Here is a 72,089-nt window from a genome sequence, read left to right as displayed (position 1 = left end):
ACATGGTGGAACCTTAAATGCATATTACTAAGTGAAAGAAGCCAACTTGAAAAGGCTACATGATCTGTGATTCCAACCATATACCATTCTGGAAAAAGCAAAACTATGATGATAGTAAACAAATTTGTGATTGCCGGGGGTGGGGGGGGGGGGTAGGGAAGGAGGGATGATTAGGCAGAGCACAGAAGATTTTTAGGGCAGTGAAAATACTCTGTGTGATATTATACTGATAGATATATGTCATTATATGTTGTCCAAACCTATAGAATGTACGATACCAAGAGTGAAGCCTAAGACTTTGGGTTCTTAGACTTTGGGTGATAATGAAGTGTCAGTGTAGGTCCATCCTTGGTAACAAATATATCTCTCTGGTGGATGGTGTAAATAATGGGGGGCATGTATGGGGACAGGGTGTATAAGGGAAATCTCTGCACCTTTCTCTCAGTTTTGTTATGAGCCTAAAACTACCCTTAAAAAATAGTCTTTTTAAACAACAACCTAGAGGGCTGGGGTCGGACCGCTGTCTGTGATAGATCAAGCCAGCAGAGACAGAGGTCCTGTGCAGGCCTGGCCCAGGGCCTTGGGCTGCCGGTCACATCTCCTTGTCCCATTTCAGTTTACGCACTGCCTCCCTGTGAAACACTAGCTTGTCCGACTTCCATCCTTGAGGCAAACCCTGCTGCCCTTCAGAAGCAGCTTGAAACCCTTTCTGCCAGGTGTATTTTGTCGGATCATGCCTAGTCCATGCAGAGGTGAATACAGAACTAAATACTAAATACTGTGTCTTGGGGAGCAGTGAAAATCTGGGGCCGGGCAGGTGGGCTCCAAGCAGAATTCCCAGAAAGAGCAACAGAGGGATTCTTTACAAAGTCTGGTGTCTTGCTTTTGATTTAACTAACACTCTCGTTGCTTCCAAAGGTTCTGTTCTGGGCATAGAGACGTCCCTTTCTTTTTACATAAGAATTAAGCCGAGCCGGGGCACATCTGTTGACTGCTCTGTGCCTTGGTTTACCCATCTTTGGAAATAACCCCTGCTTTGCCGGAAGCCTGTCGTCAGATGGTGGGGAGGGAGAAGTTGGGAGGGAAACAGAACAGGAATGAAGGGCTTCTTTTCCCCCAGGTGACTCCATGGCCAGAATGTAAATAGCAGGCCATCTGGAAAACTCAGCTGACAGAAGAAAACCAGCGAGCCTGTCAGCCCCAACAGAAACAAGTGACGTGGTTCTGTTTGGGTCCCTCGCAGGGAGCTGCCCCTCAAGGCCAGGCCTCCTGGGCTGTCCTGGGCGTCAGCTGGGAATGATTTGGGCACATCCGGTATGGCCCGAATCTGATCCTTTGGGTAAGATCTGAAAAAGCAAAGAAGGAGAAGAAAGAAGGCAAACCTATTCCCTTAAAAACTCTGCATACCGAAGCTTGCTATTTCATGCTCAGCCCTTGGAGCTGTACGCCGAACTCTGGGTTCGTAAGACACGACATGCTTTTTTTCCCCCTAATCCTTTCCAAAAATGCGTTCCATAAATTGTTAGCATCCCTGCCAATGGCCCCAGTAAACTCACATACCAGCTTTAAAGTCAACCCCTTTTAAACCACTGCATCAGTCCTTTGAGTTAGGGGATATTATTTCCAGATTCCTGTAGCTGCTAGCTCCTTTTTCAAGTGGCAAATGATCGTGTTTCTTTGTTGCTGTTAATTTTCAGAGAGAAGCAGATACAGTGGCAGCAGAGTATGTACACAGTAGCTGTGACATCCTCCAAAGCCCCTTAGCACACTCTGAGATGTCCCGAGCCCCCTCTCTGCACCCCTCCTGGTTGCATTGGCTTTCTCCTAAGGGCTCAAAACTCTCCTTGTTCAGCGTGGTCAAGAAGTTCGCACATATGTTACTGTATCACTGCTATTATTGTACGTTTTATAACCGAGAGGCAGTGCAGGTGGTTGTTTAACACACGGGCTCCAGAGCCCAACTGCCTAGGTTTAAAGCCCAGCTCTACCACGGACAGCTGTGTGACCTTGAGCAACTCACTTAACTGCTCTGTTCCTCCGTTTCCTTACCTATAAAATCAGAATGATAATAGTATGCACTTCATATGCTAATATATAACGCAACTGAGCAAGGCTTGCCTGGAACAAGTTCCACACAAATGCTAGGTACTATTACATAATTTTTCTAGGCGGGACTTTCAGCCACCAACATGGAAGGTTCTCGAAGGATCTGGGGACAAGCTAAGATACATGCAGAGAATGCAGGGAAACATGCCTAGCGACTTTCTAGGTCACAAAGGCTGACTTAGGCGAGAGCCATAGACCGAATAGTGCAGGGAGGTCCTCATAGACTATGGGGACACCCCTCCTTGTTTGAAAAGCCTCTCATTGACAAGTTGAGGGCAGGACTCTTGGCAGCCCTGCCCCTGGGACCCCGTCTCGCATCCCAGACTAAGTTCTCCGCACCACCTGGCGCTGCTCTCAGAGAGAGGACGGCTGTCATTCCCAGCACAGACCCGCACCACACCCAGGGTCTGGATTCCGGCCGCCATCCGACTCCCCGTTGTGAATTTTCCCTGCTCTGATCCCCTTACCATCTCTTTGCCAGAGTAGTTTCTCTCAAATACAATTTTCTCTCACCCCACTCCAATGTCCAGGGATCTGCAGGGCTTCTCTCCTATATGTGATGTGGCTTTGGATGTGCCTTTGATTTGCAGGGAGACGTAAAGAACCAGTTCCATCGCTTCTCAGTTTTTATGTCACTCCTTATTTCCTCCAGGGCTTAGTAATTTTCAGGACAAGGGCACAGCCCTCCTCTCTGTTTCCTCTGTGTCTGGTGGGAGTGGGCTGTGTGGATGGATGTCAGGTAAGACAGGAAGTATGTCGTTCGAACCATGTAAGTCCTCCACGACACACGGTGGGACATTTATCATCACGCTCCAGCAGGATGGCTGAGATGAAAAAGGACGAGAGGCAACCTGGGCTAGCAAGGAAGAGCTGAACTGGAAGGCAGATTACAGAACTGTTAATGCGTAGAGCTGTTCTGAACAAAAGGATTTTTCTTTTTTTAAAGTATTTTATTTATTTATTTACCAAAGAGAGAGAGACAGCAAAAGAGGGAACACAAGCAGGGGGAGTGGGAGAGGGAGAAGCAGGCTCCCCGCTGAGTCAGGAGCCCGATGTGGGGCTCGATCCCAGGACCCCGGGATCATGACCTGAGCTGAAGGCAGACGCTTAACCGACTGAGCCACCCGGGCACCCCTGAACAAAAGGATTATTAATAAAAAAATTCCCAGACCCTCCCTATATTCTAACAGCCCGTGCAGCTAAGACAGAGGTTATCTACCTTTTGGGGGGCATCCCAAGGCCCACTAACAGCAGCTTCCTCTGACTCCCATGCACAACCTGTGAGCAGAAAAAGGCTCCTAGAACACATGCCTTGTTCTAGAACAGGATTGCCAGATTCTCCAAGCCTGTCTGTAACACTCCTCCGGCAGAAGCTATTCTCTGATAAGCCCCTGGAGACATTAGCCACTGCCTCAGGCAGTGTAGTTCACACTCTCCGGGGTTCTGATGAGGAGCCTCACAGGTGGGTGAGGAAACGGGGAGCTGGGTGGGCAGGGTTCTGGGACCCTTCCTCTACTTCCACTGGGGCAGCTCTGCTTTCAAAGAAAGCATCCCAGTTTGGAAAGAAGGAAACCCTGATCTGGGGCGCTCACTGAGAAAATGAAGCATCAGGGAGGAAGTGACTGGTCCCAGGTCATTCAGTTAGCTGGTGGCAAGGGCCTGGGGTAGAACACAAACCTTGGGCTTCCAGTGCCAGACCCTTTGCATCTCACTGTGCTGTGCAACCAACTGTCTCGTGTACATATATATCTCAAATAACGATGCTACGGAATGCTCCAATAATGCTTTTGAGAAAGCATTAAGAAAGAAAGTGCCCAAATCTCCATAAAGCATACAAAAGATTATCTATTGTCAACAACCCCATGGAACAAGGCTGGAAAGGGTGCTGCTCTCTCTCCTCCACACCAGCTGAAGATAAACAAGGCCAACCCTCAGAACAATCGGCTAGTCGGTAACTTTCTTTGTTTTCTGGGTCTTTCTTCAACATAAATCCCCCCTCTCCTTTAGCGCCCCTTTCTGCTATCAAAACGGGGAAATCTGCTGCCAGTAATTTCCACCTGTCGTTCAATTTCCTGACTGCCTTTTCCTTGCAGATGAGTGTCTTCGTTATGCTCTGTTCCTTTGTGGTATTTGCTTTTAAAATGTTATCTTTAATGATTTCATAAAGATCTTTTTTGTCCTGTATTAAAGGAATTTCAGGCATCTGGGATGGAAAAAGGGGAAGACCCTTTTTCTTAGCGGCTGGGAAGATTTTTGTGATCATATTAGGTATTCATTCAAGGTACACTTAAGGTGGCCTCAGGGCAAATTATATTCTGCTCTTTCAAAGGAAGAAATCCCTCCCTGGCAGTCTGGTTCTCTGCGTAGAACGTAAAGCACCCCGGGCTGATTTTTCAACCACAGGCTGTCTCCAAAGCCGTCGCACGCATTTTGCTAGAATTCTATCTGGTAGGGAGAGATACAGAGGTGGTTTCAGTGCCCTCTCTCCCTGCCCCCATTCCACCAAAAATCTTCACTTTCCCCTGCCTCTGCCAACTCCCCTGTGGTCTCAAGTGTTCCAGGAAATGAGGAGTCATTCTTTATTTCTTGCTCCATAAGGGGAGGGCACCATGTGACTCCCTGTGGAAGGGGCAGCAGGGTGGGGAGGGAGAGTGGCTCAGCCAGAGGTGCAGAGATCCAAACGCAGGACTCCTGGGGGGCGGGGAGGGGAGCTGGCTCTGTCCCTGGCCCCCCCTCAGCATCGCCAGCCTGGAGACTGACTCAACTTGGCACGGCTCCACGGTGCCCCTCACCCTTCGCCCTCCCCACACATCCGCCTGCCTTCGCCAGCCCTTCCCTCCATCCGCCCCAGGGCTCCTGCTTGCATTCCTTCTATCTTCTGGCATTTTTTTTTTCATGTCGTTTTACTTTGTATTTAATAATAGGTCCACATTTTCTACTTTATCTGAAATCAAGAATCGTGCCTATATCATGCGTTCACTTTGAGAATAAAATTTATGGCAAGGCTTGCCGTTGGGCTAATTGCTTTTCATTAGCTTCATACTTCTTAATGATTACAAATTGTTTGCCTGTGCAAGAAACAGTTCCATTCTGTTCTCCAAATTTACTAGCCTTCAACTGCAACCAGAAACTGGAAGTCTTGGGTTGCTTGTACTTGGGGAATGAGGTTCCTGGCTTTTTGCATCAGGGTCTGGCCATACTGAGGGTTGGGGAAAGGGCCGGTAATCCTAGATCTTTAGACTTCAAAGTCCAGATGATGGCCCATGGTCCAAATAAAAAGCAAATTTAGGTTTTCTAAGCCATTGGCTGTTCTATGTCTCAGTTCTCAAATCCATAAAGTGGAGTGAGAAAGACAGAGGGACGAGATATGTATATTTAATAACAAGCTACTTTAAAATCCATTTGGAAAACCTATACTTCATATAATGAATTGGGGTTTCAAAAGCAGGACGGAAAGAGTACACCCACCAAAAGGGAGCAGCAGAATAAATCCCAATGGAAAATGTGTGCCTCTCTGTGGTTGGAGTCCTTTGGTCAATAAATGATGACATTACACATTTCTGAAAAGGGTGTGTGTTTTGGACTTACTGAGGTCCAGGTCTCAGCATGATATTCGGGCAAGGCCAGCATTTAACTGCTCTGCAGAATAAAGAGAAGGAAGTGGTCACCAGCAGCGTTCTTTCCCACCACGGCAGCGCCTCCCCAGTCTGACGTTGCCCATGAGTCTCTTCAGCTCATGGACTTGGAATCGAGCTCCTTCAGCAAGCCTGTGCCCCCATCGTGCCCTGACAGATAAGTCGCCCTTTAACTCTGGGAAGGGGTGGTAGCTGGAGGCGTAGGGGAAGGGGGCGGTCTGACCTGCAGGGAGGACTGGTGTGTGCAGTGTCTGCTCTTGGAGCCCATGGCCTGGTGTAGGGGAGCAGTCGGGGTTTCTCACTGCAGAGGGGCAGGGAGAGCAGGGAGCCCGACCTGGGACTTGATCCCAGGACCCTGAGATCACTACCTGAGCCCAAAGCAGACACTTAACCCCCTGAGCCACCCAGGCGTCCCCAACAAGCAATTACTGGGTACCAGTTGAATCAGGATGGAAGCTAAGCTGGATGACGAAGGCATACATTGCACGGACACTGGCTTAAGAGAGTTGATGTCCGTCTTCCCTGGTACAGAAGATCCTGTCGTGACTCAAATTCCTTCCCTATTGTTAATCTGTTTTCCCCTAGGGCAGTGCTATTCAAAGTATGGCCCAGGCATGGGCAGCATCAGCATCACCTGAAAGCTTGTTAGAAACTAACGTCACATAATTAAAAAAATAAGTATAAAAATACATAAATAAATCTTTAAAAATAAATAAATAAAATATGTATTTCTTAAAAAAAAAGAAAAAGAAAAAGAAATTTCAAATCATAGGCCCCACTTCAGAGCTATTGAGCCTGCACCCTGGTGGGTGAGGCCCAGGAATCTGTATTTTACCAAGCTCTCCAGGTCATGTGATTTTTTTTTTTTTAATTATTGTGGTAAAATACACAGAACAGAAATTTGCTATCTTAACCATTTTCAAGTGTACAGTTCAGTAGAATTAAATCCATTCATAGTGCTTTGCCGCCATCCCCAACATCCACCTCCAAACCTTTGCATCTTGCAAAACTGAAACTCTGCCCATTAAACATTAACTCCCCATTTCCCCCAGCTCCTGGCGAACACTATTCTATTTTCTGTCTCTACAATTTGACTACTCTAAATTCTCATACAAGTGGGATCATATAGTATTTGTCTTTTTGTGACTAGCTTATTTCACTTGGCATAATATCTTCAAAGTTTATCTGTGTTGTAGCCCATGTCAGAATTTCCTTCTTTCCTTCTTTCTTTTTTTTTTTTTTTAAGATTTTATTTATTTATTTGACAGAGACAGAGACAGCGAGAGCAGGAACACAAGCAGGGGGAGCAGGAGAGGGAGAAGCAGGCTTCCCGCTGAGCAGAGAGCCCGATGCGGGGCTCGATCCCAGGACTCTGGGATCATGACCTGAGCCGAAGGCAGCCGCTTAATGACTGAGCCACCCAGGCGCCCCAGAATTTCCTTCTTTCTTAAGGCTGAGTAATACTGCGTTGTATGTACATACCACATTTTGTTTATCCATTCAACTGTCAATGGACATTTGGGTGGTTTCCTTGTTTTAGCTATTTTGAACAATGCTGCTGAGAACATGGGTGTACAAATATCTTTTCAGGACCCTACTTTCAATTATCTTGGCCATATGCTCAGAAGTAGAATTGCAGAATCATACTGTGATCCTATTTTTAATTTTTTAAAAAACCACCATACTGTTTTCTCTAGAACAGGGTTCCCAAACCATTCTTGATGATGGGCACTTGGCAAAGGTCTTTCAGGTAGTCTTGGCAGATCCTAGGAAACATTCAAAGTCAGGATTCCCCACTGCCAAGGGAGAAGGAAAAAGTGGGGTAAGGAAACTGTTTATTCTAGGAACTGAACAGTAATTTAAACTTTCTTCTGTGGCTAAGCACTCCACTAGACATGTAGATATATTTTCCTATTTCGTTCTCACAAAACTCTACAAGGTAGGAATCACAGCTGAACCCATTGGCTTCTCTTTTGTGGTCCAGGGCTATGTTTTTTACTGGTCACAGACATGCCCATAAAGATAATCTACTGATACTTTAAGCCCAACATATTCAAAATGAAACTCATTATGTTTCCCTACACCAGCCCCTTTCTTTCTTCTTCAGACTATAAGCTAGTACCTGTTTCATTGATTTCTTATCGCCAGCAAATCCTAGAATTGGTGCATTTATGAACCACTTCTCTTTTTCAGTTAAGGTTATTTCTGGTCATTTCTGCTTAAAACCTACCTTAGTCTATTTGGGTCTTCCCATTTTCTCAGACCCCTTCTAGCCAGCCTCCTGCCAGACTTGTTCACCTCCCTGTCCTCCCATCCTTCTGCTGCAATTCCAGCTTCAATGCTATATTCCCCATGAAAGCTTTTGTGAACCCTGCTAATGAACACCAACAGTATTTTATCATTCCCACTTCATAACAACCACGCACATTCCTCCTAGAACCATAGCTAACGACAAACTTGAGTTAAGCTCCTTAATAGAACTAAGAGCTTGCCTTCATATTAGTACTGACCCCAAATTCCATCCTAATATATTTGCCTATAACACGTTCAATCCTCTTACCTATGCTAGCATCTGTAAGAGTTTATCAGCAAGTGGGAGACCAGAGCAGAGATCCATAGAGATGAAGAAATGTTGACTTCTTCCAAAGTATGCTCTTCACAGGAGATATTTGCCTGCTTATTCCCTACGATCACCTGAAACTCTAGCCCAGTCTGGCTACTTGATAGTTGCCTCTAAATGATGGAACAGATTTTGACAGAGGGATCCCCTCTTGAATTTTAAGAGTTTAGATGGTAATCAGAGGAGATAGGACTATATTGGCAGAACCATTGGCTAAGCTGAAGCCATATTGCGCTACTGCTTTGGCTCAAACAAAACAATATATTTTGACTAGGGGGTCAAGGTAACCTCCATTCTAAATCCACCTTTTTTATTTATTAGCACTTTGACATTTGGCAAGTCATTAAGCTTCTGTGGGGCTTAATTTCCTCCCCTTGGAACATGTGGATAATATATCTGCTTCTCCTGCCGTAGAGAGTTGTGAGTAGAGGAGAGTGAGATAAGGTATGTGAAAGAATTTAGTAAACTAATATCAGGTACCTTTTGCTGCTGATACCCCAAACATAGCGACTTACAATAACCACCATTTATTTAGCTTGTGATTTTGTGGGTTGGCCAGACTGTGTGGTCTGTGCCAGCTTCGTTGATCATTGCTGGGCTCACTCATGTGTCCATGGTGAACTGGCAAGTTGCCTAATAGATGGGAGATCTAGGATGGCCTCAAATTCCATGTCTGGTGGTTGACAAGCTGTAGGTTTGGGTAGCAGGAGTGACTGTGCTGTGTATATCTCATCATCCCGCAGGTCAACTTGGGTTTCTCTATGTGGCAGCATCAGGGTTCCAAAAGAAGACAAGCTCCATAGTGCGCAGGCTTCTCAAGTCTCTGTTAGTGTCTCTTTCCTGACATCCCATTGGCTGAGCCCAGAATCAGGTGGGAGGTCATTCAAAGTTTCCTGGTAAAGGAGCATGGATGGATGGATACAGGAGAAAAGAAGAATTTATGGCTGTTTTTGCAATCTACTAGACCGTTGCCAATTGGGATAGCAGCAGCAGATGTTCTAGCACAGTGCCCAAAGTCATCGCTGGGAGCTACAGTGTCTGTGCCCAATGGCGGGGGCATTGGAGTCCTTGCTGGAGTCATCCCCACTCCGTGCTTTGGGTGTTATTCTCAGCAGAGTGGCCTTCCAAGCTCAATTCTCTGGCCTTCCCAAGAAGTCTGTGAGGCACTTGATATCCTTTAACAAACTCCTGTTTTGTTTAGACTAGCAAGAGTGGTTTCTACTGTTTCTGACTGAGGATCCTGGCACTGATAGTTTTCCAAGGCTGGAGCGCTGTGGCTTTAAATACCGCATACTGAAGAAGGCACAATGTTTGTTTTACTTTTTGGCAAATAAAATGTTCAGCTCACCTATTCCTACGTATGTATTCATATAATCCAGCGAGGCTTTAATACATAAGCTCAGGACTCCCCAAATATCAAAGCAGATGGTTTGAGAAAAGAAGGAAAGCAAACTCTATTTGTCTCATGGAGAAAAGCAAACACTTAAATTTTGTATGAAAAATCTAAGCTCTCTAGCTCCACTCAGTGTTCTGCTGGACTTATGTGGCACCATATTAGTTTGTAAGAGAATGAAAATGGGATTTGCTCACTGTAGCTTCATTGGATAATCTTTGGCCAATTTTATTTTTTTTTTATTTTTATTTTTTTAAAGATTTTATTTTTTTATTTGAGAGAGAGAGAGAGCACATGAGAGGGGGGAGGGTCAGAGGGAGAAGCAGATTCCCCGCTGAGCGGGGAACCCGATGCGGGACTCGATCCCGGGACTCCAGGATCATGACCTGAGCCGAAGGCAGTCGCTCAACCAACTGAGCCACCCAGGCGCCCTCTTTGGCCAATTTTAAACGGACATCTCAATTTAAAAATTTTTTTCAAACTAAAAGCAGTATGGTGTAGTGGCCAAGGGCATGGGCTGTGGAGTTAGAGAGCCCTGGATTTGAATCCTGAGGCAGCCCTATATTAGCTTTGTGACTTTGGGCCAGTTACTCAGCTTCTCTGAGGCTCCTCTGTCAGGTGAGAATGCATCCTCGTAGTATTGCTGTGAGGATTTAACGAGATCTAAGACAGGCTTCCTTTGCATCAGAGAATCATCTTTGGGAGTAATTCATGACACCTGTATGGTAAAAGTTAAAATCAAGATTTCAAATATAGTACTTTTGCATGACTTTGACAGTCATAAAAATAGTCATCGTCGTTTTCGTTTCATTTTGATGCTTGTCATGACATCATTTCCAGCAGTGGTGCATTTAGAAGTGTGGAAGTCTTGGAACGCCTGGGTGGCTCAGAGAGTTGAGTGTCTGACTCTTGATTTCAGCTCAGGTTGTGATCTCAGGGTCGTGGCATCCAGCCCCGCATTGGGCTCCACGCTCCGTGGGGAGTCTACTTGAGATTCTCTCCCTCTGCTCCTCTCCCCACTTCCACACACACACACTTTCTCTCTAAAATAAATAAATCTTTAAAAAAAAGTATAGACATCTTTCTCTTAATCTCTTTTCTATATTATCATAAGAACACATGACATTAAATTTACCAACGTAAGCATTTTTAAGTGGACAGTTTAATTAAATATGTTCACACTGTTGTGCAGCAGGATCCCTGGAACTTTTTCAACTTGCAAAACTGAAACTCTATAACCATTAACTACTAGTCCCCTCTCCCCCTAGCCCTTGGCAATCACCTTTCTAATTTCTGCTTGTATGATTTTGGCTACTTTAGATACTTCATATGAATGGAATCATACAGTATTTCCCCTTTTCTGACTGGCTTATTTCACTTAGCAGAATGTCCTCAAGGTTCATCCATGTTGTAGCAGGTGAGAGAATTTCCTTCTTTTTTAAGTCTACATAATATTCCACTGTATGTATATATCACATTTTCTTTATCCATTCATTTGTCAGTGGACATTTGGGTTGCTTCCATCTCTTGGCTATTGTGAATAATGTTGTAATTGACAGGTATATAAATATCTCTTCAATATCCTGGTTTGAATTCTTGGATATATACCTAGAAGTGGGATTTCTGGATCTTATGGTAATGCTATTTTTAATTTTTTGAGGAAGTTCTATACTGTTTTTCATAATGGCAGCACCATTTTACATCCCCACCAATAGTGCCAAAGAGTTCTTTGCATCCTTGCCAACACTTGTTATTTTCTGTTCTTTTGATAATGGCCATTCTAATGGATGTGAAGTGATGTCTCAATGTAGTTTTGATTTGCATTTTTCGTTTTTTCTTTTTTTTTAAAGAGGAGGAGAGAGGGGTTGGAGGGGCAGAGGCAGAGAGAGAATCACGGAGCCTGATGGTGGGGCTCAATTTCACAACTCTGAGATCATGACCTGAGCCAAAATCAAGAGTCAGACGCTTAACCAACTGACCTGCCCAGGTGCCCCTTGATTTGCATTTCTCTTATAATAAATGATGTTGAACATCTTTTCATATGTGTGTAGTCCATTTGTATATTCTCTTTGGAGAATTGTCTATTCAAGTCCCTTGCGCATTTTTAAATTGGGTTATTTGTTTTTTGTTGTTGAGTTGTAGAAATTCCTTACATATTTTGGATATAACCTCTTATATATATGATTTGCAAATATTTTCTCCCATTCTGTAGGTTGTCTTTTCACTCTGTTCAAAGTTTCCTTTGATGCACAAAAGTTTTTACATTTGATATAGTTCCATTTGCCTATTTTTGCTTTCATTGCCTGTGCTTTTGAAATCATTGCCAAATCCAATGTCCTGAATCTTTCTCCCTAAATTTTCTCTAGGAGTTTCATATTTTTAGGTCTTGTGGATAAGTTTTTAAACCATTTTGAGTTGATTTTTATGTGTGGTGTAAGGTAAGGTCCAACTTAGTTCTTTTGCATATGGATATCCAGTTTTCCCAATACCATTTGAAGACACTGTCCTTTCCCCATTGTGTAGTTTTGGCATGTTTATCAAAAATCATTTGACCATATCATGCAAAGCTTTATTCCTGGGATCTCTGTCCTGTCCTATTGGTTTATATACCTGTTTTTATGGCAGTCCTACACAGTCTTGTTGCTTTGTAGTATGTTCTGAAATCAGGCAGTGTGAGGCCTCAAGATTGCTTTGGGTATTGCAGGTCTCTTGAGATTCCTTTTTAGGATATTTAGTTCCATCCCCGCAAAGAATGCCATTGGGATTTTGATAGGGATTGTGCTGAATCTGTAGATAACTTTGGCTAGTATGGATATTTTAACAACGTTAAGTCTTCCAATCCATGAGCACAGAATGTCTTTCCATATATTTGTATCTTCTTTAATTTCTTTTAGCAATGTTCTGTAGCATTTGGTGTACAAGATTTTCATCTTGATTAAGTTTATTCCTAAGTATTTTATTCTTTTTGATTTTATAGTAAATGAGTTTGTTGTCTTAATTTTCTTTCCAGATTGGTCACTGTTAGTATAGAAACATAGTTGATTTTTGTGTGATTTTCTAGCCTGTAAATTTGTTAAAATAATTTCATTTTGACAGTTTTTTTGTGTAATCCCTAGGGTTTTCTCATATAAAATTATGTCATCTGTGAAACAGATATAATTTTACTTTTTTCTTTCCAATTTGAGTGGCTTTTATTTCTTTTTTTGGCATCAGAGTAATTCTGGCCTCATAGAATGAGTTTGAAAATGTTCCCTCATCTTCAGTTCTTTGGAAAAGTTTTAGAAGGATTGGTATTAATTCTTCTTTAAATATTTGGTAGAATTTTCCAGTGAAGCCTCTGGTCCTGGACTTTCCTTTGTTGGGAGGCTTTTGATTACTGCTTTAATCTCTTTATTAGTTATAAGTCTATTCTGATTTTTTTTTGTTTTTATTTCCTACGGGTCAGTGTTGGTAGGTTGATGTTTCCAGGAATGTACCCATTTCTTCTAGGTTATCCAGCTTGTTGGCATATAATTGTTCATGGTAGTCTGTTATAATCATTTTACTCCTGTGACATCAGTTGTAATGTCCCTTCTTTCATTTCTAATTTTAATTATTTGAGTTTCATCTCTTTTTCTGAGTCTAGCTAAGGATATGCCAATCTTGTTGATATTTTCAAAAAACCAATTCTTGGTCTTGTTAATTTTTCTATTGCTTCTAGTCTCTCTTCCATTAATCTGTGCTCTAATCTTTATTATTTCCTTCTCTCTGCTAACTTTTGGTTTAGTTTGCTCTTCCTTTTGTAGTTCCTTGAGATGCAAAATTAGATTGTTGATTTGAGACCTTTCTTCTTAATGTAAGCATTTGTCACTATAAACTTTCTTCTTAGTACTGCTTTTACTGTTCCATATATTTTGGAATGTTGTATTTTCATTTTACCTCCAGATTTCTTCTAAATTCCCTTGTGATTTCTTCTTTGACTTATTGTTTCAAAAGGGAATTATGTATTTCCATATTTTAGCTGATTTTTCTGTTTTCTTTCTGCTATTGAATCCTAGTTTCATTTCATGTGGTCAAAGAAGATACTTTGTATGAGTTCAACCTTCTTAACTTTGTTAGGACTTACTTTGTGACTTAGCATGTGATCTATCTTGGTGAATGTTCTATGTGCATTTGAGAAGAATGTGTATTCTGCTGTTTTGGGGTGCAGTGTTTTACATATGTCTTTTAGGTCCAATTGGTTCCATCGTGTTGTTCAAGTCCTCTGTTTCCCTGTTGATCTTCTGTCTAGTAGTTCTAGCCTAACTGAAGGGGAGGTATTAAAGTCTCCTACTATTATTGTATTGCTGTCCATTTCTCCTTTCAGTTCTCTCAGTGATTCATATATTTGGGAGGCTTAATCTCTCTTTAAAGCTGATAGGATTTATGATTCTCATAGGGATTAGATTTCACAACAGTGGAAAGTAAAATGTTGCCTTGGGGAGACTATGCTCAAATGGCTGAAGCTCTTTGTGGCCAGAAGGGCTTGGACCACTGGACCACTCTTCTGCTGAGAAGACCTTCCTCATATCTTCCATCCCTCTCACATAGCCCAATGTAGCTTCTGTCTACTTCTCTAATCCCATCCCATGATGCTTCACTGCTCATTACTGTGCCCAAGCTACCCTGACTTTAGCTATTACCTACTTCTTAAATACCCCTTTTCTGCCTTAGCATTCACACACGCATATGCACACATGCACACACTGACACATGGGTTGTATCATTCAAGGTTTAGTATATATGAAATCTTTTCAGAGAAGACTTCCATAACCATTCTTGATGTTTGCTGGCTTTCGGTCATAGAAAATGTCTACATATTTTAAAATACTTTTTGTTTTGAAGGTGTATTTGTCAGGTTACATAAAACATACAAAACCTTTTATGTAAGTTTGTTAGCTTGATTGGTAGTTTAAAATATTTAGACAAGTAGCATGTGGGCCGCCATCGTGCTCTTGTACTGAACCTCACACACATTCAAGATGGGCCTGTAAGGAAGTTATAGAAACAGAATTAGTTATTATAGCAGAATATTGAAAGCATCTAATTTTTTTTTTCCCTGTTGGGACATTTAAGTTGATCCAAATGATGGGCCAATATTTACCTATATATTAAGATTGTTTGAAGCCCATGAACCACGGAGAAATATTTATGATTAAAAAACACACAATGGAATGTAAATTAAGAATATATCTATGTGAAAAATGCATATAGGAAGAAATAAATGAAATAGTTCTCAGGATAATAGGATTAAGGAATCTTCTCTACTTATTTTCTTTTCTTTTAAACTTTAATTTTTTTTTTAAGATTTTATTTATTCATTTGAGACACAGAGATACAGAGAGAGGGAGGGAGAAAGCATGAACAGGGAGAGAGGCAGAGGGAGAGGGAGAAGCAGGCTCCTCGCTGAGCCAGGAGCCCAATGCGGGGCTCGATCCCAGGACCCTGGGATCATGACCTGAGCCGAAGGCAGACACTTAACCATCTGAGCCACCCAGGCGCCCCTTCTCTACTTATTTTCAAAATATTTATACCGCTACATTTAACTCTGTAATTTGAATAAAAAGCAAGAACACAAGTCATTAACCTGTTTGCACACCATGATGGCAGCTGCCCATGGAGAAATGCTCTGAGCTGTCAGGCCACTTGGCTTCACTTGGCTCTCTGGCTACCAGCAGCAGGGTTTCCACATCTGTGTGGACTGATGGGAAGATAGCCAGAGAGCACAGTACAAATTAAGATCAAATATCTGCTAGACGAGAACTATTTTAAAGAATCAATAAAAATGAACAGTCCAGGGCTCAAGGGGGATACATTTTTGAAATTTTGGAGAGTAAATCTGCATGATCTTGTCTGGCACTCAGCTTCATGAGGCGGAGGACTTGGGATTTGTTCAATTCTCCTGCCAGCAAAGAGAAGGGACAAGGGGACAAGTGAGGTCTGGCATAGGTAAGCCAGGGACTCTAAGGGAGCCTACGAGTCCTGAGGGATGAGCAGATACTAGGCAGGTAAGGAGCAGGTGATAGACGATGAGGGCAAAGGCAGATCCTTAAAAACGTGTTGGTGTCCCTGAAAGTCTGCATCAAGTTCTGTGTGGCAGAGCTTTTGAAAAGTCACCCGACAAATTTTTGGAGAGGACTGGAGAAGAGTAAAAGTAGAAGGAGGGAGATCAATGTTTGAAATGTTTAAAGAGAGCAAAGCTGAGGATGTGACCCAGGGCCTGAGCGTGGAGGATAGAGAGGAGATGGATTTGAAAGGAACAAGGAAAGAAAATCAACAGGACTCTGTAACTGATCAGAAGGAAGTCACGGTGACAGCCAGGATGCTGGCTGAGCATCCGAGTGCATTGGTAGGACCACTGTTGCCAGACACCAGCAAGACTCCAGAAACCAGCAAGGACTTGGTATGAGTTTATATTTTAGATTGAAAATCTAAATTTGTATTTATTTATGTCTGCCTCTTTCCCAGGTTACAATTCCATGGGGATCCAATAGGTCTCTATTTACATTCTATGTTTACATCGGCTGAGCTCTACAGTTACATAATCAGGGAAAGAAATCCCACAATCGATTTCAGGCCTCTTTGGCCATGACCTCTTGTAAATAGTCAGAACTAGGTTTGCAGGCAAATCCAGAGGCATTTATGAACAAATACTGACCCCCAGTGTCTGGGTGTAGAAATAAAGATTAAATAAGGATTAAAAAATAAAGATTATAAAATACCAAGACTCCCGGGAAAGTATGTGGAATTCCAGCTACAAATCCCATTCCCTACAGTCCAGTTCAGAATCCTAGTGTGCTTCAGAAATTAAAATGCTGACTAGCTAACCTATGGCCAAGGACTGCCTGGAGAACTCTAATGGATATTCTATAGAACAAGTGTCAGAATGGATTAAGGGCCTCAATCCAAGTGGCCAATGGGCACATAACTATGTGATGGACTTTACCCTCTTTGTTCCAAGGTCCAGTTTCAATTAGTCCCAAGAGTCTTCTCACTAACAGGGTAGATTTTATGCAATTAATTTCACTAATAACCCTCTGATTCCTCACCGAGGTCAGCATTATGTCAAATGAAGTTTCCTCTCGAGTGGAGGCAAGGCAGCATGGTTGGTGGACATTCCCTTTGCAGTAGCTGTGAGGCTCAAGTGAATTCATGAAAAATCCTTGAGTAAACTCGGCGCTGCAGTTGCCTTATTGAGAAAGTGAGAAAGTGACCATCTGACATCTTGGCCAACGGTTGCTAAAGTTACCATCAGTAGGCATCTATCTTCTGCACACTGGAAACTAGGTGCTGGTTCTTTGGAGTTGCGTTTGTGTTTACTGGGCTATGCTGAAGTCTAAAAAAACTTGGCTTTGCAGAGAATTAAATGAACAGGTTGAGCAATAAAACTGTCTTGAGAGGTAGAGCTTCCTTCACGAAAACGGGATCTTTTTCACAAACTTCGTTTTTTAAGCGAGACTAGACTGAAGGCTTACGTGGTCAATCACAGCATAAATAAAAGGCAAATCTTTAGTACCAACACGGTCCATTTGCCTGTTGTTTGGGGCAGTGAGAGCCAGTCACTGCAGGCCTCTGACCCTCAGCAGTCTTAGCAGAAGGATGCACGGAGGAAGATCTGAAACCAAGGCTGCTTCAGAGTCACATGGATTCGGGTGGGGGCTAGCACCCTGAGATGAGTGACACGAGGAACATTTGCAAGCTTGCCGCTGCAGCGAGCTCAAATTCAAGGAACCCTAGGCCCAGACATTACATAAGGTTTCGGAGCCAAATGGTGACAGGTTTCGGAGCCAAATGGTGCCACCCTAAGGCAGTAAAGGAGATTAAACAGAAAGTTTTGCACCAGGAGAAAGAAATTCCATTTCCCATTTGTTCAGCTACAAGGTAATGGCAATCGTAACCCCATTCCTGATTTGCTCTCTCAGCAGAAAAGCTAAGTGTTGGTGTAATGCCTATAACTGCAGCACCAAGTGTAACTGAAATAAAATGAGGTTACTTGTTTCTTGACAATACAGGCGTGAGTTCTTCTCTCACCTAACAAGGACTGAGATTTCAGGAAGAGTGAAACGGCACAGAAAGCAGGTACCTTTATCCAAGTCACTATAGAGAGGTTGTTTTAGTTGCTTCTTTGTGCGTTTTTTTTCCTCCTGTCACTTTAGTTTTCCTGGTCTCATTTTGAAAAATTTCAAACCTACAGAAAAGCTGGAAGAAGAGTACATTCTTTCCTCAGTTTATCAGTTACAATATTCACTGCATTTGCTTTCTGTCACTCGCTAAATATACAGGGACATTGTGTTGGCCGAACTATTTGAATGTGAGTTAAAGACATGACACATCACCTTTAAATTCTTCAGCCCCCAAATGTCCTTTATAACTTTTAATTAAAATATCCAATTAGAGTTCGAATATTGAGGCCCTAATCCCCAACGTGATGGTTTTTGGAGGGACGGCCTTTAGGAGGTACTTAGATTTACATGAGGTCTTGAGGATAGGCCCCCCCACCCATGATGAGATTAGTGTCTTCATAAGAGGAAGAGACCAGTGCCCTCCCCTCCGCTCTCCACCACAAGAGGAGAGCAAGAAGACATCTGTCTGACAACCAGGAGGGCCCTCATCAGGCACCAAATCTGCTAGTTCCTTAATCTTTGACAGCCCAGTCTCCAACACTGTGACAAATGTTTGTTGTTAAAGCCACCTTGTCTGTGGTTTTTTGTTACAGCAGCTTGAGCAGACTGAGACAAATGTTCCATAATCCATGATCATCACTCTTGTCTTTAATCTCAAATTGTCCCAAATTTGGCACTTGAAGCCAATTTTTGTGTCCCATCAGTCTTTGGGCGTTTTCTTCTTTTCTGACTCAAGCTGTTCCAAGTTCCCCTTATATTTTATCTGTCCCAACCCATTTTCCCATTGACCATTTTCCCAAACACCCCTGGTTCTGTGGAAGAGTAATTAGAAAGCAAGCTCAGGGCTGTAGGTAAGTTCATCATTACTAGGTTATTGTTTCAGGTCCTTTCAGGGAACAGGAACAGAGCTGGGGGTGAGAGAAGGTGGTGTGAGGGAGAGAAAGCGCGTGTACACGCACGCACACACACACACACACACACACTAATATAAATATCTCCAGTTCCAAACCAATAAAACCGCGTTCTTCTTTATCTGCTTCCATGTTCTATCTCCCCTCTCCCATAGTGAGTAACCTGATTTACAAGAACATCAACAAATTTGCTCATTTCTTAAACCTATGCAATTGGTTTCAGAATTATTTAAAATAGTCTCAGGAACATTTTCATCTTTAAAACAGTTGAATTTAACATCAGAGTCGCCAAATCATCCCACAGTATTCAGCAGAAATCACACATAACAGACTAACAGGTCTCTAGACAGCAACCAGAGGTAATACAAACTGTATACGAGCCAAGACTCAGATTGGACAACTTAGCAAAGGCTGCCGTGAGATTTCTCTAAAGTACCGAGAAAAAGACAAAGTTCAAAACGGAATATTGATGGCTTCCACTTTAACCGTGCAGACACTATTTGAGCTATTTCCCTTTTCGGAATCTATCCCGTTTGATGTTTGGCATTTATTCCAGAATAATCCAGTGGGGGCTGGGGAAGAGAGAGGGGAGATATACAGAACAGTGGCCGTAAGCGAATGAGGTGGCAGTTGGGTGGCAGGCGGGCATAAGGAGTGTTCTTTGTGCTATTTATACTCTCTGCTTTTGTGGCCGCTTAAAGCTTTTTATAATAAAAAGATTTTTAAAAACGTATTCCTGTCAAATCAGAGTAAATGTAAGCTTAAGTGGCCTGCTCTGACTTAAAAACAAGTAAGAAATATGTGGCCTTATTATGTATACGTAGGAAGAGATGGTGACACTCTACTTACCTCTAGAAAATTGTCAAAGGAACTTACTTTCTTTTTGGCAACTTAATGTCCCAGTGTCTTAAAGGCTATACAGCCAGGTTATCCTCCAATAAATAAAACACGACCAATCGTGGAAAAAGAGTGACTTTCATTCTGCCTATCAGTTGGCCAACTAACTTTGTCGTAAGAGGGAGATAGAAGGATTACAATATTCTTCTATTTTGGATGTTTCATTTTCCCCTTGGATTTGGTGGTTTTAATTGCCTTCATAGTCCAATGTGGAAAACGCTCAGGCCACAGCTGGATCTGCTGTGAGGCAAGGCATGATTTAATACTACAAACGGTGTTATAAGAGTCAGCCAAAAATTTGCAAAATCCAATTATGCAAAACACAAAAGGAGGAAACGTAATCAGGAACTGTAATGTTGAGGCAATTTTGGTATGTTTCTGAGGGAAAAAGAACATATGAAAGGCTTTCCAGGTAACAGGGAAGCTGAAATTTGAAGAGACTGTTGCCTGCAAATGCAAGCAAAGGAATTAAAAATGACACCAGGGGATGATGAAATGCCTGTCTAGTAAAACTGCTTTCCCTAGCCCATTCTGTCAAAAGCGGTGAGGGGCCAGGAAAATAAAGAACTATAACTACACGAAAGGAGTGGGGAAATATTTGACCTCTCTCTTCTCTCTTTTCTTGGGGTGGCAACATGACCAGTTAGGTTTCCGCGTTTGGCCACCAAGCTGGCCAAGTGCTGCCCCCTGGGGATTGGTTTTAACAGGTGCATGCACTGACCAAAAAAAATAAATAAATAACACCCCCCCCCCCCCCCCCCGGGCCCCAAAAAAAAAACTATAGAACATGGGGAGGCATCCCAGACTGGAAGACAAATAACCATGGCCATTCCTGTGCATGTGTAGGAACAGCATTTAGATAAAAGCGATCATGCTCCAAGATGAGAAATAATCTACAAATCTGGGGCGAAACAATCTCGTTGAGCCTGGAAATAACCAGATTGCATTTAGAAATCTTCTTGCACATCTTAGCAAAGAAAAATGCATGATAGAATGTATTCTTATCCAGGGATGCTTTGTTGTTGGGGCTCAAAATAGTATTAGATGATGCGCAAACCTTCATTTTTCTGAAGCAGAACTTCTGCTCTTTTGGCAAAATAAATTCTCGGTGTACTAGGATACAGTACTCATCTGAGATATTTAAAAATTAAAACTCTAGGAGGAGCATCTTGCTCTCGCCTTCATCTTACCACACTCTTTCCACACTGGGACAACTACTTCAGCCTGGGCAAAGGAGACATTTCTCACTGGCTCTGGGACTAGCCCAACCTGGCAGCAGGATGGGTTGCCTTCTCTAATGACCAAATTTCTAGACAGGCTGTCTACCTTTTCTTTAAAAAAAAATTTCTCTTCTTTTCGTCCCAGCCTCACAGAGAACAGAAGGATGCCAAGATTAGGATGCAGTTTAGTCAGCCTTCAAGATTTCTACATCAGGGCACCTGGGTGGCTCAGTTGGTTAAGCGACTGCCTTCAGCTCAGGTCATGATCCTGGAGTCCCAGGATCGAGTCCCCACATCGGGCTCCCCGCTCGGTGGGGAGTCTGCTTCTCCCTCTGACCCTCTCCCCTCTCATGCTCTCTCTCTCTCTCTCTCAAATAAATAAATAAATAAAATCTTCAAAAAAAAAAGATTTCCACAACAAAAATTCTGGCTATCTTGTAAGCCATGTGAAAAAAAAAACAGGTACATTAGGTGATCTAAGGTTGAACTGTTGGAGTTGTTAGAAATAATTTTACATGTCTTAAAAAAAAAAAAATGAGACACCCGGCTGGCTCAGTCAGTAGAGTGTGCAACTCTTGATCTCGGGGTTGTGAGTTCGAGTCCCATACTGGGTGTAGAGATTACTTAAAAAATAGAATCTTTAAAAAAAAATAATTTTACATGAGGTTTTTCATAAATGTCTCATTTATTTCAGCCAAGATCTCAAAAACAATAAACCAAATTATATCAGAAAGTGTCAGCAAAAATTAACCCTATCTTAGGAAATCTGCAAGATTCCAAAGTGTCTGGTTGTCAGTGTAGCTTTGTGTGTCGAAGCACATCATTCGGCCAGGGGGTACCCTGGGAGTGAACATCCAGATGCAGGACAAGGGAAGACTCCAACTCTAGGATCTTGAGCCACATTAAGATAGGGTCACCGCTCAGGTCAGAAAACGCAGAGGTCAATTCCAGAGATGAAACTGTTAAAGAACGGTCTGAGGTACGGCCTCACCATAGGGTTAGAATTCTAGGAAGATCTGATCTCTGAATTCTAAAGAGTTATCATTTGGTTAAGCAGCTGGACTAAAATGAAGGCCTACAGAAGGGCTACACCACGAGTTGGTCAGAAATGTAAAGCACCCACATTCCACGTCCTTATGCATCACAGATGTGGTCAGCTGTGAGCACACCCACTTCAGCTCTTCTTCCCAGCCATCTTCATCACCAGTGCAGCCAGAACCCTACGGTAAGGACCAAATGGAGACCAAGCAGTAGCAAGGGTTTAAATTAGTCTTCTTCTATTGCCATTTATCATCAAATGGATACAAACAGATTAATCTGCCAATGGAAAAACCATGAAAAACTGATAAATAGCTACAATTTTTTCCCCATGACTTTATCACTACAGGTCACCTGCCTTGAAATAAGGCAAGAGTTTAAAGAAATGAGGACTTACGTACCCATGACATTTAAAAATACGATCTGGAAAACTGTCACTGAGACTGAGAAGTAATCATGTCTGCCCATGGCCTACCCATGCTGCTCTACAGTATGTACTATAATCATTTGCTCTCAGCGGATGAACAATACATGTATATGACAAGCCCCAACGTACCATGTTTTCCCTGCTCACGTGAATAAAATTACATGCACTATATTCTACCTTCCCCCGAACCCCGATGTTCAATTTGTAGAGAATCGGGAGTGTCCATGCAACTTTTCGAGTGTTACAGGAAGATTCGGAGCCAAAGACTAGTTCAGAAGCCTTTACCTAATGTTTAGCACTTACAAGGAGATGCTTTGGGGATATTCATTTTTCGGTCACAGACCTTTATTTTTAAACCAATTTTAAGTACCCAAAGATTGAAGTTCAACAGAACAAAACAAAAGGAGAACACCAACAGCTAGGGCTGTCTCTATGCTGCTAATTTTAGCAGCCAAAGGGCATTCCTACCAAATGTCAAAGAAAGGATGTCTCTGGACTAGAGACAAGGCAAAGGGCCTTACTGTTTGTTGGTGGCTTTCTTGGAGAAACCCATCTATGATTTCCCCCATTTAATGGGCCTCTGGTTTTAACTGGCAAAGCATCCCTTTGCCTAGAGGAGAAGCCTAGTAATAAATACTTAATTAGAGTATATTATCTAAGATAGCTTACTATCATCCCAGAAAGTCTTAGTAAATATAAAAGTGAACTACTTATTAGAATAAGTAGTGCCTGTCCACAGTGACTCAATAATGATTTATTGAATGACAAATACCTTAAACTTCACCTCTACTTGTTACTCTCCTTAGATATTTAGGACATTGATTAACCACCACTGTTACTAATTAGCCCCACAAATGACTAATTCAAACAGGACGAGCAGGAGAGTTCATTCATAAGACATGGCAAAGTACTCAGGCATCCTAAAGCCTTTACCTGGGCAACATAAGTTCCCTAATTACCTATATAAACTCTACCCCATAGCCCAGTTCTGGAAAAATCAGGGGGGAGAAAAAAAAAGAAAGAGAGAGATCAGCACCCATAAAACACTGCATGCCACTTTTTTTTCAGCTATTCCTGGCCAGCAAATGGGAAAGCCTTCATTTTTCAGCTTGTTTTTTCACTTTTCCTTGATCATCTATTTTCTTAATGGCGGCTTGGATAGCTTCTTGGTCGCCCAGGAACTGGTGGGGCCCAACAGCATGCAGGTTCTCATCCAGTTCCAGGAGAATGGGGACTCCAGTGGGAAGAGTAATGTTGATAATGTCTTCATCGGAGATACCTGTAGATCAGGAGAGGAACGAACAAGACATTGAAGACAGTGTAAGAGGAAGTTCCGTTCAGCTGTGTAACTGCATGTTTATTTTTTAAAAGGTTTTATTTATTTACTTATTTATTTGAGAGAGAGGGAGAAAGAGAGTGAGCGGAGTGAGGGACAGAGGGAGAGGATCTCAAGCAGACTCCACACTGAGCATGGAGCCTGATGTGGGGTTCGATCCCAGGACCCTGAGACCACGACCTGAGCTGAAATCAAAAGCTGGACGCTTAACCGACTGAGCCACCCAGGTTCCCCACTGCACATTTATTGAGTCCCATATTAGCTGTGTATCTGGAACCATGACAGATCCTGGGAGGGATTCTAGCTATAGTTCCTGGAAGGAAAAAACTTCCCAGAAGTTAAAAAAACCTTAGAGATTTGCATCACATCAAATTTTAGGATAGCAGATACCCTTTGGGGCAACCTGTTGTTCCTTCATGTTTCCTATCTAAATCTCATATGTGAACTTTCATAGTAGCATTAGTCATAACAGCAAAAAGTGGAAGCAGCCTAAACGTCCCTCAAGTGATGAAGGGATAAATTAACTGTGGTAGCTGCGGCAGAGCCATATAGTGGAATATTATTTCGTAATGAAAAAGAAGTGAGTGCTGATACATGCCAAACATCGTTGAACCTTGAAAACACTATGCTAATGAAAAGAAGCCAGTCACCACGGACTGCATGTTGGATGACTGCATTTATATAGGAAAATCTAGAGTGAAACGAAGAGATTAGTGGTTGCCTAGTGCTAGAGGGAATGGAGAAAGTTGGAAGTGACAGCTAGGTATAGGGTTACTTTTGGGAATAATGAAAGTGTTCCAAAATTGACTGTGGTGATAGATGGACAATTCTGTACACATACAAAAAGCCACTGAATTGTACTCTTTAAATGGGTGAACTGTCTATTATATAAATGATATCTCAATAGGGCTGTTAAAAAATACTAAACAGATTCAGAAAAGTTAAATAAAGCTTCTCAAATCTCAAGACTGTTAAGGCAATAAAATTGGACCTGGGTTTTTTATTCCCAAATCCCAGGACTTCAACCCTGGTTGTCTGTCCAAGGCTACCTCCACGGCAGTCTAGGGAGAGAGGAGAATCTCTGCATCCCTGCTGTGCCCTTGTGAAGGGCTGGGAACTAACTAACCAGTAGCATCTAGTGTTCTCCTGTTTTCGGGACTGGTAAAGGGCATGAACAGAGTCATCTGAGCTCTTTGAAACAGCTAACACACTGGGATCACGATGGGCCAGGTTTAGGGGTTGTAGTCTGTGACCTTAGAAAAGAGTTCTAGGCCTCTGGCAAGGGGCTGGAGCACACATGGGACTCTCTTGTTTGACCATGGCCCCAGATCTAACCAGACCTTGACAGGTCCTCTCTTTAGTAGCACCACCCTCAAGCTCACGCCTATGGCTTAGATAACAACCCACTTTTTTGTGGGACCAAATCAAAGAGCCAACTAAACAAAAGCCACGAGAACTAGAATATTTCCCCTACAAAGGAAAGAGAGCTCAACAGAAATAGAAACATTTCCAATAAATAAATTAAAGTTGACATTCCACTTTAATGACTACTCAAATCATTCACATGGCAGACTAATTACTTACACATATTTAAAATACCTAGACTGGTTAATAAGCAGTCAGTGAGACTTAAGAGACTGAAATTTTAAAATAGCAAATTAGGAAAAACCACAGTGAAGCTATTACTCATTACCCGATTTTGGCTTAAGCCATTCTTCGTCCTGAGAAACTTAAGCAAGAAGAGGTCCTAAGGCTAGAATAATGCATCTGCACTGAATTAAGCCAAACTGAATCAATACTACGTTATGCAATACTGTATTATAAATTCATTAACTGGAACATCATATGAAGGTTAAAATGAGTGAACAGCACATGCCCTGTCTGATAACGGGCTTAGATTTTTTATCTGGCATCCAAGAATGCAGTCCTCACCCTGCAACTACCCCTCTGTCACTCCCCCTCCACAGCCACCCCTTCTTGAACTCCCAACCATTGTCTTTTTTTTTTTTAAGATTTTATTTTATTTATTTATTTGAGAGAGAAAGAGAGTGAGAGAGAGAGCACAAGAGTGGGTAGGGTCAGAGGGAGAAGCAGACTCCCCACCGAGCAGGGAGCCTGATGTGGGACCCGATCCCGGGACTCCAGGATCATGAAATGAGCTGAAGGCAGTCGCTTAACCAACTGAGCCACCCAGAGGCCCTCTTTTTTTTTTTTTTTTAAGTAGGCTCCACAGATATGGAGCCCAGCATGGAGCCCAAGGTAGGGCTTGAACTCATGACCCTGAGATCAAGACCTGCGCTGAAGTCAAGAGTCAGAAACTTAGCCGACTGAGCCAGCAAGGTGCCCCTGTCTTTAATCCTTGAACTTTCACATAGGAGCATCTAGGAGTTAACTGCAATCGTTCTAAATGTAAGAAAATTTCTAAGTAAGAAATAATGGAAGTTTATGGTAAGTCAAAGGGGTAACTCGATGCCAATATGGGGAGAAACTCAAACAACTTCATTTTCTGCATACAGGATTAAGTTCAAGAAGTCAAATCTGCACCTCTGAGCCCCAGCCCCCAAGTCAATACAGCAGGAACAGGAACCAGAGACAGATATCAAGATCACCGTACATATACTACGGCACTCACACTTGGCCTTAGAGATGGCTGCGCAAATGCTTGCTTCTCCCGCCAGGATTACAAACTCCTTGAGAACAGGGACCATGTCTCATCCATCCCTGTGTCACCTAGATCTTAGAACAGTGCCTTAGCCACTGTGGGAATTTAGAAAATGGTTTGTTCAACTGTAAAGAACCCTATTATGTGTTGGCTTCCAGGATCCAGAAATCATTTAGCTATATGATCCACTATTACAACTGTATATATTATATAAATCTACTTCTCACATATAAAGACAAGCAATAAAGAATAAAACATTAACTAAAAATTCTAATGCATAAAGCCTATACACGAAAACACTCTGAAGACTTTGCCAGAGGTACGGTCTTGGCCAAATTTCAGAAAGAGATCAAAATGGAGACATAAGCTCCTCAAAAGTAAAGATTTTGTGTGTCCAGTTCTAGAGGCTGTATTCTGCACCAAGAACAGTACCTGAATTGACAGGCCCTCAGCACATAGCTGAAATGAATAAACCTGAACTCTCTGGGCCAATTACATCTAGTCTTGTACTCTTGAAACCTTGATGAAAGATTAGGTTTCCTTTAAAAACCTTACCAAGAAGAGAGTTGAGAAGGCTCTTAGCCTTGAAGAAAAGGTTGTTTATATTTAGTGCTAATAAGCAATTCAAACTAAATTTGTCCTCCGTATATTTTCTTTGATTTCCTCCAAAGGGTTTGCTCAAAATCCTTGAATCTCGGGAAACAGGAGAGAAGATGTCCAGGAAGACAGATATGTCACAGGACGAGAGCAAACCCCAAATCTGCAGTGCATATTTTTGGAATCTAGGAAAAGAGGGAAACCACTTTGATCAGTTTGTTGGACCATGAGGTGCCATGCAGGCCCCACGTACCTCTCCCAGGCAAGTAAGTCACAATTCAAACCCCACCGATGGGGGATTTGTGGGGAGAGGTCTGTATTCTATTGCAAAAATAAGAGCTGACACAAGACACTCTCAATTTCACAGATGATCTACCTATCTTTAATTAGAATTCCTTAAGGTTTGGATGCTATTATGTGCAACTTAAAGATAGGCTGGGGAGCAATTGGAAAGGGTTTATTTGAATATTGTAACATGATGATAGGATCACAGCCTCTAATTTAGAATAAGGCAGAGAACAGAATCCACTCCACGTTGAATTTTATAGTTAAAATAGCCTACAACTTTTAAAAGTAAAGGTTTTTATAAATCAAGGATACTTCTAATAAGAGAAAACGTAACCGTACCACTGGACAAGCATTTGCTTCGCTGGAGGGAGGCCTGAATTTGCCGCTTCTGAAAATATCCCACTAAAATGTCAAAGGTGATGCACTCCGCAGCCCCGCCCCCACAGCTGGCCCCGGCTGACCTGCCCTCCCTGGCTCTCTAATTCTGCCTCAAGGCTTCTCTGCCTCGCCCTGTGTGCCGCTGCCTTGCCCTGTGTGCCGCTGCACAGTGTTCTTCCGGGATCAAGCCCGTTGTTCATGAGTCTCCTGCATGCCACTCTGATTCCAAACTTGAAACTGCCTAGTCCTGTGCTTGAACCCAGACTAAACAATCCACTTCCGCTGGCAAGATGCAGACTACATCCAACGCTCCAGTTCAGTCCCTGGCTTTTCCTTCAGTGTGGGCCAGCAGGAAACAAACAGGAAGTGACTATGCCAACCACAGAGAAAGAATCACACGCCTGTCTGGAACGCTACAGAACAGGATGCTCTTAGATACTAAGCCTGCGTTAGGAGCTTTCATATGGTGCTGCTCTGGGAGAAATGGGTCGGAATTCTTTGGCCTGGACTTACTAGCACAGCACTGATAATCGTTTAGGCTGCTAAAAATAGGTAAAGCCGTCCCTTAGGTAGGGCATCTTCCTACTATACAATATCTCCTAGGTCTGTCTGAGGTCTTCTTTCTTCTGAAAGTATTAAGAGCTACTCTCAAGTTAAAGGTAATGCAACCCCCCCAGTGATCTACAATTGAAAAGCAGAGATATTAAGTAAGTAATTGACAGGGTAGAGGCCCTCCCGAGCAGGCAAGAAGCATATTCTGGGTGCTGACACGTGGGTCCTGGGTTTGCAATGCCTGTACAAGAGTGTTGCTCTGAATCAGTAACACTTGCCTCTCTGTACTGTTTGTTCTCCTGGGTTTGACCTACTCCTGGGCTGGCTGGTTGTGAGAAGGAAAACAAGTCAGAGAATTCGGCGGTTAGCGAGGAGAAATCATTCTGAGGCAGAAAAACCTTTACTGGAGGAGCTTACAACCTCCAGGTACAAAGCTTTGTGCTCCCGCAGCTTATAGGTAATTCATGAAGATGGGCTTTGACTGGCGATTCCCTACGCTGTCCATGGTTTGGGTGCTTAGAGACAGCACCGATTACTCCTGAGAAAGCATACCAGTGCCCTCCAGGTTAGTTTTCAAAGGCAAAGGTAGGTGTATGCAGCACCCTTCCTTTAATTCTACTATTTGACAATCAAACTAATCCAGCCTATTATTTTGTGCAACAAAAGGAATGGTCCCCATTAGGGCATTGGTCATTTCGCTGGATAAAAGCAAGACTATTTAAATTGATGTATGATTTATATACAGTAAAATTCACCCTTTTGAGTGTACAGAATAGTTCTATAAATCCCCCAAATTTCCTTCTACCACTTTGCAGCCTACCCTTCCTCCACTGATCTGTTTTCTGACCCGACAGTATTGCCTTTTCCTGAATGGCAAATAAATAGTCATACAATGCCTAGTTTGTTTGTTTGTTGCTTAAAAAAAATAAATAACAGAAATTTATTTTCTCACAGTTGTGCAGATATCTGATGTCTGAGGCCTCTCTCCTTGGTTTGTAGATGGCTGCCATTTCCCTGTGTCTTCACATGGTCTTCCCTCTGTGTCTGTGTCCTGATCTTTTATGAGGACACCCATCATGTTAGATTAGGGGCCACCCTAATGGCCTCATTTTACCTTAATTGCCCCTTTAAAGACCCTATGCCCAAATATAGTCCTATTCTGAACTACTGAGGGCTAAGACTTCAACAGGAATGTACAACATACAGCTTTTTAAATTCAGTGTCTTTCACTTAGCATAATGCAGCTGAGATTCACCCAGGATGTTAGGTATATCAGCAGTCTGTTCCTTTTTTTTTTAGGCTGTTCCTTTTTATTAAAGCAGTTTCTTTAAGCAAAATAGCTTAGTGATCAATGATTGGTCAAATGAAATTTAAAAATATGACCTAGATACACTAAACAGCAGAGTAAAACACACAGTTGAAACACAGCTTTCCAGCCAGTTCAGAACCTTGCACTAGTTCCTATTTTAAACAGGATATGAGGTAAAATGTCTAGAACTGCGCTTAGCACATAGCATGCACTCAAAATAAGGCCACCTCGTATAGCTGTACCCGGGAACACCACACACAAGCCACAATGTTAGGGTAACAGCAATAATAATTGGGGACTCAGTCAGTTGCATCAAATTAACTTTTAATGGTTTACCTGCCAAGGATACTCTTGACTCAGCTTCTTAAAACTTAGTACTCCAAACAAAAAATAGATCAAGGGAAGGGCTACTTTTCAGAAAAAAATTAAAACAAAAAAGCCCAGGTGGTAATCATGTGTGGAGACTCAGTGAACTGGGTTTGGGTGGAGTTCACGACTCCAACTAATTATCATGATCATTGGCTAAGTCATCTGAGGTCTGTCTGGGTTTCATTTTCCTCCTACAGCACCTGTCTTCTTTTTCACAAATGGAAGACGTGTCAGTCAGGACTTGACTGCTTATAGGGTAAAGTCATAGCATCAAATAGCTGAGAAACAAAATAATGTCTTAAGAACCAACACTCTTCATTGTTGAGGTATATACAATGTAGAGCAGATGTGGAACACGAGTATACTTTCTAAGTAAAAAGATCATAAGAGGGCGCCTGGGTGGCTCAGTTGGTTAAGCGGCTGCCTTCGGCTCAGGTCATGATCCTGGAGTCCCTGGATCGAGTCCCGCATCGGGCTCCCTGCTCGGCAGGGAGTCTGCTTCTCCTCTGACCCTCCCCCCTCTCATGTGCTCTCTCTCATATAAATAAATAAAATCTTAAAAAAAAAAAAAAAAAAGATCATAAGACACTTTGAGATTTCAGGGTAAACCAGTATTCTAAGTAGTTATTTAACAGGGTCATCATCCTTCCTACCCCAAGTTCTAGTCTTTAAACAATAAAGTATTTTTATGATATGACAGTATGCAGTCATTGGATTCTATCAGCTACCACACTCTTCCTCAGCAGGAAGTAACAGCTTTAAGTCTGTCAAACAATATAAGCACAATACAGGGAAACATCACCCAGTTCCTTGAAAGATCCTGTTTATAGAGGAGAATTTTATATAAACATCTAGAAACTATGACTAGGAATCAGATGAATCTATAGCTACAAGCATTCTTATTTTTGTAATTAATGCAAAGAATTTAGCAACTTTTATGTTTACAGGCAGTATGGAATCTGGTCACAGCCATGCCATTTCAAGGATTAATTTTTTTTTTTTAAGATTTTTATTTATTTATTTGACAGAGAGAGGGAGAGCACGAGTGGGGGGGAGGAGACAGAGGGAGAGGGAGAAGCAGACTCCCTGCTGAGCAGGGAGCCCTACATGAGGCTCGATCCCAGGACCCTGGGATCATGACCTGAGCCGAAGGCAGATGCTTAACAACTGAGCCACCCAGGCGCCCCAAGGATTCATTCTTAATACTAGTGAAGGCTAACATCTTTATAGTAAGATGACCACATGATTTATCATTCAAGTGGGGCACTTTTGAAAGTGAAAGGAGAGGCTATTAATAATTGCACTGGGACAGGGCGCCTGGGTGGCTCAGTTGGTTAAGCGACTGCCTTCGGCTCAGGTCATGATCCTGGAGTCCCTGGATCGAGTCCCGCATCGGGCTCCCTGCTCGGCAGGGAGCCTCCTTCTGCCTCTGACCCTCCCCCCTCTCATGTGCTCTCTCTCTCTCATTCTCTCTGTCTCAAATAAATAAATAAAATCTTAAAAAAAATAAATAAATAAATAAATAAATAATTGCACTGGGACAATAGGTATTAACCAGAAAATGGCTAATGGTGGTATGTATAGTCATGTAACTTTACAGTAAGAATAAATTGGCAATTAAGATGGTAAATTTTATGATATGTTTTTAACACACCAAACACATATAATCACAAATAAATTGCAAGTAGTCCTTACTATCAGATAAAAATCTCTATTTTTCCCCCTAAAGTAAGGGAGATTGACCTAATATTTTGGAGTCTTAAAAAGTTAGCATCCAAATTCAAAGGAATGTTTTCTTTTAGGTTGGGAATTTATCAAGTACCACATAAAGCCCTATAACTTGAGCTCCTGAAGGTCAGACATGTGAGGTAAGAGGACTCATGTTGGGATTCCTATTCCGGTGACCATATACATCCAGAATAAATTTAAAAAAACCTAAAATCTCATTAACAGAAATGACATGGAAGAAATAACACACGATTTCTTCTGATCTTGGGAAAGTCACTTATACTTAATTCTTAGAGCTGTGACATAGAATACTTGCATCTTATTTTTCAGTATACACTGTAAGAGAAATTTCTTAGTGGAGATTGGTACTTAGAGAACTCCTAAAATAAGACATGATAACTAATTTATCAAGTGATCCTAAAATCTAGTTTAGTCCATTTCATGCACATGAAATAATTTCTTCCATGTTAGGCATGGAAGTCATTATAGGAAATCACAGCGACATCAAAGAGCTCTGTGAATCTTAACAACAGCACCACCAGGGGGTACTACAGGCCAAAAAGGAACAAAGTTGTTCCCCCACCCAGGATGGGTGAGCCAAGATTACATACCAGCCTTGTGTCTTCTATGGACAGATCCCAATCTTCCCACCCACTCCATTTGTTTCCCCACCTGTGGGCTTGTGCCAATGGCATATTCTGGATTTTCAGCCATTTTTACCCCCTGAATGTCTGCCATCCTCCCTGGTCACCTACCCTCCCGTCTCCAGTCCCTGTCTCCCTCATCTACACCTCCCTCGTCCTCTGCTGCAGACATGGGCCAACTCCACACCTCTTCCACTTTCACATAACTTCTGACTCGAGTCTCCTTGTACTATTTACCTCTTCCAGCATGAATACCGCTGTTTTAAACTATCTCACAAATAAACACATTGTGTCTAAGGCCTATTTATAGTGATAGGGATAGGAATTATAATTCAAGATTGCTTCAACTTCAGTAAGCTCTGAAAGGTAATTTAGTTCTATACATCCAACGTTTAAAAAAAGACCTTCAGAAGAAAGTTTAAATAAAGCCTGAGAACTAATGTCTGCTAATTTCTCAGCAATCCCTATAAATCCACTTCTGCCCTAGAGGTCAAAGTTGTATTTTATTTTATTTTTTCCTTATTCTGTACTCCACATCCATGCATGTCTACTTTGATAGCATTTCCATGTATTTGCCCTGAAATATTTTTTTCTAGGCCAATGTCAAATCCTTTCATCTTTCAATCCCATCGATTAAGCTATTTTTGCAGCTTTAATTAGATAATTCCCATACCATACCATTTCCCCACATAAAGTGTCCAGGTCAATGGCTTTTAGTACACTCAGACTTGTGTGACCATCATCACAATCAATTTTAGCACATTTTCACCACCCCAACAAGAAAGCCGATACCTAACTGCAGTCACTCTTCAATCCACACCCCCACCACCTCCACCCCAGGCCTAGGAAACAATCTTCTCTGTCTCTAAAGATTTGGCCATGCTGACATTTCATTTAAGTAGAATTGTACAATATATGCTCCTTTGTGACTGGTTTCTTTCAGGTAACAACGATTTCAAAGTTCATCCGTGTTATAGCACAGAAGACTATTCCATTTGTTTTCATTGCCAAATAATATTCTATTGCATGGATATACCAAATTTAATTTATCTAGTCACTACGTGATGGGCATTTGGGATGCTCCCATGTTTTGGCTCTTATGAATAATACTGCTATGAAGGTTTGTATACAAGTTTTCCTGTGGACATATGTTTTCATTTCTCTTACATACTGTTATGGGTTGAACTGTATCCCTCCAAAAAGATACACTGAAGTCCTAACCTGAGAATGTGGCCTTATTTGGAAATAGGGTCTTTATCAAGGTAATCAAGTTAAGAGGAGGTCTTTGGCCCTACTCTACTATTATTTGTGTTCTTACAGAAAGGGAACATTTGGACAAGGAAGAGAGAGACACATGGGGAAAACACCAAGTGAAGACTGAGGGCCGCAATGATGCATCTACAAGCCAGGGAATGCCCAAGATTTCTGACGAACACAAGAAGCTAGAAGAGGCAAGAAAGGATTCTCGCCTTGAGACTTCAGAGAGAATATGACCCTGCGAACACTTTAATTTAGGACTTCCAGGCCCCAGAACTGTGAGAAAACTAGTATCTGTTGTTTTAAGCCATGCAGTGATTGGTACTTTGTCACAGTAGCACTAGGAAATGAATACAGGTAAATACCTAGGAGTACAACTGGTGGCTCATATGGTAACTGCATGTTTAATCTATCGAGAAGCTGCCAGATTGTTTTCCACAGCAGCTATCCCAAATGATTGTTTTTTAAATAAATTATTAGTGGTTTCAAAACCTGCTTCAAATGCAGAAAGTAAGCTTTCTATGGGTAACCTTGCCCTCCACAGGCAGGTCTGCCTCCACTCCCACCACGGTGGTAGTCGTCCTCACCACCATCTGTAAACCTTCCTATTCCCTTCAAAAAAAGAACAGTAAGAAATCGTGAAGTCACTGACGCACTAAAAGAAGGGGGTATCTAAGATGAGCTGTGGTTGGGGATGCAGAATAATCTTAAAGACATCTAAACCTGAAGACAGTTGAAGAATAAATGGTATTAAACAGCAAGAAATCGTTTTTAAAGGGAGGATTTCCTAGCTAAGACAGGGAAGAAAAGAGGATCCTGAAGGAGGTGATGGCATTTTCTTTAGGGAAGGGAGCTTGGCCACAAGGAGGTCTAAGCCCTGTCTCTGGAAAAAAGGAACTGGCGTCGTGGGACAGAATACATCTTTCGGCAGAAACTTCGAAATTCTCCATTTCAGTTTGTCGTTGTCCTAAGAGAAGGCTCAACTCTTCTTCAAACAATAAAGTACTATAGTCCAATAACGATGATGTTATTTATCATTTAATCCAGTATCTGACTATTCTGAAAGAGGAAGAATAGAACCCTTTATATAGTTGAGTAAATAAGATATATACACAAACATACACCAACAGATTGAGCGCCATGTCTAGCCAGTAACTTTTTTTTTTCTTAAAGATTTTATTTATTTATTTGAGAGAGAGCACATGAGAGGGGGGAGGGTCAGAGGCAGAAGCAGGCTCCCTGCCAAGCAGGGAGCCTGATGCGGGACTCGATCCAGGGACTCCAGGATCATGACCTGAGCCGAAGGCAGTCACTTAACCAACTGAGCCACCCAGGCGCCCCGCCAGTAACATTTTTAATAGCCAATAAAATCTGTAGAGTTTAGATCTCTGCACAACTAATGGATGCAGGTATAGGAGTAATGATTTGGCTCCCAGCCATGTTATATAAAAATCAGGGGTAAAAACACATGCTAAAAAGTTTACAATAAAATCTCATAAAGATCACTTTGTTTTGTTACCAATAACCTATTTTCACTTATTTCACATGCAATGTCAACCTTTTCATTTCTCACAGGCTCTTAGAGAAAAGTAAAGCAGAATGGGAAGGGAATGTTGGGGAAATGCATTCTAGTATCACGGACTAACTGCTAAGAGTGCTAACAGACAGGGAAACAGTGGATGGAGCAGATCACTCAAAACGCACAACTCCTTAGGATTACTTAGTGAAGGGAGAAAGGGGAAGGAGAGACCCCCCTGAAGGTGCCACAGGGCCATCACTGACACTCCAAACTGGTGAGCTCGAGTCCTCAAGAGTTCATTTAGTTCACGTTACTTAAGAGGAAGATAACAATAGTGTACATTTCAGAATACATTTAGAATACAACATCAAGCAGTTAAATGCTTGAGTTAAATGGAGGCAACCGGTTATCTCCAAAAAGCCATACTTTCCTTTTCTGTCCCCCTAACTTTCTCCCAAGCAATGACTCAGGCTGGTCTGGAAAGAGAGGATTGGAATGAAGGAATTGTTCAGGAAGGCCAGGTCTGAAACACCGGAGTAACTGTTTAAAGTTGGAAGAGCATGGGCAAAACCAAAGTCTAGATCATTTTATTTATCTGGAAAGACTCAAATAAGTAAGCGCGCTTTGCATACCATTTCTGTAGAAATGTATACCCTTCCTAGCCTCCCTTACCCTTACTACAACAAAAGCCATATAATCTTTTAGATCAAAGGTTCTCAAAGTGGAGAACCCCAAGCAGCAGTATGGGCATTACCATAAAACGTCTTAGAAATGCAAATTCTCCAGCCACACCCGAGGCCTACGAATTCAGAAACTCCAAAGGTGGGGCCAGCAATCTGTAGTAGATCAAACTCTCCCTCCAGGTAATTCTGATGCTTGCTAAAGTTTTAGAATCACTTCTGTCTATAATATGAATGTAAAAGGCACAGGGTTTTTCATTTATAGAACAAAATGATTCTTAAAAGACTAAAGTGGCAAAAAGGAACGGGAAAGAAAGTCTATCACGCCAGTTGTGCATTATTAGCTCAGAAACCATGTCCTTTCTAGATTAAGGCCCAAGTATAACACTCACAACCTCTAGGAAGTAGTAGCATAAAGATGGTACCTTCCAGATGCTTCAGGAGAGCCCTACTGCTATTTCCATGAGCGGATATCAGAACGGTTTTGCCACTTAATACTTCAGGAGCAATCCTTTCGTTCCAAAAGGGAAGGAGTCTCTCCAGAACATCCTTTAAGCTTTCAGATCGGGGCAGCTGATCCACAGGTATGTCGCACACTTTATACCTCCGGTCATTGTAGATTTCATGGTAGAAAGGGTGAGATTCCTCAATGGGTGGTGGGGTCACATTGTAGCTTCTTCTCCAGAGCCTCACTTGTTCTTCACCATGATTCAAAGCCATCTGCTCCCTGTTGAGACCGATCAAAGCTCCATAGTGACGCTCATTTAGACGCCAGGAGCTTTCCACCGGAACCCACTCCTGGCCCAGCTCTTCCAGGATCAGCCAGGCTGTGTGGATGGACCGATTCAGGATGGATGTGAATACGAGATCAAACTCCAAGTTTAGTGCTTTGAGTTGCTTTCCACAGTTCCGAGCTTCCTCCATTCCTTCACTGTTAAGTTTCTGATCCACCCAGCTACAAAAACGATTCTCTTTATTCCAAGCGCCCTCTCCATGTCTTAACATAATCAGTTTGTACTTGGACATCCTGATGGTTGAGCTTCCCTAGCACTTTCAAATGGGCCAATATTCAATGACAGCAATACATCTAGAAAGAGAAGGAACAAAAAGTGTATTGTTATATTCTTCATTCAACTGACTCCTGGTAATGGAAGCAGAACTTTACAATAGTCGGTGTCTAAAACTAAATTGGAGGCATTCCTTTGACCAGATTTGACATCAAGACACCAGACACCTTATACATTATGGCACATAATGGCATATTCTACAAATAATTCATTACAGGGAACCTCGTCGACTTAAATTTTCTGACGGCTGGACAGTATGTTAATTGTATGAGGTACACTAACAGACCACGTCATTCTAATGGCACGCTGCATTTCCGCCAGATAAAAAAACAGTCCGTGCTTACAAAAGAGAGGATTTAGTGGAATGAGTTATAGATGTCTAAAAGGATGACTAGTAGCTGGGAACTCCCAGCTCCTACCAGCTGACTCCGGGTTGAAGGCATCCTCCTCACTTTGTTTTTCCTCTGGTGAAAAGAGAAATATTTACCAGTCTCATTTTATTATAGAAGTTAAACATGTTCATTCAGTGACCCAGCACATTTATCCGGTATGTAAATCACTAAGTGGGGGCAGCTCGCTTTCCAGTGCAATAGGCTCCATGATCTATAAGAAAATCTAAGGTGCAACATTCAAACAACACTAAAAGTGATTTAAGGCAACATTAACACTGAACACGGTACTCACCGAAATAATCTCACCTGCCTCAAGGTAGAGCTTTTGGCAGGCATAAATCCGTATGCCAAACAAGCTATCAATTGCAAGCAGCTAAGAGATGCTGCCTGTGGAAACAGATTAGCAGGAGCAGGTCTGGAGCAGTGAGAGGAAGCACGCTGATAAGAAGGCCCTGTCTCCTCCTCCCCCACCCTTAAACTGTCCTACACAAACCAGCCACATCTCAGCAGGAGAAGAATCTGGTAGAGTGGGACAGACAACCTTCAGGTGTTTCTGAATTCCCCAAGTTAAGCTGCTGGCCCAAAGGTCTGCTGGGCCCACTCTGTCCCCTGGAGAGTCTGCTGCCTTAGGTTCTAGCTAAATTCTGGCTGCCTTAGGCTGCCCCCACTCTCCCTGCAGTGGACGTACTTACACTGACAAATGCCACTCACTTTGCTTGCCTAGCGCTCTCCATTTCCACCCCAGGGTTTTCCACACTGGGGAGTAAAGATGATAGGAACATCAGGGCCTGGTCCTCTGCCATTCTTGGCAAGCTCCGTTCACTGGAGATTTTCTGTCCCACTTAACCTGTGATTCATCTACAGTTACATAACAATCAGTGACAAAGTTAACTGGAATCTGGGTATCGAGTTTCTTCCTTTCTTTAGTAATTCCTAGAGATTCTGAAGGGGGGACAAAAAGCCTTTAAAATAAGGCTTCATCTTATTTCAGGTGAAGGCAAACAGAGGAGGACCTGAGGGAGGAAGCAGACTGAGGTAGTCTGGAAGTAGGTGAAAGATGAGGGTGATTAGGTTTAGGACTTCCCTTTCTTGTCAAGCATCAGGTCTGAAGCTTCACTGCACAAGAAACGGAAAGCATCTGGAAGAGATGGGCTCAGGCGAAGGCAGCTCACAGAGCTGAGAATTTCTGGAGGGAGAGCGATGCCTCTGCCCTCCCTCAGCACTCCTTTGGGGTGGCGGAAGAACAGAGAACAGGATGAAAGACATCTGCGCAGCGTTTTGCTAAATGATTACTGGTGCCCAGAAGCAGAATAATTATGAAGCTAATGAAGCTCAAGCTTCAGGCTCCTTCCCTTGAACAAACTCCTTCTAAGGCACTGGGAGAAACCAAATAACGAATGCACACGCATGTGTGTGTGTGTGTGCGTGTGTGTGCGCGCTCACGGGTGCATACATGCATGCGTGCGTGCATGTATGCGTGTGTTTAATTTGCAAAAGAAAGACATTTTTGTATTGTTTTTTTAAAGAGCCCCAATTCACCAAGTAGTAGAAGCTTCTGACCAATCAAAAACTAGATCCACCCCCTTGTAACATTTATTGTTTTGTTTTTTGCTGCTGGTGAAGGGGGATGGAGAAAAGAGAAGCCACCTCAACCCTTACTTTGTCTTGTCAAGCAAGAAGCCTCCTTATGCTAATGAAGCTATTTTCCCTTCAAATGGAAAAGGGTATGATAAACAAATTCTGTAGGCAGAAGCACTTCTCCCTTGTCTTTGATTTCGAATTATATCAAGAGAACAAAATATATACAGAGAGGAATAACATCATGAACACCCAGGCACTTACTGCCAAGCTTGGCAGTATTTGAATCTGCTGTTTGCTTACTTTGTTTAAGAAATAGAACAATTTCTCTGTTTCCAGCCCCCCCCGCCGCCGCCCAATTACATACACTGGAGCAGAGAAACAGTACCACAGCCAGAAGACTACACAAATACACACCCTTCCCTCACTCCAGCATACAGTGCTGAATACAGGATAAGGTACTAGACTAGTGCATCTGTCTTGGGTAAACAAAGTTACTTCCTTCTCTCCTCCTTGCTGCTATCAACTGACTTCCTACTTAATTAACTGCTGAATATTTACAGAGGAGCTGTTGAGGTTTAGAGTTTGCAATCTTTAAGATTTTAATCACCATGGGAGCTGGTATACCAAGTTTTTGCCAACAAACACACAGTAGTGCAGTCAGTCTCATTTAAAGTTTCAGGCAGGGGCTGCAAACTCACATGTCCCAGGGGCCAGACTGAGGTGAAGAGCAGCGATGCTGGGCCACAGGGGTGATGGGAACCGTGGAGAACTTTTGGGGACCATGCGTGCTTCTCTGATGGACGCGATTCCTGTGTCAGTGGACAGAGCTTTTGTATAACCTGGTCTCACTGAACTAAGGCTCCCATTCTTAGAACCTTTCTGGAGAACAAACAGAAGATGGGACTCCTCAAAGCAAACATTGGAGAGAATGTAAGACTTCGAGTCAGACCACAGAGACCCATGAACTCAATTTTGCCTTCGGGGTAAAAAAAAGTCTTCTTTAAAAAACATAAAAATTGTCATTTCAGCTCCTAAAAGTTCATATAAAACTAAAAGGAGTAGTGACTACTTAGCTCCCCCATTTCTCTATGAGGCTTAGAACTGGGGTTCCTGGATCTTCCAATTTTCAAAAACACCAGAAAAGAACATTTTTTTATGCGACATCTAATACTAATACTGCTGACTAATTTAAATACATTTGAAAAATGTGAGCTCAATGAAATATGTCTGGAGGCTAGATTGAGTCCATGACTTACAAAGAATCTCCTCCAGGCCACAGACGAAAGAAGAGGCCACCTTACCCTGGGAGATGGTCAGACCCCCAGCCTCCAGGCTCCAATCCTGGCTTCCCCTGCTTTGTTCAACACTCTCTAACCTCCACACCTGCTGGCCTCCTTGTCCCTGACCCTCCTTCGCCAAACCCTTGGCCAGCTCCCTGCAGAGCCCCAGCTCTGTAATCAAACTTCCACTCAACTTTGGACTCTTCCGGGAATGCTTCTGCCAGCTCCGAGCTGAAAGCAAAACTACCTCTCCCAGGTGTCTGCTTCTCCCTTTTGTCAGGGGTGTTTGTGCCTCGGATCCTAGGGCACGGGCCGGTGATGGGCAGGGTCCTGCTCCCTCTCAGTCCTGACCAAATGCCTCCAACCCCCACCATCTTTTGGGGGAGGGAAGAAGCTTGGATTCTGAGAGTCTTGCTATATTCAGATGTAGCTCTCATGCCCTCACTGATTAGCTGCAAAAGTCCTGAAAAGTGAGCACCCTAATTTAAAATCCTCAATCACTTCCTGTTGGTCTTAGGATAAAGTTCAAAATTCTTAATGTGAACTGCGAGGCTTTGGTTTTCTTCTATTTCCTTGAGCATGCCGTGTTCTTTCTTGCTTCAGGACCTCTGCACACACTGTACCCTATCCAGAACCCTCGCCCAGCTTCCCCTCCCCTCCACAGCCACCTCGGTCCCACCCAGCTTTAGGTAACCTCTAGTCATCCTTTAGAACAGCTGTGTCCAGGGCGCCTGGGTGGCTCAGATGGTTAAGCGTCTGCCTTTGGCTCAGGTCATGATCCCAGGGTCTTGGGATCGAGTCCTGCATCGGGCTCCCTGCTCAGCGGGGAGCCTGCTTCTCCCTCTGCCTCTCTCTCTGTCTCTTATGAATAAATAAAATTTTTAAAAAAAAACAGCTGTGTCCAATCAAAATATACTGTAAGCCACATATGTAATTTTAGATTTTTTTTTTAAAGATTTTATTTATTTATTTGAGAGAGAGAATGAGATAGAGAGAGAGCATGAGAGGGGGGAGGGTCAGAGGGAGAAGGAGACTCCTTGCTGAGCAGGGAGCCCAACGTGGGACTCGATCCTGGGACTCCAGGATCATGACCTGAGCCGAAGGCAGTCGCTTAACCAACTGAGCCACCCAGGTGCCCTAGATTTTTTTTTAAAAGATTTTATTTATTTATTTGACAGAGAGACAGAAACAGAGAGAGCATAAGCAGGGGGAGCAGCAGAGGGAGAGGGAGAACAGGCTCTCTGCTGAACAGGGAGCCTGATACGGGGCTCCACCCCAGGATCCTGAGATCATGACCTGAGCCGAAGGCAGATGCTTAATGACTGAGCCACCCAGGCGCACCTGTAATTTTAGATTTTTCTAAAAGCCATATTAAAAAGGGAAAAGAAATAAATAAAATTAATTTTAATAATATATTTTATTTAACCTTATAGGTTCAAAATGTTATTCTGACCTATGATCTATATAAAATTCTTCATGGGGTATTTCACATTCTTTTTTTCATAGTAAGTCTTTGAAACCTTATGGATATTTTAGACTTAAAGCACAGCTCAACTTGGACCAGCCGCATTTCAAAGGCTCATGTGACCAGTAGCTACCAGGTTGATTGGAACAGCTTTACAGCTGAGTTTTAAGGTTATTTCTTCTAGGCCAGTGGTTCTCAAACTTGAACGTACATCAGAATCACCAAGAGAAGTGGTTACTACAGTGCTGGGCCTCACTTCCAAGGCCCGACTGAGTACGTCTGAGTACAGGCCTGAGAATCTGAATTTCTAACAAGCTCCCAGGTGATGCTGAGATACTGCTGGTTTCAACCACCTCGGCTCTAGGCCAACATCTCTGCCCTTCCTTCTTACCCCCGGGGAAGTAGTCAGTCCTACTTGGTAGACACTCTTGAAGCACCCCGCTCTACAACACTGGGTAGAATTGTGATGGGTCACTTGTACGGATTACTTGTTCATTTTCTATGTGCCCTGTTAGACTGTCAGCTGCATCACGGCAGGCCTCACTCACTGCCCGATCTCTAAAACCTAGCGTGACATGTGACACACGCTGGGCACTTAGTAGGAAGGTGTGTTCACTGAACTGAAGTCAACCGAAGTGATTACATTGTGCGAATGAGCCTAAGGCTTGACAGTTTGAGTGGTAACTGCAGGCCCGAGGGGTTAGGAAGTCTTAATTCAAGAATCGCAGTGTATTTAATGGCAAAGCCAGAGCCAATCACGATCATCCATTACATTTCCGTATCCTTCAAGGTTTAGCATATTCACGAATGGCCGTAATCTGCACAGAGAAAAGAGACTCAGACTGACAACTTTACACTATATGTTAACTAACCAGAATTTAAATAAAACTTGAAACAACAACAAAAACCCCAAAAAACAAACAAACAAACAAACAAAACACACAGAGCCACTAAGTGGCAAATTGGAACTGCAATCCACATTGGCCTCCAATACCTGTGCTCTTCCTCCTCCCCATGGAGACTTCAGAGTCTGGGTTTGAGTATCTAGGCTCACTTGGCTTCACTTCACAGGAGCATCTCCAGTCACAACTTGTCCTTCCAAACCCAGGCAGTCATTTCATAAAATGCATACAAACAAGGTGAGTATAAAGGAGGGCTCAGCTTATGACTGCTCTGGAGAAAAACCTTAAGGCACAAAGTCAAGTGGGCAATTTACAAAGAGGTACCATACTAAAAATATACACTCCCCACCCTTAAATTAAAAACTATTTTTTTTTAAAGGCAACCTTTGTTTTTTGTGTTGTTTTTGGTAAAGCTCACCACTCTGGAGTTGGTTCTCAAGATTCCTTGTTTATCCCTTGGCAAGGGTTACCAGCACCTGAATTAAGCACTAATTTTAGTCAATGATTTACTTCATACTAAAAAGGGCCACATAGGTCACTGAATTAGCATACCCCAGGGTTTCTTCCTTTTTTTTTTTTTTAAAGATGTATTTATTTATTTCAAAGAGAGAGAGAGAGCTTTTGGGGGGGGGGCAGGGGCAGAGGGAGAGGAAGAGATCTGGAACAGACTCCCCTGCTGAGCATGGAGCCCAACGCAGGACTCAATCTCATGACCCTGAGATCAAAACCTGAACAGAAATCAACAGTTGGACATTTAATGGACTGAGCCACCCAGGCGCCCCAGGGTTTCTTCCTTTTTAAAGTATGGTATTGCTCAAAGAAAAAATTTACTAAACAAACATATCTTTTATATGACTCTGTGTCTCATCTTCTCACCCCTTCCTCTTTGCTGTTTTCCCCTCCTTCTGGCCATTACTTCTTTAGTCTTCTGACACCTAACCTGAGCCTTGACCACTCTGCTGAAATAGTCTCTCAAAAGACTACCAATTAGTTATTTCTTACTAAGTGAAGACCATCTTCTCTCAGGACTCGCATCTCTTTGATCCCTCTGAAGCTGACTACCTCAATAGAGGGGTTAGAATTATTCTAAGATTCCGGTGCTGTGTTTCTCTCAGCTCTTCTATTGTTACATCCTGGTGTTGGGTCTCCATATTTTCCTACCCACCACTAATAGTACTATCTGTGATGATGAAGACAGCATATGAAGTCATAGCAGGCAATATTCATGGAGGGCTCATCATGTGTTTGGGACTGTTTGAATCTTCAACAACCATTCTATGGAGAAGGTTCTATGGTTACTCCCCTTTTACAGATGCAGGAACTTAGAAGGAAAGGTCGACTTGTCCAAGGTGACACATTGCAAATGGCGGGAGCTGGAGTTCAGCCTCAGGCAGGCTGGACCCCCTAAGCCTATCCTTAGGCCTTGAACCACTCTGCTACATCACCACACTGGCACCCAAGGCTCTGTCCTCAGTCCTTGGAAACTTTTCTCACTACTTTACTTACATTAAAATGGATGATTTATAAATTGACAGCCCCAAATATTCATCAGTCTCCCTAGTCTAGTCAATTAACTCATTCTTTAAACATGTGTTGCAAACCCCATTTGAGCAGGGCATAACACAGGACTGTGAGAAGTACAGAATCCAACATAGATTATGTCTTCAAAGAACTGATAGGGGAAAGGGATGTGTGTGTGTGTTATCACTAAAGCAGAAAGTAATCCACACAATGAGAAAGCACTTCATTCATAAAGGAGATGAAAAAGGGGAGATTATTTCTGAGTAAGGCTTCATGGACATGGTACTATTTAAGCTGGGTTTGGAAAGATGTTCAAGACTTAGATTTATAGAAAAAGGAAAAAGAATTCTAGCCTAAAGGAATAGTGAGTAGAGGCAAGGGAACAGGTGTATATGGAGAATGATGAGCCATTCAAACTGGCTGGAGTACAGAAAGGGTGACCACATTTCCACGTTTGCCTAGAACAGTCTTGCTTTAGGCCTATTTCCCCAACATAATTATTATAGGGCCCCTTTCACCCGTGAGTGTCCCATTTGGAAAATTATATGATCCCTATCCTAAGTACAGAGTATATCAAGGAAGTGGGAGGAGACAAGCCTAGAAAGATAAGATTGAATAGTGGCCCCAGAAAGGCCTTGTGCCAAAGAAGATAGATTCTTCTATAAGTATTGGGACATCACTGAAGATTTAATAATGTGTATTTTAGGAGGATCAGGCAACACTTACAAACACAGAATGAGATGGGGAAAACTACTGATATGAATACGTGAGAGGCTTTTGCAATGGACCTGGACTGGACCAGGATAATGGCTACTGAGATGGGATGCAGGAGATGGATATGAAAGACACTACAGCTTAGCTGAGATGTTGGCAATTTTTTCTGTATTTGGTGTTGGCCAAACAGTAAATTTTTTAGGCTCTATGGTCTCTGTTACAGTTGCTCAGTTCTACCATTGCAGCTGAAAGCAGCCACAGACAGTACATAAATGAATAAATGAAGCTTTATTTCAACAAAACTTTATGTATGGACATTGAAATTAGAATTTCATATAATTTTCATGCCCATGAAGTACTGTCATTCTTTGATGTATTTCAACCAGTAAAAACAAAAAACAGAAAACAAAAAAACAAAACATAAAAACCAATCATAGCTTGTAGGCTGTACAAAAGGAGGTAGTAGACCAGCAGGCCTTATTTTGCCAAACCATGGCCTAGCTGGATACCATACTCAGATCTACTAATCACATCAGCATTTTGAACCTTTAAGCATCCTGTCGTGGGATAATCTCAGAATTATTAAATCACCTGATTTTATTCTTGGCCAGAACTGCAAGTACCCTGAGTAATGGAATCCCATTCATAATTGTTTTTCTTCCTCGCAGAAGACAATACTGAACGTATTCAAATCAGTCTGTTTACTTCTGCTTAATTGATTTAATAATGGGTTCAAGGGAAAATTATAGAGAAAAAGTATTCATGCTGTTAACCAACTTCAAAAATATGTCATTCTGACATGCTTTACTTCTCTCAGACACCATCTTCATAAATTGTCACCGTGCCTCACACTTCAGGAGAATGTAGACTTGCTCGGGCATACAAGTTGAACAACTGGCTTAGCAGTAAAGAGACAAGTGATTCAAAGGAAACACACTATGCAGGTGACATATTTTCAAAGACTTCTCGCTATGTCTATGTATAGAAATTCCATCTCAATTGCCTACAGAGCAAAAGTTATTCTTGCCATAAATGCCACCATAAAACTGAAGTTATGTTTTTTTTAGAATTAGCACATCCTTTTGGCAAGGCAGGGCTGGAGGCAGTAGGTAGGTAGGGGACTGGTGCAAATACACAGCATTGCATTTACTGAGGTTACTTCTACAATATTTCCAGGACCTCTAGGTAGTTTCAACAAATGTAGCACTAGACGATCTTGCTGCTGCCTCCCACTCCTGCCCTTCATTAAACCATATACTTTCACATACCTTCCCCGCCCCCCACCATAACTGAGGCTCGTCCTGTCTTCCAAACTAATGCTCCTGAGACATTGCTGCTTCCCTTCCTCGGGTGTCTGAAATGTAATATCTAACGCTCTAGTATAACGACTCATGAACGGGTGAGGAAAATTATAGGATAAAGGCCAGTCTAAAAATAAAAACTTAGTTTTCTGCTTCTAAAAACTGAGTAAGAAGTGTGATCAATGATATAATGTTGAAGTAACATAAAATAAGAGATACAGAGCCAGAGCTGCTGTGATCAAAAGCTTCCCCTTAAATATTAGATAGTCAAATGCTACCGCTACCCTTCACCACTCGGATGTTTTCCCTAGTCCAAATCCCCATTGCATGGCTTTGAACAACTCTTAATCTACCTCTAGAGGAATCTAATTCTGTAAAAGACAGGCTGGCATATTCGAGGATAGAAAAAAAGAGAGGTTAATCATGTTTCGGATAAATTAAAAAAGGAACAGTTCTTAAGGGAAATGAAATCCAGAGCACAGTTCCTTAGAATCTTAACAAAATATGCTTTCCTCAAAATCAAGCTCGATATTAAAAGTTCAAACATGACCGTACCTAAAAGTACCTTGCGTTCCACCATCTATTACTTCCTAAAGCTTTATGGTAACTTTTCCCCTTGCGCCCTAAGAGCACCTCTTTACCAGGAGCCAATGCTATCACTTTCTGGTGTTTTCCAGGCACTGTAACCCCGGTCATTCTCCAACTTTACCGCTACCAGCAGCCTCTACTGATCACTTGTTACACAGGTAGCAAACCATAGCAGGTAGACCCCTATTCACAGGGAAGAGATCTACCTGGGTCATGAGATGAGTGTTTGCCCGGGGCATGTGGCTTGTTCCAGCCTGTGCAGCATCACTGATGAGCGCAACACCCACTCCTGACACCTCCTTCCTAACTTTGGTTACTTATTCCCCCAGGATAATAGCTTTTGTCAACACAAACTATTGCCACCAAATCCCAGAAGTTTGGAGTCAAGAAACCCCGACATTAGTCCCAGCTCTGCTACTTACTGATGGTGTGATATGGACCGAGTGATTCAAACTTTCTGGACCTCAGGTTCCTTATCCATAAAGACAGGGATAATTGCTGTTCTCAAGGGGCTATTAGGGAGACTAAATGAGATTATGGTGAAGCACTCTGCCAAAGAGTGAGAGGTGTTCTGGGTTGAACTGATCAGACTAATGAAAACTCGCCCAGACCTCAGGCCCCTGAAAGTGATCCTACCTTGCTGAGGTATGTGCGGAAGTAAAAGCTGGGAACAAAGTAAAATGAGGATGGGGATGAAGAGAAAAGGTTAAATTAAGTAGTGGAAGGAGAAATGCAGTCGAATGTTGTGTGTGTTGGGGGTGTGGGGAGTTGATGGTAAGACAAAGCTCTAAAAGCATACCAAATATTAAGCAGTATTCTACAATCCAAATGCTTTAATCAAGTGGCTAACATTTTCTCTACATTTTATAAAGTATTTTTTTCAGTTTTTGTGGCCAAATTTCCATGAAAGAGTAATACTTTCGGTCTTATTTCTCCATGTAAACATTCTCTCACACCAGATTTCATTCCAAGGATGTTCAAGAGACCTGTTGGTTCAAATACTTGTGTCCTCTGAGCACCAGACCCACAAAAATGAAGGCACAGCTGAATTTAGATGTACCAGTCATTATTAAAATGAAATATGCCACTTAATCTCAACCAACCGTAGAAGGCAAAAGAGGAAGAGAGACTGGAAGATCTGCCCAAACACTAACAGTGGTTACCTCTGAGTGATGGAACAAAGGATGACATTTTTTGCCACATTATACTCTGTACAATGGTTATTCTGTACAATGACCAAATTTTCTACAATGATCCATTGGGTTTGGTTTAAAGAGGGGCACAAAAGAACAAGTACTATCCTTTGTTGATGGGAACTTTTATTTGCTAACAGATTGGCCCAGAATTTACCACTATGACATTTTTGCTTATGTACTTGTGGTGGAAAATGTCTAATCATCTTTATTTTAAAACAGACTTTTAGGGGTGCCTGGGTGGCTCAGATGGTTAAGCGTCTGCCTTCGGCTCAGGTCATGATCCCAGGGTCCTGGGATCGAGCCCCGCATTGGGCTCCCTGCTTGGCGGGGAGCCTGCTTCTCCCTCACCCTCTACTGTTCCCCCAGCTTGTGCTCTCTTGCTCTCTCTGTCAAATAAACAAATAAAATCTTAAAAAAAATAAATAAAACAGACTTTTAACACAGGCATGACCCTCCGAAATAATCTGCGACAACATCCGCTTTTTTAAAGATGCAAAAATTAAGCCAGAGGGTTGAAATGATTTGTTTAAGATTACACAAATAGCATCAGCTTCAACACTAAAACCTAGGGGTTCTGACTTCCAACTCAGAGCTCCTTCCACTACACCATTTGCTTGAATTACACTTCTCTAAAGTCCACCACCTGGGGATTAAGGAGTGCACTTGTGATGAGCACCGGGTGATGCATGCAAGTGTTGAATCACTACATCGTACCCCTGAAACGAACATAACACTGCATGTTAATTAACTAGAATTAAAAATAAAAACTTAAAATAAAAGAAGGCCCACTACCATATGAGGGGCATCTATGGTGTGTGAGGTGCTCCAGGAAAACAAAGATGGATAAAACCCAGTCCCTGGCCTCAGGGGAGAGAGTTTTAAAGCAAAGTACAAGCTGACATGTGTTCTGCTTTCATCACAGAAAACTGTAGTACCTCCTGGTGAAAGATGCTATTTGATTTTTTTCCCCCAAAAGTCTGCATTCAGTCAGTTCGCATTCTGGTACCACTCACAAGCTGTAAAGCCTCCATAATTTGGAAGGAGGTGGTAGGGGAAGAGGAGTATAATAAGTTAGCAAACAACTAATTATCCTTTAACTTTACTTTTTCAAAGAAACTGTGAACTTTACTTCCATTATGCATTTCTCCTGTCCTTCTCTAGTAATGCAGCCCCCATCCCTTTGAACAGAGGAGAAATATACTTACTATTATTTTTTTTAATTTTTAGTGGTTCTAAGAACCTGTGATTTAGCTCGATGTGAGAGCTACGCGAAACCATTGCAGATATTCACCTCTTTCTCCTTCCCTGGCATGCAGGTTTTTTTCTATCTACTTAGACGTTTAGGGCCAGGTCTGCCATCGCCCTAAATAGAGTGGCGTGGCCCTGAAAACACCCCTAGCTTGCTTCCAGGACCCCTCCTCTGCCACACTGCGCCTCATACGTCCAGGAGAGTTGAGTTCATCACTCCCTCCAACTCCTATTTACTCTTGCCGTCAAGGCACCACGACCAAGGCGGCGTCCTCCTTTCAGCTGACAGATCCGTGCGTCCCAGGAAGGCTTATTCTGAGAAAGGGACCTGAGAGGGACCTGGGGAGTAAGTGAGGGTGGGAGCTCGAGGGGCAGACGAGCGAGCACCAGATTCCCTCCAAAGACGGAATTGGGGGCGTCAAGAACTGGCCTTCCTGCACTCCAAATTAAAACACAACATCACTTAAAAACAGAAAGGTTCGCAAGAGCAAAATTCTAAAACAAAACCACTCACCTGTAAAGAGGCCACCAGTAGCAGCAGTAGCAGCAGTAGCAGCAGCAGCCGCTCCTCAGCGACGCCAAGCACCCAGCCCCTCCTACAACTCATCACTGCCGCCGGCATCGACGCTCCTTTCTAGCTCTGGAGCCCGAAGGGGGAGGTCCTAGCGCTCTGCGTATTGGAGGGCCGATCTGTCACTCACGTAAGGCCCCGCCCCACTCCCGGGAACAGGTCGGGGTCTTTTCCGTTTCCGAAATCCCTGGGGTGGACGGCGAGGCTCTGATTGGCTCTCTGAGGAGACGAACACACTCTAGGACCAGTAAAGAGCTGACGTCGACGCTGGTGGGCGGGCTTGGGCTTGGGGAAGTAGGAAAAAAAACAAAGCCGGGAGCGTCGCCCAGGCGATAGAGGAACCTCAGGCGTGGGGAGAGTTTAAGTCGTTGAAGTGCTAGAAAGCGTTTCGGGTCGCAAAGGAAGTACCTGTCAGTATAGAGAAGTGTCCGGGGAATCCAGGAAGTGATGAGGTGATACCTTCTTTTACTCATGGGAAAGTTCAACCTGGGGATGAAGGTGGGAGTTCCCGCGGATGAAAGCTCCTGCTTTCCTTATGGTGTCAGTCTTAAATCGTCATTAAAGCGAAAGCTTTTTAAAGTGCCAGTTTTATAGGCAGTAACTTATCCCCCCCTTTCTCTTAGTACTTCTATAGGGACTCCCCTTAGGCAATTCCCTGACACTATTTTGGTTGGGGAAGAAAAGTGATAAGCGGATTGCACCATAAGCTCACAAACAGTTTGAAAGGAGGATGGAATGGAATGAGGAGGAGAATTATAAAAACTTGGAGGCCACAATTACTGAACAAAAGAAATCCATGAAAATACCCAAAGCCTGGCACGAGGTCCTTTAAGCATCTAAGTAGGCTTGAACTACTCCACAAAACTTTGACGCCAAGTGTCAGAACTCTTGGGTGGGTGAGAAAGATAAGGAATGATATGTTTGTCTGACCACATGGGAAATCGCCCTTCTTGATTTCTAGAAGCCGTTCTACCTAGTGTTTAGTGTCTTCTTTTGAGCTTTTCCTATTTCATCCCCATAACAAGTTCAGTAGGTTTGTGACCGCCAAGGATAAACATAAATTATAATTTTGAAAAGATAATCTTTCCACGTTTTAAACTCTGTGACATACTATGTATTGACTTCATTAATGCTTAAGTGTTTGTAGTTAGTTCTACATCCTATTTATCTGTCTTAGAGTGTAACAGTTCCTCCTGGGATCTCAAAGAACATGCCTTCACTTCTGGAAGAACACAGATCCAAGGCTTGACAGGTCCCAGCAGGTGATCGGTCCCACCTTGTGATACTTGGAATTTTTAACTTGCACAAGATCGACTAGAGTCAGGTCAGAGCAACTGGAGGAAGCAGCTTCAAGTCTCGACTCCCAGGAATGCAGCTTCCAAATCCTGTACTCTTACTCACTTGTTTTTCCTCTTCTCCATATCAGATGGGGACAAAGTGAGGGGAAAAACTTTCCTACTGTAGTGTAACATCAAAGGTCCCTACTCAGTGCCCACCATCCTTACTCTGGGGGATAAAGACAACCATTTACATGTGTCAGTCTTAGAGCACTTGACATTTAGGGATACTTACGTAGGACTTAAGGGCACCTGCTCATTGGATTTGGTTTTACTGTTGTGGATACCCATGGAATGCTAGCTTGTCACATAGAACATTAACAATATCAAACATCACCTGCCTTTTAGAATCTCATTGTACAGGTGAGCAATTTGAAGTTTAAGAGATTTATTCACAGTTACATAGCTCGTTGAGGGCAGAGCTGGGAGGATCCAAGGTTGCCAATTCACAATTCTGAGAAAATGTTTCCTCTTTCGCTGCCTCGTCCCACCTTCCAAAAAAACAATAGTTTTGTTTTTTTTTTAAATCAAGATTACTGATGTTAAAATTAGCTTCCATTAAGGCCAATTAGGATAAATTTAATTCTGATACAGCAAGCAGTATAGATACGAAAATAACTCAGTGTCTCAGTTCACTACTTTACTTCCAGCAACTTTTGGTGTAGTCCCACTTTCATCCAAGCAAGAAATGAAAATGCATAAATTATTATAGCTGTGTTGTCTCTTTGTTTTTCTGTTACGTGTATTGAAAAGTCAGTGTTAACACATGTGGTACTTTAAAGATTGGTAGCAGATTGTCTTATTCAGGACCTGAATAAAATACTTTTATAATCGCATACATACTTGGCCCAAATAACTTCACAGCTATTTGTACAGAGCCCCTACCTTTGAGGTAGGGTTGAGCCCGTCCACCAAGCATCAAAGCATCCACCGACCTAGGCTATTCTGCCTTTTTCTACCCTGGTAGAGCTATTGGTTTCCTGCCCCACACCCTCCCACCAGCAAATTCCAGAATTCTGTGGCCCTATAGCCAATGTACAACTGTCTCCTTGTCTTCACGGTATGAGGTCACATCATAATCTGGTTGTTCACTGCTAGTATCTAGTGTCCCACCCCACCCTACCTTCTTCAGATTCAGATTAAAATTTGAATAGGATAGTAGGCTTATGTTTGGCTCCCACCATTGCCCTATTAAGTACAGGTCTCCAGTGAAACCAAAAGTTGGAAATGTTCTCAGGGATCAGTCATGTAGACCCACAGAACGGACTTTAAAGGCATCCTTCCCTTCATTTCACAAGTAAAAACGTAGAATCTTCATCTCACAGAGTAGTGTGAAGAATAACAGGCAATAAATAATTTTGCAATCTGTGAAGCACCTGACGGCCGCCATTTTCTAGCACTGGGAACTTAGGCATGCCGCTTGACCACAGCCTACGTCTTTATCCATGAAATGGGGAGAAGCCCTAAGTGACTAATGTGAAAATTCAATGCAATAATACAGTGTCTATGAAAAGGGCTCAATAAATGGTAGTTACTCTTAACAATCACAGTAATGATAAATGTAAAGTGTCCTAGCTACTTAGAAGTACTCTTACTTTAAGAACTCAAGAAAGTTTGGGCCTTGTGCTTTCCCCTCCTTTCCTGCTCTCAAGCAGAGACCTGAACTCCTGCAGAGGATACAGGAGGCTTGTTTTTCTGTGGTGATGAACAAAAAGTCACAATTTCTGCCTGGTGGAGTTGTTTAAAAGCGGTATCATATTTACATACTATAACTCTATATTAAAAAAATATTACATTTATCGTATAAGGCTTAGAAAAAAAATTTAAAGCCCCCATAACCTTACCACTCAGAATTTATCATTGACAATTTTTATTTCCTTCTGTTTTTCCCTATAAATCAATTATTTAAAAAAAAAAGGAATCTATAATGTATATACTATTTTACAGCAACATTTACTTCATTTATCATGAACATGTCCCCCTGTCATTTAATACTCTTTTTCAAGATGTAATTCCATCATGCACACCTGCCTTCAAGTATTATGTCTCACTCTTCAACTCATCTGCTACTCTCGGACATTGAGGGGATTTCAGTTTGTTGAAAAGATTCAGGGATTTAAATGGGCTGCTTCTGTCCCCAAATGACAGGGTGCTCTGGGAATGTCTTTTGAACCGAAGGCACTGCCTAGTTGCCACAGTTCTTTTTTGACAAGGCTGATGATAAAGGTGGCCAGTAATTTTTTTCTCTGTGCGGGGTATAGCAGAGCCTGAATGCTGAAGCCATGTAAGCCTGAAAGCTCCAGGAAGGAGGGTTGCCCTTTTACTGCTTCCCTCAGCGTTTCTGGTTCTTTAACCTGAAGTAAAGGAGTTTAGGTGACAGAAAATGGGGGGAGGGGGTGGAAGTCAGGGCTCCATTAACAGAACCTCACCAGACTCCTGGCATTTATATGTTCATTTTATAGATGAGGAGAGTAAGGCTCAGAGAATTTGTCCAAGCCTGCAGAGCTAGTTAGAGAACCAGACATTGACTCCTATGCTTGGTTCTGAAATTTGGACCCTTCCCACCAAGCTTTCCACTATTCCTAAAAGCTGATTCTTTTTCTGTGAGGAATTTGTTGTCAATCTTCTAGGATATATTTGTTATCTACTCACTAAAAAAAAAACAAATCCCCTACTGTCCAAGAATTCCTGGGGCGCCTGGGTGGCTCAGTTGGTTAAGCGACTGCCTTCGGCTCAGGTCATGATCCCGGGGTCCTGGGATCGAGCCCCACATCAGGCTCCCTGTTTCTCAGGGAGCCTGCTTCTCCTGGAGCTTGCTTCTCCCTCTCCCTCTGCCTGCCGCTCCACCTGCTTATGCTCTCTCTCTCTGTGTCAAATAAATAAATAAAAAATCTAAAAAAAAAAAAAAAAGAATTCCTTCCATCTGTGGGTTTTCCAAGTTGGCTCACTCTTTGCCTCAAGAATATATCTTCAGGGTTTTTTTAGAGATTTTATTTATTTATTTACTTGAGAGAGAGAACGAGCACAAGCAAGGGGAAGGGAGGAGGAGCAGAGGGAGAGGGACATGCAGACTCCGTGCTGAGCACAGAGCCCGACATGGGGCTCGATCCCACGACCCTGAGATCATGACCTGAGTGGAAACCAAGAGTCGGATGCTTAACCAACTGAGCCATCCAGGGGCCCCTATCTTCAGTTTTTGATGAACAGTCAGATGACTTAGCTTTTTTCCTACATATTTTTGCTTATTTTCTTACATAAGTGACCTTACTGTATATATTGGAAGTTCAGAGTCATAAAAGGAAGCTCTTAAAACCCTGCAACAATTTAACAATATTACACATAGTTTCCTTAGCTTTTGGGAGTTATGAAGTATGACTGTACGTGTGTGTGTGTATATGTATGAATGTATATATATATGCTTGTATATATATATGTATATTTGTATATATGGTATGAAATGTGACTTGAAGTATGATATATATGACATGAAGATGTATATAACAATAAGCCTATTTTTCTGGTTTGGCTCATAAACTGTTTCTGGAGGAAATTCTTTTTTTTTTTTTTTAAAGATTTTATTTATTTATTTGACAGAGACACAGCGAGAGAGGGAACACAAGCAGGGGGAGCGGGAGAGGGAGAAGCAGGCTCTCCGCGGAGCAGGGAGCCCGATGCAGGACTCGACCCCAGGACACTGGGACCAGGACCTGAGCGGAAGGCAGACGCTTAACGACTGAGCCACCCAGGCGCCCTCTGGAGGAAATTCTAAAAAAGGTTTTCCAGAATTGTTTAGAGCCATGAAGAATTCTTGAAATGGGTGTATAACATCCCAATATGACACTTTTAAGCCAATAATCCTTATTTGGAAGTGTAATTACTAGAACGTTTTGTTAAAGTTTTTTATACAATCTAATCAAAATCAGTTTCAATCAAGGGTACCTGTTTTAAAATACCTTTTTTCCATTCCTCCTCTTCCTCCCACACGCTATCAACACCCTAACCCAAGCTACCATAACCTCCTGCCTGGAGTTTCTCAGTAGACTCCTAACCAAATTTTCCTGAATCCACTGTTGCTCTCTTTTACGCAGCCAAGGTGATCTGGGTGGAGTATCTTTGTAGTCATATGACAACTAACCTCCCAGCCCCTCCAGCTTAAAACACTGCGATGGTAAATAAATCTTTACTGGAAGAGGGCGCCTGAGTGGCTCAGTCCATTAAGCCTCCGGCTCTTGATTTCTGTTCAGATCATGATCTTGGGGTCGTCAGATAGAGCCTGAGCCCCATGGCAGGCTCCGCACTCAGCAGGGAGTCTGCTTGAGATTCTCTCTTTCCCTGTCCCTCTGCCCCTAACCCCCTCTAAAATAAATAAATAAACCTTTAAAACAAAACAAAACAAAAAACACTGCAGTGGTTTCCCATTGTTCCTAATGTTGGTCTTACTTCTTCCTCCCTACAACCTCTAGGCCTTTGTACATGCACTTTCCCTCCCTAGAACGCTGTTTCCTCCCAAGTTAAAGCACAGAACAATAATCCAAGTTTCCTAACTCCTAGGCTGACTCTCTAATGCAGGTATATTACTGGGGACTAATAATTATCCAGCAGGAAGAAAATATGATTTGGAGGTTCAAAAGAAGTGTAAGAGTGTGGGCTTGGAGCCAGTTTGCCTGCGTTCCAATCCTGACTGTCTTCTGTACTAACCATGCAAACTTGGGCAACTTGTTGAGCATCCTTGCCTTATTTCTTCTCTTGTATAATGAGCACAGTAAAGGTACCTACATTATAAAGTTGTATTATTTAAATAAGTTAGCACATGGAAAGGAGCCCAATAAGTTTTCATTTTAAAAAGTCTCCACGATAGATTAAGGACCCAATATTATTTCTTATGTATAGAATAAAATCAACTTGTTGATATTCTCTTGTTTTCTTCTGGAGAAAAACAGATACAGCAAGCAAATGGGAGGCCCTCCTCGGGCAGGAGAAGGCTGGTCTTAGCAGATAAGGTTGCAGGGGCTGCACTACGGAGAGTAAGGCATGTGATTACTTATAAAAACAAGGACCAGGCCACAGATGGTAGTGTGTTGAGATAACAGGAAGCCTAGTCGTTTTTAAAAATACAGAGGGGGAGAAATACTAAAGAAATCACAACAGCAAACAAAATACACCCTATTTACAAAGGAAATTATCATAAGCTTCTAAACCAAGCCTTGTTATGTAAAGTATCTTTTCCCTGTGTAACAGACATTTTATTATGTTATGTTAGTCACCATACAGTACATCATTAGTTTTTGATGTAGTGATCCATGATTCATTGTTTGCGTATAACACCCAGTGCTCATTACAACACGTGCCCTCCTTAATACCCATCACCAGGCTACCCTTTCCCCCCACCCCCCTCCCCTCTGAAACCCTCAGATTGTTTCCTGGAGTCCATAGTCTCTCATGGTTCGTCTCCCCACTCTGATTTCCCCCCTTCCATTTTCCCTTCCTTCCCCTAATGTCCTCCGTGCTATTCCTTATGTTCCACATATGAGTGAAACCATATGATAATTGTCTTTCTCTGCTTGACTTATTTCACTTAGCATAATCCCCTCCAGTTCCATCCATGTCGATGCAAATGGTGGCTATTCATCCTTTCTGATGGCTGAGTAATATTCCATTGTGTATATGAACCACATCTTCTTTATCCATTCATCTGTTGAAGGGCATCTCGGCTCCTTCCATAGTTTGGCTATTGTGGACATTGCTGCTATGAACATTGGGGTGCATGTGCCCCTTCTTTTCACTACATCTGTATCTTTGGGGTAAATACCCAGGAGTGCAATTGCTGGGTCATAGGGTAGCTCTATTTTTAAATTTTTGAGGAACCACCCTACTGTTTTCCAAAGTGGCTGTACCAACTTGCATTCCCACCAACAGTATAAGGGGGTTCCCCTTTCAGGGCGCCTGGGTGGCTCAGTCGTTAAGCGTCTGCCTTCAGCTCAGGTCATGATCCCAGGGTCCTGGGATCGAGCCCCGCATCGGGCTCCCTGCTCCGCGCGGGAAGCCTGCTTCTCCCTCTCCCACTCCCCCTGCTTGTGTTCCCTCTCTCGCTATGTCTTTCTCTCTGTCAAATAAATAAATAAAATCTTTAAAAAAAAAAAAAAGAGAGTTCCCCTTTCTCCACATCCTCTCCAACATTTGTTGTCTCCTGCCTTGTTAATTTTTGCCATTCTAACTGGTGTAAGGTGGTATCTTAATGTGGTTTTGATTTGAATTTCCCTGATGGCTAATGATGTTGAACATTTTTTCATGTGTCTGTTAGCCATTTGTATGTTTTCTTTGGAGAAGTGCCTGTTCATGTCTTCTGCCCATTTTTTGACTTGATTATTTGCTTTTTGGGTGTTGAGTTTGAGAAGTTCTTTATAGATCTTGGATACCAGCCCTTTATCTGTAATGGCATTTGCAAATTCTCCCATTCTGTGGGTTGCCTTTTAGTTTTGTTGACTGTTTCCTTTACTGTGTGAAGCTTTTTATCTTAATGAAGTCCCAAAAGTTCATTTTTGCTTTTGTTTCCATTGCCTTTGGAGACATGTCATCAAAGAAGTTGCTGTGGCCCATGTCGAAGAGGTCACTGCCTATGTTCTCCTCTAGGATTTTGATGGATTCCTGTCTCACATTGAAGTCTTTCATCCATTTTGAGTTTATCTTTGTGTATAGTGTAAGACAGTGGTCGAGTTTCATTCTTCTCTATATAGCTGTCCAATTTTCCCAGCACCATTTATTGAAGAGACTTTTTTCCATTGGATATTTTTTCCTGATTTGTCGAAGATTAGTTGACCATAGAGTTGAGGGTCGATTCCTGGAGACTCTATTCTGTTCCATTGATCTATGTGTCTGTTTTTGTGCCAATATCATGCTGTCTTGGTGATCACAGCTTTGCAATATAGCATGAAATCAGGCAACATGATGCCCCCAGCTTTGTTTTTCTTTTTCAACATTTCCTTGGTGATTCGGGGTCTTTTCTGGTTCCATACAAATTTTAGGATTATTTGTTTCAGCTCTTTGAAAAACGCCAATGGTATTTTAATAGGGATGGCGTTGAAAGTGTAGATTGCTCAGGGCAGCATAGACATTTTAACAATGTTTATTCTTACAATCCATGAGCATGGAATGTTTTTCCATCTTTTTGTGTCTTCTTCAATTTCTTTCATAAGTGTTCTGTAGTTTCTAGAGTATAGATCCTTTACTTCTTTGGTTAGGTTTATTCCTAGGTATCTTATGGTTTTTGGTGCTATTGTAAATGGAATAGATTCCTAATTTCTCTTTCTACAGTTACATTGTTAGTGTATAGAAAAGCAACCGATTTCCGTGCATTGATTTTGTATCCTGCCACATTACTGAATTGCTGGATGAGTGCTAGTAATTTGCGGGTGGAGTCTTTTGGATATTCCACATAAAGTATTATGTCATCTGCGAAGAGAAAGAGTTTGACTTCTTCTTTGCCAATTTGAATACCTTTTATTTCTTTTTGTTGTCTGATTGCTGATGCTAGGACTTCTAGTACTATGTTGAACAATAGTGGCGAGAGTGGGCATCCTTGTCATGTTCCTGATCTTAAGGGAAAGGCTTTCAGCTTTTCCCCATTGAGGATGATATTCACTGTGGGCTTTTCATAGATGGTTTTTGTGAAATTGAGGAACATTCCCTCTATCCCTACACTCTGAAGAGTTTTAATCAGGAAAGGATGCTGTATTTTGTCAAATGTAATAGACATTTTTGAGGCTACCTGAGGTCCCAGAATTTTTTAACAGAATGTTTTCTGGTGGCCTCCAGAGCTGTCATTCCTATAACTACTTCTTCTTTTTTTTTTTTTTAAGATTTTATTTATTTATTTGAGACAGAGAGCAGGAGCAGAGGGGAGGAGCAGAGGGAGAGGGAGAAGCAGACCCCCCGCTGAGCAGGGAGCCCGATGCGGGGCTCGATCCCAGGACCCTGGGATCATGACCTGAGCTGAAGGCAAATGCTTAGCCCACTGAGCCACCCAGGCACCCCTTCTATAGCTACTTCTAAGTGCTGTTTTGTGTCCAGAGAGAAGCTACTTCACCTATAGGTCTGTGACTCCAACACGAGTGAGACGAAGCTCTTCACGTTTCCCATTTGAATCTTCACAGAATCTTTACTAATTAAATTTAGAAAATAGCTTGACTGGCTTCGTTTATCATGTACAGAATAATGAGAATAAGCAATGTGTTACCAGTTTTGTAACCATCAGCCAGTACCAGCAACTGAGCATTGGTCTTTTTATGCCAGTTGAGTATCCTAACTAGTCCTTGACATCATCTCTCAGTGAGACGTCAGATAAGAGAAACAGGGAAATCACCTGTTGGTAACCACAGGATGTAAAAGTTAGCAAAAAAAGGTTATTCTGTAAACTAGTTATGATTTATAAGGTGAGTAGTGGCAAAGGCATCAATGCTGATGATTCTTGACATGCTGAATGACGTGCTGAAACTCTGATTACTGTGATCCATGATTACTCAGTGACAGTTGAAGCAGAGAACTACAGTGCCACATGACCTACATTTCTTCATCTTTGGAACCCTAAGCAAGTGTATAAAGGCCAGGCAGCCATATCTTGCTAAAACTTCCCTTGTGTTGAAAATTATTTTTTTTTTATTATTATTATTTTTTTTAGAGAGAGCGAGAGAGCACTCATGCAAGAGCAGGGTGGGAGTGGGGAGGGGCAGAGGGAGAGAATCCCAAACAAGCTTCATGCCCAGCATAGAGCTCAACCCGGGCTCGATCATACAACCCTGAGATCACAAGTTGAGCCAAAATCAAGAGTGGGATGCTTAACACTGAGCTACCAAGTGCCCCCCTGAAAAGTATTTTTAAGACCAGTAGGAAAAAACCTGTGTTCTCAGCTCCAAGCCCAATAATATTAGGCAAAATATTAATAACAGGCCAACTTTTAATAAAGTATTAGGGAAAAAGTTACATTTTTATCTCCAAAAAAGGGTAAATTTAAGAAATATATACATAATTTATCATATTAGGTATATAATATATAAATATATATATGTATTCCTCTTTGCTTAAACTCGTATATTTCCTTATGCTTTATAGCATCTCTACCTTCTCTAAAAATGGAGGAGAAAGAAGAGCAAAAAAGGAAAAGGAAGAATAAAAAAATAGTAAAATCTTCAGAAATGCACAGGATCTGGTCTCAACCAGCAAATCAAACCCAAAAGTAACCAATTATTCATTAAATGTCTCCTAACATAAGAAATTGTGGCAGGGGGTGCCTGGGTGGCTCAGTCGGTTAAGCATTTGCCTTCTGCTCAGGTCATGATCCCAGGGTCCTAGGATGGAGTCCCGTATCACATCGGGCTCCCTACTCAGCGGGGAGTCTGCTTCTCCACTTGTGCTCTCCCTCTCTTACTCTCTCCCTCTCAAAAATAAATAAATATTTTTTAAAAAGTTAAAAGAAATCGTGGTAGGAATTTTGAATAAATTGAATTAACAATACTTTTAGTGCCTACCATGAACTGTGCTAGGAGCAAGAGAAGTGAAGTATTTTCCGTGTCCTTAAGGAGCATGGCCCAATAGGAAAGAGACCCAACTCATGAATTGTTGATTACAGCCCAACAAATATAATGCCAGTGCAATTATTGAGATGGTTTGGTGGAAGGCAGTGTTTTGGTGGAAGGCTAGGGGACACTTAAGTGTGTGTAGGGGAGGCTCTGGGGGTGCAAAGAAGTTGGCAGTTGCCCTTAGTCCCCTGCAGTGTGTAATCACTCCTCAGTCATTCCTTGTCTTTCACAACCTTGATACTTTTGAAGAGTACAGATGATTTTGTCAAATGTCTCTCAGTTTGAGTTTGCCAGATGTTTTCTCATAATTGACCTGAGGTGATGTACGTTTGGTGAGATTACCAGAGTACTGTGTTCTTCATATTGCCTCCTGTAACGGGGTTCATGATGTTGACGTATCTTATAATTGGTGGTATTAACTTTGATCACTTGGTTTAAGGTGGTTTCTGCCAAGTTTCCCCGCTTAAAATTACTGAATTTCCCTTTGTAACTAATAAATATCTTGGGGCAGATATTTTGAAATGAGGTGAACTTTATTTCTCCACAAACTCTGACCCACTAATTTTATCATCTATTGATGGAGCTTGTCTGCAAGCATTATTATTGTGGTATTTTGTGGTAATTTTCTATTTTTCTCTTTCCTTGTACACTTATTCACTCAAATTCTACTGTAAGGAAGAGTTGTCCCATCTCCCCCGCTTACTTATTTAATTAATTAATTTTTTCAGTATGGACTCATGGATATTTATTATATTTATGGATTAGAATCTAACACTGTGCTTATTTATCTTGCTGCTCGAATTGTTCCAACTGTGGCACTTAAGAGCTAATTCAGTTTGGTCCCCAGTCCTGTTTTGTTTTGGAGCATGTTCTTACTTTCTGGGACCACAAGACATTCCAGGTTCATCTCACATATTACCTGCCTTGGCCCTGGAATCAACTATTTCTCCAAGGAGCTCTGGTGTCTGTCTTAGAGTGGTGTTTGGAAACCAAGATCTGGCTAAAATTTCTGACAATTTCAAGTCGATGAAAATTCAGAGTCCTTGGAATTCATATGCTTATGGGAGTTGGTACAATCGGTTTGGAAAACAATTTGGCATTACCTAGTAAAGTTGTAGGTAGGTGCATTCCATGAACCAGTATTTCCACTGGAAAAGCTCTTGCCTGTGTGCGACAAGAGTATGCACAACTTTGTTCAGAGTAGCACAGAACTGAAACAACCCAATGCCCATCAGTCGGCGAAAAGGTGAATAGAGTGTGGTATATTCATAAAGTGGAACCCTCTAAAGCAATGGAAATGAACTACAGCTACACACACCAACATGAATGAATCTCAGACATAGAATATTACACAGAGATGAATATCTGCAGTATGATTCCATTTACTTAAAATCCATCCACATGCAAAATGAAATAATATAGACATTTGTAGGGATGCACAAATGATAAGATGATAGAGCTAGAAAGGCAAGGGAATGATAACTACAAAATCCAGGATAGTGGTTAGGTAGGGAGTGGGATGCAGTGGGCTTCAGAGGTATGGGTAATATCATTTCTTAAGCTGAAAGATGGGTTAATAGACACTCACTTAGGCAGGAATATATATGTGTGAAATATTGCATAATGAAGGGAGGGAGGATCTGGAGGTAGGGAAGGAAGGAAAAAGAGAGGAAGAAAAGAAGGGATGGAAGGAGACAGGGAAGGATGGAGGGAAGGAAAGATAAACAAAAAAGCACTCCTGTATATGGTGTCTTAGGATCTAGTTGGTGGTAGTTCAAATTCTGACACCAAATATCTGTTTGGCATTGGATGAATCACTACACTTCTCTGAGCCTCAGTTTTCACACCAGTTAAATGGGGAAAATGTACTTTACCCTGTGTATTTCCCAGTGTTATTGTGAGGACAGAATGAAATATTTGTACCCATAGAATAGTACTTCAAAAAAGTAGCGAAGTGTTCTAAAATATAAGAGAAAAAGAAAATTAATACCGCAAATTAGCTTGCTTCCTAATGCCAGAAACCTAGTGTATCTCAATATTTATGTATAAGTCCATATTCAAGGGCTATTTAGTTTACATCCTGCTGACTCCTTGCTCAATTAACATAAGGAGGAAAGCAGATATTAACGCTTACGCCTGTTGAATGTTGGTTTGCTCTGACAAAATTCACAGAAGAGCAGTATAATCAGAGCAATTCTGAGGTGTCAGGCTGCAGAACTTCAGAGGGGCCGTCACTTGGGAAGGGCAACATTGATGCGCTGCGTGGCGCTCAGAGGAGCGAGCACGTGTGAAGGGGTTGGCAACGGGGCCTTTCTGAAAGAACACAGTAGTGATCCATTTCAGCTAAGGGCTCCTGGGCCTTCCCATAGCCAGGCTCTGTGCTTCTTCATCTTTGTGATCTCATTTTCATTCTCATAACGACCCTATGAGATACGTTCGTATTATCCCCATTTTACAGATGAGAATAGGGCCTTGAAGAGTTGAAATAAATGACCCAAGGTCACCAAGTGAGTGACAAGAGCAGATATGTCCTCCTCAGGGCTAACCGCAGCCATAGCCCACACTCAGCATCTACCCCAAATGTCTGTTGACCGACTGAAATCTCAGAGGTCCTAACATCTCGCAGGTGTGAACAGTAGGCTGATAGGACTCTTCATCATCAGCCAACTTCACAGATAAATCTAGATATTTTTATTTTTTTTATTTTTTATTTTTTAAAAGATTTTATTTATTTATTTCACAGAGACAGACACAGCGAGAGAGGGAACACAAGCAGGGAGAGCGGGAGAGGGAGAAGCAGGCTTCCCGCTGAGCAGGGAGCCCGATGCGGGGCTGATCCCAGGACCCTGGGATCATGACCTGAGCCGAAGGCAGACAGGCAGACGCTTAACGACTGAGCCACCCAGGCGCCCAGTCTAGATATTTTTAATAAGTATATTTTTAATTCCAGCTTTGGTGGTAGTACACTACTGGGAACCTCTTGGGATACTAAATAGCTTGAATTATTTGTGTGAGAAAGGATCTTCCTACTATAGTAGAAGGGCCCCAAAGGGAAAAAAATGACAGGAAAGATCACCAAACACGTCTAAATTACAGACTCAGTCCCTATACTTTATTTTCTCTTTGTCCCTGTTCTTTGCTTACAATAATCATCTTCACTGCATTTTTTTCTTTTTTTTTTTTTAAAGATTTTATTTATTTATTTGACAGAGCATGCGCACAAGCAGGGGGAGTGGCAGGAGCAGGCTCCCCGCTGAGCAGGGAGCTCAACACAGGAGGACATCCCAGGAGCCTGAGATCACGACCTGAGCCAAAGGCAGATGCTTAATCGACTGAGCCACCCAGGCACCCCCATCTTCACTGCATTTTGACTAGACTTCAAGTAGGCAGCTTCTTCAGCCTCTGACTTCTGCTGTAATTACTTGCTCTTGATCTTTTGCTTTTTAAATCTTTTGTTCTATTAATAAAATTCATTAATGGATCACTTTAAAGTTATTCTAGTATTCAGTACAATCCTTTAATTTCTGAACTAAAACCTACTTTGGCACAGTATATTTTATAAATATACTATTAGAATTAATTATTATATATTTTATGATTATTTATTTATTTATTTATTTAGAGAGGCTGGTCTTCAGTTTTGAATAATTCTTGACAAGGTTTTGGTCCTGGGTTATTACAACTTTATAAGATGAATTGGGAAAGCTCCTTCTTTTCTGATACTTTGGAAAAATGTGACTATCATAGATAATACCTGTACTCTGAATGTTTGCTAGAGTTCTCTTGGTAAATCATCTTAGCTTGGGGATTTTTTAGAGGGTAGACAGTTTTACATGCTTTTTACTCCCTCAACCCCACCTCCCACCTGGTGCTACTTGGTCTATGTACATTTTTCTATCTCTTCTTTAATTACTTTGGTAATTTGTATTTTCTATATAATCATCTATTTCATGTAGATTTTCCAGTTTATGGCAAAATTTTATGTAGTGTTCTCTTATAAATTTCAAATCTTTTTGGATTGTACTAATAATCCTTTTCTTAATCAAGTTGCCCTCATTTCTCTTTGACTGCATAACCTCCTGACTCATCTCCCATATTCACTCTAACCACCTACTAGGCATCTACCCCATATTTTATCATTTCCTGCTATACCCATCAGTGGGCCAAAAAGAGCTATCAGACCTTAAATGACAAGTGACACATCAGAGAAGGCTATTTAAGTAGTGAAACATGTGTAGTGTCTTCCTAGCTAGTCTGTTACTAATCCCAGCTGTGAGCTATGGGACAGTCTTGTGCCATTCTTGGGTATGGAGGGTTACCATTGTATGTAACTTCTGTCTCTCTCTCTCCTCACCTGTATGTTTACACGTGCCTATCCTTCATTGCTCCCTGCTCTACCCAGCCTAGCTACATCTATCTTATACATTCTGCCTCTCCACTCTGCCTCCATAGCTCACCTCTGTTAACTGGGGAGGAAATTAGGATGTCCTCTATATGTTATTCTGGATTCCCAGCATTGTAGGAAACAGCTGTAGCCCCTGATGACCAAATGGGAGTCTGTTAGTGCTACAGGCTCAACCACGTAGCAGCCTTTCACTAAGCAAATCACTAAAGAAACTCCAGTCCAGTTCTACTCAGCCTCACCCTGAAGGGAGGTAGAAAAGTAGACATTAATGTGCATTGAGTCTTTACCCCTTTAAAACCTACCCCAAATCAGCTAAGCATATACATCTTCTGGAATTTCAAATTTCACCCTGCCCCACTCCACACATGTACACTTCTCCCTTTCCCTCTTAACCTCATTCATCAGACATTTTCTATTTATATCTCTGAGACCTTGACTCTGATGCACCAATCAGCTTTTTCCTGGGCTCTAACTAGAACTGCGTTTCTCATTTACTGTTGGGCAGTATCCATCCTTATCTACTGAACTTAGGAGTTGAACTGTCACCAAAATAAAAAAGAAGAAGAAAGAAAGAAAAGATTTTTGTCCTTATAGCACAAATTATTTAAAAAAAAACACAATAGAGGATTTATATTCATCAAGAATATGTGCTTCTTTCAGCAAACAAGATTATGTATGAAGTCATCAGTTCTGTAAAAGGCAAGGAAGAAAACAACTAGTTCAAAGAGAGCATTCCCCCCCTCTTCTTTTTGGTATGCAATGTTACATACTTGAACAATTTGTATCAAGTCAATTCAATTGTAGAGTGTGGTGTAATACATAAGCATGGCTTGGAGTCAGGAGACTTTGGGTCTACTCCCACGATTTATTATACTAGCTGTGTGACCTTGGGATAAATTGCTTAAAACTGTAATCGAAGTTATTTGTCTGTAAATTTAAGATGTTATTTAATTATGTGACCTTTAAAGTTGTGGGCTTTCTGTGAAGTGGAGAGTGAGACTCTTCCCTTAAGCCAAAGTCTTTGAAGGAGCCTAGAGTGGTCCCCACCCCAGATCCATGAAGGAACAAATATAAATCCCCAGTTGAAGCCTCCTGATTTGTTAAAATTAAATGCTATCAAATATAATAAGAAATTAACAAACCTACCATGAATGAAAATCAAGAGAAAACAACACATTGAAGTTCCTGAGAATTTAGATATTGAAATTATGAAACAGAGAGTATAAAGTAATTATGGATCAGTGTTTCAAGAAATTAAAGATGGGGGGCACCTGGGTGGCTCAAATGGTTGGGCATCTGCCTTCGGCTCGGGTCATGATCCCGGGGTCCTGGGATTGAGCCTCACATCGGGCTCCCTGCTCAGTGGGGAGTCTGCTTCTCCTTCTCCCTCTGCCTGTCCCCCGCTCATGCTCTCTCTGTGTCTCAAATGAATAAATAAAAAATCTTAGGAAAAAAAAAAAGAAAGATGGAATAAAAACTGAAAAAGGGTCAAAATATAATTCTAATAAAGATACCAGGCACATTTAACACTTAGAACATTTATAGATAACATATAATTATTAAAATTAATGATTTAGTGGATGAGTTAAACAGCAGAATATATGTAGCTGAAGAGAGTTAAATCTGAAGGAAATACTCAGGCTATAACACATAAAGAAGGCAGTAAATATGGAAGAAATGTTAAGCTACATGGAGGGTATAATGAATAAGTATAACATATCTAATTTGAGTTACAGAAGGAGGAAATAGAAAAAAAGGCAATATTTGAAGACATAAAGGCTGAGATTTTCCCAAAACTGCCGAAAGGACATGAATCCACAGATAGAGGAAACAAAAGTCCAAAATAGAATAGATAAATAAAAAGAAAGTCACACCCAGATATATGTTAAGAATATCAAAGACGAAGAGAAGATCTTAAAAGTAGGCAGAAGAAAAAAGGTAGATAACTTACAAAGGCGGACAAGTAGATATCAGTTTCTCAATAGCAACAACGGAAACCAGAACACAGCAGAATAATATCTTCAGAGTTCTGAAGAGAAAATCACTGTTGAGCTAGATTCGTGGATTTAGCACAACTATTTTTCAAGGACAAAGGCAATAAAGACACTTTCAGATAAACATAGATTACATTTGCAACCAAGAAACCTTATGTAAAGGAATTTTTAAAGAATGTTCTTTGAGGCGCCTGGGTGGCTCAGTCAGTTAAGCATCTACTCTTGGTTTTGGCTTAGGTCATGATCTCAAGTTTGTGAGATTGAGCTCCGAGCTGAGCATGGGGTCTGCTTAAGACTCTCTTGCTCTCCCTCTGCCCCTTCCTCCTGCTCTCAAATAATAAATAAATCTTAAAAAAAAAAAAGAGTGTACTTTAAAAAGAAGAAAAATGGTTCTAAAAGCACATTCAAGATACCCACATGCAGAAGAATGAAGTACACAAAAATTATCCCAAAATGGATCAAAGACCTAAATGTGAGAGCTAAAACCATAATACCCTTGGGAGAAAACATAGGGGTAAATATCCATGATCTTGGATTTGGGGATGGTTTCTTAGATATGACACCAAGAGCACAAGCAACAACAACAAAAATACTGGACTTCAAAATTGAAGATTTTGTGCATCAAAGGACATGATCAAAAATGAAAGAACCTACAGAATGGGAGCTATTATTTGTAAATTATATAAATCATGTGTTTAGTATTCAGAATTTAGAAAGAACTTAAACAACTCAATAATGAAAAGACAACTCAGTTAAAAAGTGCAGGCAAAGGGGCGCCTGGGTGGCTCAGTCGGTTAAGCGTTTGCCTTCTGCTCAGGTCATGATCCCAGGGTCCTGGGATCGAGTCCCACATCAGGCTCCCTGCTCGGCAGGGGGCCTGTTTCTCCCTCTGTCCCTCCCGCTGCTTGTGCTCTCTTTCTCTCTCTCTCTCTCCCCCTGACAAATAAATAAATAAAATCTTTTAAAAAATTAAAAAAAAAAAAAGTGTGGGCAAAGACTTGAATAGACATTTTCCAAAGAAGATACACAAATGGCCAGCAAACATATGAAAAGATGTGCAACATCATTAGTCATTAGAGAAATGCAAATCAAAACTGCAATGAAATGCCCACTTCATGCTCAGTGGGATGGCTGTGATTTTTTTTTAATGGAAAATAACAAGTGTTGGGGAGAATGTAGGGAAATTAGAACCCTTGTGCATTGCTTGTGGGAATTTTAAATGTAGCTGCTATGGAAAAAATTCTGGTGGTTCCTTCAAAAGTTAAACATAGCGTTACCATATGAAGCAGCAAATCCATTTCTAGTTATATTACCCCCCCAATTGAAAACAGGTATTCAAACAGATACTTGTACACAAATGTCCATAGCAGCGCTATTGACAATAACCACATTATGCTGAGTGAAAGAAGCCAGACACAGAAGGTCACATACTGTATGATTCCATTTGAAATATATCCAGAATAGGCAGAGCCATAGAAACAGAAGATTACCGGTTGCCAATGGCTGGGGAGAGGAAGGAATGTGAAGTGACTGCTTCATTGGTATGGAGTTTCTTTTTGGGATGATAAAAATGTTCTGGAACCAGATAGAAGTGATGGTTGCACAGTGTTGCAAATGAACTGTCACTGAATTATACACATTAAGATGGCTAAAATTGTGAATTTTATGCTATGTGAATTTTGCCACAGTACAAAAAAGTTCAGGGACCCCTGTGTGGCTCAGTTGGTTAAGGGTCCGGCTCTGGATTTCAGCTCAGGTCAGGATCTCAGGGATCAAGCCCTGCGTCAGGCTCCATGCTGGGCATGGAGGGTACTTAAGATCCTCCCTCTCTCCCCCTGCCCTTCCCGCTATCCCACCCACACACGTGATTTCTCTCCCCTTCTCTGCAAAAAAATTTTTTTTTCACAGATGCACAGAAACTAGCAAACATGTAGTTAAATCCAGACATTATATAAGTGATGATGATAATAATGTCTGATTTCTGTGGTTCTAAAAATGAAAATTAAAATAGTAGACAACACAAACATGTGAGTTGAGAAAGGAGTAATCAGAACATTAAAGTCCTTACGAGACCCTCTGAGAACTATTGGCTCTCAAGTGCTTTTGACTGTGATCGACAGTAACAAATGTCTTATATTGTCACCCAGTGTACACACATATGTATATGACTAAGACAAAAATTTCACGAAATAGTCCTTGCCCTAACTTATGTATGTTGTACACCATTTTCTAGTCTAATTAATTTCATTTTAGAGATGCTGATTGTGTCCCATTTAGTTTATTTCATAAACTAATAATGGATTGTAACGTGCTACTTAAAAAAAAAAAAAAAACAACTGATGTGAAGAGTGTGTGATGGCACCCAAGTGAAGATGTGGGCAAGAAAAAAAAAGGAGAGGAAAAGTTCTTGAACCGTTCAATATCCACTCTGATGCTGGGTCAGCAAGCAAATGCAAATGGCGAATTGGCAGTATTTTCCACAATCTTTTGAAGATGTCACCGTAATGTGCTCGCTTCGGAAGCACATATACTGAAGATGTCACTGTATTCCAGTGTGGTAATCTCCATGGGGCAAAGGTATATTTCTACTACGGCACTGGAAACATTTTGAACAATTCTGAATTTGTATAGTGTTCTGTAAATTGCCAAGATAAAGTTCTCTTGAGTTATTCAATATGGATGCAGCTAATGGAAAGAATTTCATATTCATTTCGAATTCATATTCATAGGCAGAATAGTCTGTCTCAATCTGAAGAAATCAGAAGATCTGAGTGATGGTCTTACTCTTGTTATCCTGGACAAGTAACTCCATTTGTCCTGGTTTCGAGTCCCTCATCTACAAAATTAAAGGGAACTTTAAATTTTTCCTAAAAAGGAAATCTGTAATTCACTCTAACAAGTCTACAGAAACCCCTGATTTCTCTCTCTCCCTTTCCCTCCCTCCCTCTCTCTCTCTCTCACACACACAACTGCATTGCATTAAGATGAAGGAAATTTAATGTAGACTTATGAAACATTCAAAACATTGGCATTAATCTATTTTATTTTATTTATTTTTTATCCTTTTAAAGATTTTTATTTATTTATTTGACAGAGAGAGATAGCGAGAGCAGGAACACAAGCAGGGGGAGTGGGAGAGGGAGAAGCAGGCTTCCCGCCAAGTAGGGAGCCCGATGCGGGGCTCGATCCCAGGACCCTGGGATCACGACCTGAGCCAAAGGCAGACGCTTAACGACTGAGTCACCCAGGTGCCCCGGCATTAATCTATTTTAAAGTAGGAAGTGATGAGAGGTGATGATTTATTGGCCATATTATGTATTTCCAGACATGATTTTTGATTTATAAGACATGTATCGCTTTTTTAAAATTAGTTATTGATTGGGTGTGGTGTATTTTAGTTACTGCAACTTCAGGAGCTTTACCAGGTTAAGAAAGGGGATTATACTGCTCTGAGCCTGTAACCAGTAAGTATGTCCATGTTCCATGGTAGCTAAATGGCTCATGTATAAATGCTTGTTCCAACTGCTGCAAGGTACGTCAAGGAACAATATTTGGTAAGTTATGTTTACACATGGGGTATAAATGTGTTTTTCCCACCACAGCTTTTTGTTTGTGTTAGCTAATCATTGTAACCATCCATGCTCTCAAGTGAGATGTGACTAAGAGATTTGGTATCTTCAGTCCACCACTGTCTGGAAGATTCCTACTAGATGAACGAGTGGAAAAGGCACTCCACTTCAGCCATTCTGCACTGTTTTCAGTTTCCTGAAAGCTTTTTGATGATGTTTGCTTATTGGGTTTTGTTTAGTTTTGTTTTTTTACTTTTGTGTGTGTGTGTGTGGAAAATTTCTAACATAGATAAACAGAATTGTGTAATGAATCCCACTTACTCATCACTCAACTTCAACCATGAATATTCTACCACTCTTGTTTTATCTATACCACCCACTCTCCAGCCCCTCTATTTGGTTATCATTACTTTTTAGAGTTTTTATGGTAAAATGTACATATATTGAAATGCACAATTAATTGAACCATTTTGACAACTAGATACACCTGTGTACCTACGATCTTACCAGAGTTCCATCTCATGAGAAAGAGTCCTCCTCCCTTCCCAGGTGATTCCCTGAATCCCCCATAAGCAACCATTGTTTTTTTTCACCCTAGGTGAGTTTTGCCTATTCTAGCACTTCACCTAAGTGGAAACATACAGTATTTATATTCCCTTTTATGTCTGGCTTCTTTTCTCAGCATTAGGTTTGTGAGATTCGGTCATGTTGTTGCAGGTATCAGTATAATAAGTCATCCTTTTTAATACTGAGTGGTAATATAATACCACAACTTGTTTACCCATCCTCTTGTCAGGAGACATTTGGATTGTTTCCAGTTTGGGGCTATTGTGAATAAAACTGCTATGAACATTGTTTATACAAGTCCTTTTGTGAAAGTATATTTCCACTTATCTTGGACAATGACCTAGATCTACAATTGCTGGATCTTAAGGTGGGTATATGTTTATAAGAAACTACCACATTTTTAGACTCCCACCAGCAGTATATATGAGTTCTAATTGTTCTGGCTCTTCATCAACACTTGGTATTTGTCAGTCTTAAATTTTAGCTATTCTATTGGGTGTGAAGTAGTATCTCAATTTAGTGTTAACTTGCATTTCTCTAATGACTAAAGATATTGAGCATGTTTTTGTGAGCTTATTCCTTTGGCCTAATGTATTTTTTACACGTGATTCCCTTGCCCAGAACACTTAACTACCTACCACGCCTTTCTAGTTAACTAGTTACTCCTTATCTAGTCCTCACTTTGTTGAAAGGAATCCTTCCTCCCATAAAGTTAGGAGATGAGGAAATCAGCCTAAAAGATCCATGAGAACCAGTTTTCTAGAATCAGCATCAACCACTGTCTTTTTTGCAGCACCCTGGAACCTTAGGGCAGGGGAAACTCTCCTTTCCTGCACCCTCCTCCAATCCCCAATTTCAGAAATACAAACAGCCTTAGTCATAGTTGCTCATTCAGTTTGACGTTACCAGGTACAAGAAGCTTGTAGGGCTGGGACTCATGTTAAGACAGGGACATGCCATAAAATCTAAAAGGAAAGTACAATTATTGGCAATAGAAAGCTTATCAGCATGCATAGGAATGTTGAGTGACAAGGGGATATATAAATGGTGTGCCGAAAGTACCTACTCAGAGGCATAACCAATTATCAACACACTACTAAGGCCTCCTCTTA

General features: G+C 41.8%; 1 protein-coding gene across 1 annotated transcript; it reads right to left on the bottom strand.

Annotated features, from left to right (window-relative positions):
* Positions 1-21,618: 21,618 nt before the first annotated feature.
* BPGM (bisphosphoglycerate mutase) lies at positions 21,619-49,619 on the bottom strand. Its single transcript, XM_021692888.1, has 3 exons — positions 49,477-49,619; positions 36,133-36,794; positions 21,619-23,667 (listed from the first exon to the last, which is right to left on the bottom strand). The coding sequence occupies exons 2-3, from the start codon at positions 36,731-36,733 to the stop codon at positions 23,486-23,488; spliced, it is 783 nt and encodes a 260-aa protein (XP_021548563.1). The 5' UTR covers positions 36,734-36,794; positions 49,477-49,619; the 3' UTR covers positions 21,619-23,485.
* Positions 49,620-72,089: the final 22,470 nt, after the last annotated feature.

The sequence above is a fragment of the Neomonachus schauinslandi genome, chromosome 12, assembly GCF_002201575.2.
Source record: "Neomonachus schauinslandi chromosome 12, ASM220157v2, whole genome shotgun sequence".
NCBI lineage: Eukaryota > Metazoa > Chordata > Mammalia > Carnivora > Phocidae > Neomonachus > Neomonachus schauinslandi.
This window is presented reverse-complemented; position numbering and strand designations above follow the sequence as displayed.

Coding starts and splice junctions, on each gene's coding strand:
- BPGM (XM_021692888.1), bottom strand. CDS start 36,733: ATGTCCAAGTACAAACTGATTATGTTAAGACATGGAGAGGGCGCTTGG. Junction 23,668..36,132: donor TCTCCTGAAGCATCTGGAAG/GTACCATCTTTA, acceptor CCTGATCTACAG/GTATCTCCGATGAAGACATT.